General features: G+C 55.3%; 2 protein-coding genes, 1 long non-coding RNA gene and 1 pseudogene across 4 annotated transcripts; all 4 read left to right on the forward strand.

The window, feature by feature from the left end:
- Positions 1–19,852: 19,852 nt before the first annotated feature.
- Positions 19,853–22,452, forward strand: LOC120614442 (uncharacterized). Its single transcript, XM_039877339.1, has 3 exons — positions 19,853–20,375; positions 20,682–21,323; positions 22,311–22,452. Exons 1-3 carry the CDS (start codon positions 20,068–20,070, stop codon positions 22,450–22,452), a joined length of 1,092 nt encoding a protein of 363 aa, XP_039733273.1. The 5' UTR covers positions 19,853–20,067.
- Positions 22,453–37,471: 15,019 nt separating this feature from the next.
- LOC120614408 (uncharacterized) lies at positions 37,472–39,806 on the forward strand. The gene is made up of 2 exons (XR_005655975.1): positions 37,472–37,644; positions 38,680–39,806. It is a non-coding gene; the product is annotated as an uncharacterized LOC120614408 (long non-coding RNA).
- Positions 39,807–41,462: 1,656 nt separating this feature from the next.
- Positions 41,463–53,324, forward strand: XKR5 (XK related 5). 2 transcript variants are annotated; one of them, XM_039877258.1, is made up of 7 exons: positions 41,540–41,597; positions 43,341–43,524; positions 45,265–45,449; positions 46,277–46,492; positions 46,882–47,051; positions 49,877–49,988; positions 51,763–53,324. In XM_039877258.1, exons 1-7 carry the CDS (start codon positions 41,540–41,542, stop codon positions 52,890–52,892), a joined length of 2,055 nt encoding a protein of 684 aa, XP_039733192.1. In that variant the 3' UTR covers positions 52,893–53,324. The 2 variants fall into 2 exon arrangements, with proteins under 2 accessions (XP_039733193.1, XP_039733192.1); XM_039877259.1 differs by lacking the exon at positions 46,277–46,492 and having other exon boundaries at positions 41,463–41,597.
- A 2,315-nt stretch (positions 53,325–55,639) lies between these two features.
- Positions 55,640–55,757, forward strand: LOC120614563 (uncharacterized; annotated as a pseudogene).
- The last annotated feature ends 13,931 nt before the right edge of the window (positions 55,758–69,688 follow it).

Here is a 69,688-nt window from a genome sequence, read left to right on the forward strand (position 1 = left end):
TTAAGGCTGGTTTGTAAAGAGCTCTGTTTAATTGGCTTAAAGGAATTAAGCACTTATATAAAAATTCTCAAAAATATAATCAGAACTAACCTGAATGCTTTTTTAGGATCATGTGATCTGATAAAATATTCGATATTAAAGCTGATTTGAGTTTGGTTTGGTTAAAAAGGCATGTATTTAGAGTTATTAGAATTAAGTATATTATTTTCATTCTACTCGAGGTTATTAGTTCCGTAAGTTCATGTTCTATCTGTTATAAATTTGTCAGCAAGAGAAATAGCTTGGTATGACGAAATTTCATAAGTAACCTAAACATAATTGTTAAGAACAAGTAAAATAAATAGATGCAGATAGGATAAAAAGTTTTAGGTGAAATTTTCAGCAATAGTTATGTTTGATAGTATGTCTATTTAACTAGTTTCCGTAAATATTGTGATATCTTGAAACTTTGGAGTTTTGGCGGGTTAAGTTAAATGATGAGTCTCATTAAATTCATTAAATATGTAGGTTGCTTCCAAATAAGATAAAGTACTAAAACGTTAATTGTTAAATAAGTCTATTGTCTTTTGACTTTTTATTACAGAGAAACTAAAAGGGAAATTTAAATCTGTGAATGAATTTTGTGTTTTGTTAAGGAAGCAAGTGTTTCTAAAAGTTATGAAATATATTTGCCAGTAAAAGAACCTATGTTTCTAAGTTATAAAACGTATTTCTAAATTTGCCAGTCTAAAAAATGTTAATTGCTTATGTTTTTAGTTGTCATTAAAAATTAAAGTTTACGAGGGTTAAAAATTCTTATGAATATGGAAGGAAATAATATATGTTTTTGGTGAAAGAAGGTATAAGGTATGGAAATGCATTTTTGAGGGGATTAAAAGAAAACGGTTTCTTCGAATAAGTTGGTTATTTCTGAATGAGTAAGAAGGAACAAACTCAATTGGACAAGAAAAGTTTTAAGAGCTTTGTGGAAAGGAAATCTTGAGAAAGGAAACTTTATGTGTCATCAAGCTAAGGAAGATTGAAATGAATTTAATTACTTTAAATATAAAAAGTACACTGATACAAAATTAGAATTTGGTTTTCTCTTTCTGTTAAAAGGACAAAGTTTACCGGTATTATTGGTGTGCTCTTAATACGAGGTATAAAGGGAAAGCAAACGTTTTGTGTTTCGTTAAAATGATCTCCTATGCTCTGAGTCGTCAGGTCTTTGATTGCATAGGTAAGCCAAGTCTTAACATTAAAAGAGCTTAATTTTGCTTACAATTATTTAACTTTTGGTATTGGCCTGCAAAGAGTTTGTCACCACGCTTCAATGGATCGCTAAGTATTGTTTCATGGAGAACTATGAGCTTATTGGACCAAGTGTTTTAAAACTTTTTGTTAAACTTTCAAAAATTCAAAAATTAGAGCCTTTTTCTTAACCTGAAAATAATGTTGAGATATTTCCGGAAGGATCCCTGAAACACTTTAAAAGACATATATCTCTATGTATAAAAGGGGAAATTAAACTAATTGGGTTTAGTTGATACGTTAAACTTACATGGACAGCATTGTCAAATAAATAATAATTATGTTGTATTTGTATGCATATATTATTATTGATACAATAAATGTTCTAGAAATTAAACTTTCTAGAGACTCTATAATGTCTTGATATAATGTTTTCGTTTACAATTCTAGTTGTTTTCTCAAATTGTTGTGTATTGCATAGAAAAGCAAACTTCTTTTGGTCACTTGCATGGTAATCAAATCTTTAACCATGTCATTTTGTCCTTGTCATTTACAGAAAGTCGTGGTCTTACTCTGATTCATATTCAGAGAGATTAGAGTCAGAGACACTGACTCTAAAGTACAGATTACTGGCAAATGTTCAGGTTATACCATTAAACTGGGTGAGTATTTGCAGAACTAAGGAAAACTGGTTGCTAACAGAAAAATCAAGAGCAGCAAGAATTACTAACATGGGACTGAATGAACCAATGAGGATGATTACAATTTTAATGATTTTTTTATATTTGAAATATTGCTCGTTCTTTAATTTTATGTTTTCCCAGTATAAGGAAACCTTCTTCCTTAATGACCCATGATTTAGAGCAGTTTGGTAAATTACATAATCGTGAGCAGAATGGAAGCCTTTTTTTTTCTCCCTACTGATCCCTCCAGAATTCCAAAGCTCTAGGGGAGTGTTTGTCTTTCCATGGCAATATTATTTGAATTAGTTCAATACCAGTGTTCTCCTTGTAATAGAACACCATTGGAAACTGTTTAATTACCGAGGCTTTGACTGGAATGTCATATTTGAGAGAGACATGCATAGACTCAGGTATGACTGGACAGCTTTGAAGAATTCAGATCGACTAATGGAAGCCAAGAACACCTTTGGAATGATCGGCCTGGTATCTTGCTCACAGGGTTCCCAGCAGCCTTACCAGGTGAGTAAGGAAGGGCACTCCCTGGCAGATGCAGAGGACCTCCAGAGAGGAATTCACCCAAATCTATAGGTATTGCAGGTGAAGTCTGATGGCGAGTCCTCGCTTTGGCTTTTGTGGCCTCGAGAGGCCTTTTTGAAATTCGGTCTTAAGATTCCTGATGAACAATTCCAGCAAAGTAGATTTGAAAGATCCCGTGTGGTTAATTATTATTCTTGAGACTTCTATGTAAATTGCAGGCCAAGTTTATTGAAACTAGACTTATTTTGCAAACAAATTAGTCTTAATTTGGCTACCTTTGGTAAAGATGAGGGTTATTTTAGAGAAAAAAATTGTGCTTCAGTAGTACACCTTTGTGGATATTAGATCCCGGTGCTATTCATTTTCTTTTAAGGTTTGTTCCTACCTGTAAACTGGATCAGATCCTGAACGTTTCTAGTTTCCCTCAGTCTCGCTATGACTGTCCAAACTACCATGTCCAGTCTCTCTCCCACCCTTTCGCTTGAAATCATTGAGAACCACAGCTGCCCTTTTTCAAAAACCACTCAAGCTGAAGCGGAACAACTTGCTATAAACTTCAGAGAAATCGCAACTCATATACGAACAACATTCATGCCTATTGCAGAAAAATGTAACTACAGACGTTCAAATTGCAAACCAGGAGCATCCATCAGATCGTCGCTGCCCGCTTTCATTTGCTCTGAAGATGCTTCGAACAAAGACATCCAGAAATCTCCTGGACTGGCTGTCTTCGGAACTCAGAAACTGGGATTATAGACTGCTTCCATCATCAACCACTGTTTTTCTTTTGTTTCCACAGGGATGCCTCTGACCGAACACCCACTCGCTTGTTCCATGGGTCTAACGTTGGGAGCCACCTGCGCCACTGCCTCCTGAGCTGAGAAGCTATCGTCCTGATCTAGCTCAAGACTGAGACTAGTTACCTAAAACTGAGATCTAACAATAATGCCTTCATTGGCCCTTTCCTAATACTTCAACCCCAAAATTAGTGCAAACATCGAGCTGGTTATAAGACCCACAGATGGCACGCATGTCCCCAAGCCATATCCCCCCTCCGAGGACCACAATCGACCCCAGACAGGCGTTGGCATCCTGGCAACGAGGGATTTTAAAAGGCTTTGTTGGATCTATGGTGTTTTCTGCAAGAAAAATTTTGATCGAAGGGGGTCGTGAGGAAAGAATGCAGACAGTGAATATACAAAAAAGACTCACTTTAACCGGACCGCGGAAATTATCAGCAGCATAAAGGTCAAGCCATGAGAAAATGATTCCGTTCTCATTGTCCCTAGCCTGGGAACTTAGTTTTGAACTTTGCAGTCCTGCATCGATGCCTAGATAGACATCAGTTCGTCGTGTGACAAAGACCAGACCTCCAGATAATCTTCCGATTACCCCTGGGGGACTCACATATCCAGGCCACGTGACATCCATTATCCAGATCATCAAATGTGACCAAACCGCCTGGCGCCCATCTTCCAGACCACTTGGCACCCATTGCCCAGACCCTTTAAGTTCATTGTGCAGGACCACAGTGACAAATGTGCCACAGTGACAAACATGCCACAGTGACAAACGTGCCACAGTGACAAACATGCCAAGGGTGGGCAAGCCCCCCTGAGGGCAACAGCCTTGAAGTCTGCCCATCAGCTCGAGGACCCTTCTGTGGGCATGTTCCTCTCTGTCAGCTTTGTCGCACAGGTGCGGCCTGGCCGGGGAGCGTGGGCTTGGCTTGCTTGGAGGTGACGAGATCGGGTTGGGAGGAGGACGACTCGGGGAAGCGGAGTCCAACCAGTCTGTCTAGCTTGTTCTGGAAGCACAGACTCCAAGGGCTGAAAGAAAACACAAGGGCTGCCTGGAGAAAAGTCCCGGCAGACTCAGCCTCCCTTAATCCAGAAAAGAGCACCCGGACTCCTGCCGGAAACAGGGCTGGGCCACGGCCCCCCGTGTGCGTGAGAGGCACCCCAGCCCTCGCATGCTTGGTGTCTTCACTTAGCAAACGGATATTGTGACGAAGCCCATCCTTTCTGCCGCTCAGGTACGAAGATGGATTTAGAGCCTCTGCACATCGCAATGTGCTATGCGAGGCACGTCGACACCAAACATCCCCTCCCAGAGTCAAGCTCCCTCTGGAGACACCGGGCCCTTCCCTGTGCCCATCAAGGGTGGCTGCAGGAACTGTGGCCATGGCAGGTGCTGGGACAGGTCACGGGGCTCCTTCCTCGGGTGTCAGGAGGGGATCCTGGGGGGTAACGGGATAGACTGGGCATAATCGCCAGGTGAATTGTTAAGTGGGTATAGCCAGATGCCATGGCCTACTGACAGGTGAACGCCATACACAGCAAGTGATAAAAGCCGTTCGTTCAGAAAGGTGGGGCACGAGCACGTTCGTGTGAGGAAGAAAGAAGAAGATAGAAATGTGTTTGCACGTCCCGTGTGTCCGCGTAGAGCAACAGCCCAGAGCCGACCTTAACGGTGCTTCCCTCTGGGGAAGGGAAGGGGCCGGAAGGGAGGGAATAACATCCTGCCTGTGTCTCTTCTGTGCGTTCCATCCGCTTTGATTATTTTATATGCGTAACATCACGTGTTATCCTAAAATGTCAAGGTGCAAAAATAACTTTTTATGTGCTGGGCTCAGCCCCGCGTAACTACGTATAGATGGTAGGAAATACCACGATCGCACACAAATAACGACAGCCTGCATGAGGTACTTGCAGCTGACGTGTAACTGTGTTTGTGCAACGAGACTCGATCGCAATGGTCCAAAGCCGAGAACGGGATCAGACAGCTCCCCGAGATCTGCTCCGGCCCCCGCACCCAACCCGCCGAGCACAGCGCCGTCGGGCCTCAGACAGCGGGGCTCACGGCCGGGCGAGGACAAGATCAATGGGAGATCACGGGGCCACGCCACGTGCAGACGGCAGGATCCAACGTCGATTCAGACGAAGCCCCGCCTTCCAGAGCAGGCGGCGGCCAGGCACCCCCACGCGCGACGCGACAGTGAGGGCCCGTCCCCTAAGCACTCGCTGGGCGCCTAGTTCTGTGAGAACGTGCCATTCTCACGGTGACCCGAGCAGACGGGTACAGCTATTACCACCACTGTACAAATGGGGACACTGAGGCACAGAGCGTGAGCCGCCCGAGGCCAGTTCCTTGTGCAGGTAAGAGGATCGCAGCCCCCGAGCCTGCAGGACCCCCAGGCTGTGCTGTCCCACCGTTCGTGCCCCCGCCAGGAGGCGGTGAAGGTCTCCAGGGAGGACATTCCAGTCACAGGTTCGAGTGTAAGAAGGTGAAGGGCCTTAGAAAGCTTATGGCTCAAATTCGCCTTTTAATGAGCAAGAAACCAGGGCCCAGGAAGGGACTCGGTGAAGCTTCTGCTTGCGCCCTCATTGGAGAGTCCGGCTTGGTTTTCTGGAACGGTGCTAAGTGGCCGGCAGCACCTGCTTGTGGAGACAGCACAAGCAGGTCACGTGATCATAAAGCCGGGCCGGGATCGAGGTCCTCCCTGCGGGTGAGGGCTGATTTACTGAGGCAGGGACCCAGCATCCAGCACAGAGCCTGGCCTTCCACGGGCTTCACAAACAGCGAGGCGGCTGTGTGGGCGGGTGGAGATGGGGTGGGGGCTGAATCCCCTTTCTCCTCCAACACAGCCGTTCCTACTCTATTCTGAAACACCCTGCTCTTGACTCTGTTAAAAAATAAAGCTGGCTTTGGGTCTGAGCTCTCTTCAAGGAAGCTGGATTTCGCAGTCCAAGGCAGAGGCGGGGCGGCGTTGTTTGGAGACCTGTCTCCTGCCGGGTCCTGGTACCCAGTTCGGAGGGGCTTGCCTGCCCAGCAGCCACCTGTGGGACTTGTGTACGAACTTGGCCTTCGCATCGTCAACCTGGTGGGGACTCTAGAAGCCACAGATCTTACACTAAGATCACTTCTCCTAATCCTTAGATTCTTGCCTCTCTGCCCCACGCTTCCCTGGCACCTCTCCCTGCTTGCCATGCCTGCCCCTGCTCTATACTCTCCCTTCCCCTCCTTCCTACACTCACGGGAATTAACCTGGACCTGAATCCAGAGGACTCAGCACCCATCCAACACGGGAGCTGTGAGGTCCAAGACAAGGCAACCCAATACTGTTGAACTTCAGTTTCCTCGTCCAGGAAGTGGGGACATGGGGATCATAGGGCCACCATACTCACCTCGCGGGGCTCAGATGGTGATCAGCTGAGGGCCTGGGTCTGACGGAGGATGTTTTCCTCCAAGCGAGGATCAGTGAAACATCTCGTTCGTTGTTGTAACATTACGCCTTTCAGGAGATGTCGCGCAGACCCTACAGCCAGCTACCGGGTCCGTGAGTGTCAGAGCGAATCCGAAACCAGTCAAATCAACCAGCAGCCACTGGGCTTTCAGCACGTGCGAACTATCGTCGTGCGCTTTGTATGAAAGTCAAGGACTAACTCTTCTGATACGAAGGCGATAAAAAGACATTATTATCATTCAAGGCAGAGGAACAGAAGTACCGTGAGAAAAGTAAAAACCACAACAAAGGTCCAAAAGGAGGAAAACGTCACCGCGATGGGAACAGGAAAGGTTCACGGGCCTTGATGGACGGACTGAATTTTAACCTGTGTCACAAGGGTCTCCCAGGCCAAGCAATTAGCCCAAAGGTATAAAAGGCAGGAAAAGCAGGGCTTAGTAGGGGGGCACCCAACGCGTAGATATAAATGGAGGGAAATGGGAGACAAGCCAGGAAAATTCAATTAGAACCAAAGAATGGATGTGTCCGAATACCCGTGGCCGAGAACTTCCGAATTGCTCTCAGGACAGGAAGGGGCAGTCGGGGTTCTTCGAGACATTGGCCTGCTCGATTATGGCTTCGATTCATAATTCCCTGCCCAAACATAACCCATTTCACCCCGTCCCCCACATGAGCAAGTCACGAACCCTGAAGCCCAGGTATCATCGTCTATTAAATAAGAGCAACAGGACCCCGATCGCATCGCTGCACTGTGAATTAACTGTCACAATAGTTACGTAAGTGCTTGGCTCGGGGAAGTGTCTTTCTGTCCGAGGGATCACGACAATCTTTTCTGGTGGGGACATCGCGATTACACCAACACACTCGCAAGGAGGAACTGATTCCAGAATAATCTGTGCAGAGAGGACTCGGTCTCACAGATTAGAAACTGCGGAAGCAGGAAGCAGTGACCGGCCAGGGCCACACTGCCAGTCTCCCACAGAGCTGAGACCAGGGTCCAGGTCTCCTCTCTCCTGCCACTGCTCCCCCAGACACCAGGCCCCAGGGAGTGACTCGGTGTACCTGAGACTGGTCCACGGCGGAAGAGCTGGTCCCGCACGCTCATTTCCAGCCCCCATCCCTTTGAGTCCTGAGTAAAGGTGTTGGGGACGATATTCGCCAACTCCTCGAAACTCCTTTGTTGTCAGATTGCAATAGAACAGGGAGACTGGGGAGCCAGCTGCAGACCAAGAAAGTCCCCTGTGCTGATGGGACCTTGCCAGGCTCCAGAGGCAGCTGCCCGACCTACCACCCCCGAGTGCACAGCTGGAGTGAGTTGCTGCGTGTCTTCCGAGCATCCACTATGCATCGTTGGTTAAAATGGTGGACTTATGTTATGTATAATTCACCACGAGATATATATATATATATATTTAAAAACCTTCAGTGCTTTCCCATGGTTCTTGGAGGATGGTCCCAGATTCCCGACAGGTCTCCAGGGCGTGGGGACTGAGGCTTCTTCCCCGGCACCCTCGTCTCTCCCGTCACCCTCGTCTCTCCTGTCATCACCTCTCCTCTTTCGGCTTGAGCTGTGACACGCTCTGCTGGTCCCTTACATGGAACGCCTGGGAGGGCGCCGCTCGCTCTTCGAACACACGTGACCGCTCCTTATGCTGAACAACTGCTGCTCATCTTTTAAATCCTAGCCTCGAAAGCCCAGGCCACAAAGGGACCAACCTCGCACCCACGTGACGTCGTGGGCCACCACCCGATCCAGCCGCGGACACCGCTGTGCCCCCATGAGCCTGTGGGCCCCTTGGGGACAGCAACCGGGCCTTCTCTTATCTTTGCACCCCCAAACCAAGCCCAGCACCTCTCATAGGGAAGATGCTAATTACTAATATTGGTTGAATAAATAAAGCAAAGAACGCCCTGCTAACCAGCTGGGGCCGTCTTCCTCTGTAAAGAGGGGCGAATGATCATCGAAAGGCCTACTTCTTGAGGCTGCTATAGAAATGGAAATAAAATGGGGTGTTTCCTTAATTTAAAAATACCACGGAACACAGGTCTAGCGTTTATCCGCTGCCGGAGGTTGAGGAAACGAGGATAATGCAGCCACGATATTATCATTATTATTACATTTTGATTTATGATAGTATTTTACATTATTGGCCAATTTTAAGATTCGCCCCAACTTCACAACGCTAAAACGAAAAAGCGTACGTCGACAAATAAGGAACACACAGACGTGGTGCACGCGGAGCACATGGCATTGTGTGGGTTGCGGTCACTCAGGGAGCACGTTAAAAACACAGATCCTGGAGTCTCGCTCCTGGCGATTCTGGCTCAGCGGCTCTTGGTAAAGGTGCCTCAGGTGATTCCGATGCCGTGTCTAGTTTGGAAACTGGTCCTTAAAAAAACAATAACAATAAAATCCACCCTGTCAGTTCACTAGACGGGAATCCGAGAAGGGTGGCATGCCGGAACCCGTCTGAGGTTGTCCTCGGCCAGCGGTCCCTGAGCCTCGAGTCAGCCTTGGCCTCCGCCTCCTCCCCGGGGGCCTCCCACCCGACTGCCCTCCCTGCCTCTTGGCTCCAGCCCAGGCTTTCCCAGGTCCAGGTGACGGACGGTTCCAGGCTCCTGATGTCATTAGGTATTCTTATTTCTGGAAAGTCGGCGAACGAATTAGCCATGGGAGTATTGGAAGTGGTTCGGGGAGATTCTGATGGGCCTTGCTAGCTGCCCACACAAAACTGGTTTTACTTCTTCAGGGTCTAGCAACTCCTTCACTCCACACCCAAAGGCAGCGGTGAGTCACCGTCCCCTGGGCTCCGGAATGCTTCCAGGTGCCTCGGTTTTCAACAGATAACACTGAAAATCGACCCGGCAGGCACTGAGCGACGGGCGGGTATGGTTCGCACTAGTAAGAAACAAAAGCTGGTCCCCATAAATCAAGGACCGTGGAGAGCCCCGCGTCGGCTCAGATTCCGAGATTCGGGAATGAAGGCCAAGCTCGGGGGCGAAGGGAGGCCGTGCGGACTGGCCGGCAGCACCGTCCACCCGAGGCAGACGGAGGGGCCCGACCCCGGTGCCCGGGGAGATGCAAACGCGGTCAGTGGAACCGACTGCCCCGTGCGCCCTTCGTGGCTTTGGATAAATCCCTCTCTCTCTGCACTTAGTCCTCCTGTGTGTAAAACACCCGACCGCGGGAGCTAGACTCCTTCGTCTCCTTTCCTAGGCCCCAAAGGCTCGTCACCGAGGCCTGGCACAGAGAGCGGGCATGTCTGGGGAGCCGACGGAGGTGGGGTCGGGGCCAGCGTCTTGCCTGGACCTGTTGGGGCCGAACGGGAAGAAGCTCTAAGTCCCCTGAAACACAGAAATTCTCTGGAGTAGGTGCCAGCATCCCTTTGTTGCTGGAAGCGCAGGGATTCCTGGGGTTCGCCCGCCTGCCCGCACAGGCCCCAAGCCCTGCAGGAGCGGAGTCTGCAGTATAGAAAGTGGCCGGTGGTGGGGTGAGGAGGAGCGGGGCGCCTTTCACCCCACCCCGGGGCTCAGGAGCTGAAACACAACTTAGGTCAAAATGTCATCTTTATCCTGCCAGAGGTCCTGACCGTGGAACCATGAGTCAGGTCCTGGCTACTTTCTTCTGCCTCAGAGGTTGATGATGAGGAGGAGGGGGAGGGAAGGCTGAGTCTCTGGTGGAGGAGGGAGATATGATTTCTAGAGCCAGGATTTAAAACTAAATCTACAACCAAGAATGCTTCATCCAGCAAAGCTATCATTTAGAGTCAAAGGACAGATATAAAGAGCTTCCCAGACAAAAATAAGCCAAAGGAATTTATCGACACCAGGCCAGTATTACAGGAAATGTTGGAGGGACTTCTTTAAGAAGAAAAATCATGTATCAAACACATAAATAAAGAATGGTGATAACTACATTCCTATCAACAAGTATCACAAACGGAAAAGAATTAAATGCTCCACCCAAAAGGTAGAGTGGCTGAATGGATAAGAAAACAAGCCCCCTACATGTGCTGCCTGCAAGAGACTCACGTCAGTTTAAAAGTCACACACAGACGAACAGGAAGGGGATGGAAAAAAAGATTTGCTTTGATGGACTAGAGGGTGATGCACTGAATGATGTGTGGCAGGACGGAGCTGATCTCGGCAGGACGAGGAAAGGTCCAGAGATGGTGGCGGTGACGGCCGCATGACAACGTGAACGCGCCCGATGCCACCGAGCTGCGCACGGAAAGACGGCGAAGCTGGGGGATGTCATGTTACATTGTTACGTGTCTCTTACCGCAACTTTCAAAAACAGATACTTTTTTCAAAAGTATTCCACTGTGGATGGAACACAGACATACCATGAACGCGTTACAAAAATGAAGCCGACCCGATGATATCGAAAGACGTCCAAATGCAAAGGGCACGGGGGGCGGGCTGCAGAGCGGTGTTCCAGAAGGTCCCCTTTGGGAAGAGACGTGTGGACGCTGACCTGCAGGAACCGATTCCTCCGTGCGGGCGGAGGAAAGTGTCGCGCCCGAGAGCACCCGGCTGTCCGCGACGCCCGCATCCGCGGGAGGAGACGTCACGGCAACTTCGTCTCCGTGACACACGTGGGCATCGTTGGAGTTTTCCACATGCGCACAGTTTTTGTAAACGAGACCGACCGACCGCGGGAGAGACCGTGAAGACGGGGTTCTCGCGAGGTCGGCTTCTGCCTGTGCGTGTCCCCTGGGCTCGGAGGTCACTCAGGACGGCGGTCACCGCGCCGCGCGGCGCCCTGGACTGCGTTCTGGATCCGACGCCCCTGCACCCTGTGTCCTTCTCGGCCAGCCCCAGGGTGTCAGCTGGAAACATGGGATAACGATGCTCTCGGGGTATGAAAAAGAATAGAAACGAGAGCTGTAAGGACTGACCGGACTCTCCCCGTCTGTCCGTTACTTTCTGCGCATCAGTGTGTGAAACCGGCCGGCCCTCTGGGGTTGCGGCCGCTTAGCTTTGCTGCTTCACAGGGGAGCACCCAAGTGCCACGTCCAAGTGGACCCTGCCTCCGGGTGGAGGTGCAGAGCCGAAACCCAGTCTGCCTGTGTCAGGGGCTGACTCGGCTCCCTGGGTGGCCTCCCGTGGCCCTGGCACAGGCACAGGTATGCAAGTCCCACGCAGACCTGGCCCGGGAAGGTGCGAGGCCACGCTGTGCCCTTCATTCTCCTTCAGCCTGGCATGGAGGACTCAGCCCCCACACCCAGGGCTGAGACGGACTCAGGGCAGAGTGCCTGGGTTGGCCTGCAGCCGGTTCAACCCCGCGATGAAAGGAATGTGTCTCCTTTGAACTTGAGCAGGTGGGGCCCAGAGCAGGTGCGACCCAGCACCGCCCCACCCCCGCTCCGGTCCTCCCACCCCTCTGCATCCAGGTCTTGCTCCGATAAACACAGGGTACGAACAGCTCTTGCCTCCGGGCAGCGCCGGCACCGTGGCCTGTGAGACGTATCCCGGAGACCAGCCGGCCAAGGACGTGACCTAGACAGTTGGAGACTGTGCCTCCGTCTCTGGGGCATGACAAGCCTCGACTCGAAACAAACAGGACAATCAAACAGAAGACAACGGACCGAATGGACGCGGGGTTCCTCAATGCGCCGCCCCCCGCCCCCCGCAGCCTCCCTTTCCCCAGAGGAACAGCGCACAGGGCGTTGGATCCAGGCTCTCGGCGTTTGTTCCCGCATTCACGTTCGCGAATGTGCACACGCACTTGTACTTCCTTTCACTTTTCCCGACGCCAAAGTGCTTAAATCTTAAGTTTCTCCCTGAGGAGCTCCTGGCGCACGCTGTCCTTTCGTAAGACGTCTTCATGGTGATACCGTGCCCCGGGGTCGACGGCGGATGAAGGGGTCCCCCTCCGGAAGTGGGCCGGCACGGCCAACGTGCAGGCTGGAGACTGTTTTCAGACTCAGCGGAACAGGACAGGAGCTGCTGTGGGCTGCAGCGTCCTGGGGAGGTGCCAGCTTCTGGGGTGACGGGAAGTGGGGTGCTGCCAGGACGGAGTCTCGGTGGCCCAGGGGACCAGAAGGGCTAACCCAAAGTGCGGACGACACTTGCATTAGCCAGCTATGGCGGCCGTTCAGAACGCCGCAGACTGGGGGCTTCACGACGGAAATTTACTTCTCATACATAGTCCTGGAGGCTGAAAGGCCAAGGCCAAGGCCGGCAGATTCAGTTCCTGGTGAGTGGCCACTTCCTCCCCTGCAGACGGCCACCTTCTTGCTGTGTCCCCATGTGCCAGACATCTCTGTCTCTCCCTCCCCGTAAGGACACAGACCGATGGGCTGGGCCTTACCCTATGACCGCATTTTACCTGAATCACCCCCTTGGAGGCCCCGTCCCCACATACAGGCACCTGGGGGGTAGTGTCACTCCATGAATTTCGGGGGACACAATTCAGGCCATAGCAACACTTCTGTTCATTCATTTCCCCGAACAGTGACCCGTTATCCACCGAGGACACCGGGCCCTCCAGCGGGGGAGATGATGGGCTCTCTGCTCAGATCAGCACAGGACGGTCACTGTGACAGAGCAGGAGGATGTGATGCAGCCGCTCAGAGGTACCCAGCCCCTTTTAGGACGACGGGTGGAGGTCAGGGAGGGCTTCCCAGAGGAGGTGGCCGAAGACATGAGCGCAGCTCCCCAACAGGAGCCGTGTGGCCCAGAGAGCAGGGCGTATTCCTCCCTCCTGCCGGCTCAGCACAGGGTCCTCGTGTGGTAAACATCGCTGAAATGCAGTCGAGTGATTCTGTGATGAGGAGCGATCGCTATTCACGGGAGGTACGTGGATGGCCGCCCGCGAGCAGTCCGCGAGCACAGCGGCCGTTGCCACTCCCCCTGCTCCTCAGGGACAGTGCGAGTTCACTGCCAGTCCCTCTGCCCCCTGCGCGAGCCCCACCAACGCCAGCTCCCTGGCCCAGAGCCCCACCAACGCCAGCTCTGAACCTGGGGCACTGTCCGAACCTCCGTTTTATAGACAGGGAAACTGTTTATAAAAGAGAGGTTGATCCGGCCCACAGGTGCCAGGCGCAGCTGGCTCTGAACAGAGACCAGATGGGAGAGACAGGAGCAGGGCTGGACCTCCCCAGGAGAGGTAGCCTTGAACCTGGCCTAGAGTTTCCTGGAGGGGATTTGAAACTGGAAGCAGAAAGCCAGAGGCTCGTGCAAACACAGAGGCATATGCCGTCTACCCCTGCATCTCTCCTAGTCCAGCCTCCTGCACCCCTCGTTCAGCCCCCACACTCCGGTACGTCTCAGAAGGCAAAGCCCAGGGCCAGGTTTCTCCTCATTCTGCCACCTGTGACGTCTCATCCCCTTCAAACAGATAAAAAGCTCCATTTTCCCAGTGCTCCTTAGCGGCCCCCGCTAGGCCAGGCAGCGTGGGGGCCACTTTGCCATTTCCCGTGCCCCCTCCCGGATCTAGAGCCCTCTGTGGCAGCGCCTTCTCATCGTGTCCCCCTGGGACCCCGCCCCTGGGGACTCCCGGCCACGGAGTGCTGACGCTTGCTCACCATTATGGACACCTTGGCGGACTGCGGACAACACCTTGAGAATTGTTACTTCAGGGCCAAGAGTGGATGAACGGAAACTAAATACTCAGGTGCCAGAAATAAAAAAGACACTCCGAGCCAGAGCGGAGGAGGAAGGGGGCTCTGCCGGAGGCTGACAGGTGACGCAGGCAGCTCGGACTCCAAGGACGAGAGGCCAGAACCTCAGTGCCCACTCAGGCAGGTCGCTGTCCAAAGTATCGGGCTACAGCCACTAGAACCAAGCACACGGGCAGAGTGTCACCAGGCCATGACGGGTGGGAGGCCGTGGGCTCAGCTGGGCTGTGCCTTCCTCTGCAGGACCTCGTCACTGCCTCCGTTCCTTAATCACGGTGGGTCCCGTCCCATCTGAGAGTCAAAACCCTCCCTTCCGCCCTGTGATTTTCGTGGCTATTGCTCTATCTCTGGCCTAAATCACATTACCAAAAACTGGGACCCGGGCCCCGTCCCCACCATCATCGTGTCCTCAGCGGCAATTTCCGTTCGGACCCACGGACGATGGGGCCTGCTCTCCCGCCAACCCCGGACAGAAAAGCCCATGGACATTCCTGACGCTGTTCCTTCCAACGAAGTTCTCTGCGCTCGGCAGCGGCGGCCGGCTCTGCTCTTACACGGTCCGACCCCCGACGTCAGCCCCTCGCTCATGGTTTCTTCCCACCTCCCTCGAAGGCTGGCGTTCTCGGAATAAAAACAAACAAAAAAAAACCAAAACAAACAAAAAAAAACACCCTCTTTCCCTAGGCGAGTTCGTTCGCTACCCTCAGCGTTAACTGCTCCTAAGCTGATGGGTTCTGGAGGCACCAACACACCCCCGGCAACACGACGCTCATGTCTGCGAATGGTGGGGCCGCGATGCCCAGGGAGGATGAGCAGGCTGCCCGCAGCGGGCTCCCCGCTCAGCTCCAGGCGTGGGCACCGTTATCTCCCCTTGGCCTGGGTCGCTCCGCCCCCAGGACGCGTGTGGAAGCGGCTCCGGCCGCCACCTGCGGCCTGACGGCGCCTCTGCTGGGCCGGCCTCCCGCCTCCACGTCGCTCCTCCCTCACCCACCTTATTCTCCGTGCCTCTCGGTTCGCCGTCTTCCCTCCAATTCCTGCCTCGCGCTCGGCGTCGCGGGAAATCCGAAGCGAGACGCTCCTTCCACGCAGACGTTCAGGGGTCGTCATTGACCCCGAGTCGCTCCTCCTCCTCGTCGGCCTCCCACACGTGGCGTCACCTGTCATCTCGTCCGAGCCAGACACCCAGCCCATTCTACCCCCCGCCGCGTCCGCTGACTCTGGCTGCTTCATGCCCCCGAACCCCGTCTGCTTTCCTCTCTCCTCGCGACCCTGGCTGACTCTACTTACCGCGCCAGCATCTCGCCTCCTCCGCTTCAAGCCCGGTCTTCGCCCTGCATCCACCTGCCGCGCTTCCCTCGGGTCCTTCCAACATGGTGGCTGGTTCTCTCCTTTCGTCTGATTCCCATCTTCCGACGCCTCCCATTGTCTAAGGGGAAGACCAGAACGGTCAGTGCGCCATGTCGAAGCCCAAACACACCTACACGTCTCAGACACTGGCCGTGGCCCAGATATCCTCCACGCCTAAACGGGTCAGCCATGGTCCCCGCGTGTCCCCACCGGAACTCCTCTCAAGTGTCAATTTAACGGTCTGCTCTTCTGTCTCCCCAGCTAGACTTCCGAGGGAAGCCACCACAAAGCTATCTCTCATGGGAACCCAATCCCCTAAGAGATCACATGACACATAATGGGAACCAAATAAATACAGCTGAATCGCTGAATAAAAGAATGAATAAATTTGAAGGTAACACACTCGCGTTTGTTTCTATTCACCCAACATCTTAACGCATTCGAGCGTTTGGGGAATCCTCCAGTTTCAGAGCTCCCGGGGCGGCAACAATGAGTCTCCAGTGGTGCTGAATAAGTGACACGCCTCCTCTCCCAGATGCCCTTGCAGCTGGCCCTGTGACCAAGGCTCTGCCAAGTGGACATGGCAAGTGGCACAGTGGAACCAAAGGCCAGGACTCAGGGTGAGGAGGGCAGGGACGAGGGGATCATGTTCACATGCACTGTCTGTCTGTCTGTCTCTGTCTGTCTCTCTCTGTCTCTGCCCCTATCTCTCTCTGTCTTTCTGTCTCTCACAGTCTGTGCATGTCCCTCTGTCTTTCCCTCGGGCAGGGTCACAGCGGAAGCATCGGGAAGGACGTGTTTCGGCGCAGACGACGCTCTGCTGCGGGCAGTGACCGCAGTGAGGTGTCTCGGCATAGCGGCCGCAGCACGGAGGTCCTTGCCAGATCAGTTCTGTGCTGCAGGTTGGACACTGTTCCTGGAAGCTGAGCTGCCGGCAGGTTCTCTAGGCCCCCTGGTTACTCTGCAATCAACCGATATCCTAAGAAAGTCCTCCCTTGCTTAATCAGCCAGAGCTGCTTTTGTCACAAAGAACCCTGCCTGAGACACTGGAAAAGCTGCTTGCAGAATTCAATGAAAATCAATGATAAATAAAATGTTTTTAGAATTGATGAAAACTTGAGAAACCTTTAAATATTAGCTAACGCCCGCCCCAGTTTCACGGTCGAAAGAATGGGATTCTAATCCTTGGGGTTCAGTGACACGCCACCCTTCTGGGCCCCGGCCTCCTGACTTCCAGGGGCCACACTAGGAGCCAGCTTCTGAGAGAAATCACGGTTCAAACTTTCCTGGGAACTCATGTCTAGTTGGAAAAAAGAAAGGCTGAGTGTGAAAAGATGCTCCTCGTCGTACGTCGTCAGGGACATACAAACTAAACCAGCAACGAGAGGCCACTACACGCCCATCCGAACGGCCGAAGGCCAGAGAACCTCCGACGCCCGTGAGGGCCAGGACGAGGAGCCACAGGAAGTCTCGCTTGTCACTCGTGGGAAAGCCGAAAGGCACAGCCACGTTAGAAGACAATGTGGCGGGTCCCTGCAAAACCAAACATGCACTACCCGTGTGATCCAGATGTCGCGTTTCTTGGTATTTACCCAAAGGAGTTAAAAACTCGTGTCCACACAAAAAGCTGCTCATGGATGTTTATTGAAGCTTCATTCATCATTGTCGAAACTTGGAAGCGACCAAAACATCTTTCAGCGGGCGAATGGGCAAATAAACTGGTTTACCCACAGAGTGAATTTTTTTTTTAGCAGCAAAGAGAAACGAGCTATCAAGCCATGAAAAGACATGGAGGAGCCTTACGTGCATCACTACTAAGCGAGAGAAGCCCATCCGAAAAGGCTACATGCTGTATGATTCCCACCTACATAACACTCTGGAAAAAGCCAAAACCATGGAGACAGAGAAAAGGTCAGGGGCTGCCGGGGGAGGGGGAGGGATGAGCAGGTGGAGACAGAGGCTTTTCAGGGCGGTAAATCTGCTCTGTGTGGTACCGTAATGGTGGATCCATGTTTATATAAATGTCTTCAAACCCACAGAATGCACGAGACCGACAGTGAACCCAAAGGTGAACGAGGGACTCTGGGTGATGATGTCAACATAGTTTCATCAGCTGCAGCAGATGTACCTTCCGGTGGGGGTCGCTGATAGTGGGGGAGGCTGTGCACGTGGGCGTGGCAGGTGTGTGGGGGTCTCCACCCTGTCCTAAGGGTTGCTGTAAATCTAAAACTGCTCTGAAAAGATAAAGTCTTGATTTAAAAAAGTCATTACGTGGCAGAAGAGGCCCGCGGATGAAAAAAGATTTGAGACGCATGTTCATTGAAAAACAAAACGAAAACCCAAAACAAGAAAGGCTGGTGCTGGTCAATCGAGGGGAAAGCTCACGAGAAGCAGAGACCAGGAAAGCGGCCGCGGGCCGAGGAAAACGCCATCTCTGCAGGTTCGGTGGCGGCCCCGGGTGTGCAGGGCAGGAGGGCGGAGTGTGAGGCTGTCCTGGCGGACACAGCCCCCAACGAGAACCTCACCTGCTTTGCCTTCAGCCCGCGGCCACCTGACTCCCTGCGCCCCCGCGCCCCTTCCCCACCGGCTCTCCGAGCCATTCCGACCCAAACGGCTCCAGCCTGAGCCGCCTTTTCTCAGAACTGCCCAGCCTAGGAGAAAAAAAAAAAGAAAGAAAGAAAAATAGAGTTGGCAGGACGAGCCAACTCCGGTTTCCAGGCTTGGAGCTAAATCCGGCTGCAGCTGGACGGAGAGGCGTGTGTCCACGTGATGCGCAGGCTGCTCGCGGCAAACGACATGAGGGGTTATTTATTAGAATTTCTCTCTGAGGATTGCGACACCACCCTTCAGATCCGTCTGAGGGATTGCGCAACCCCTCACCCTATAAATACGGCGGCCGTCTGGCCTCTGGAAGCCCGTCCGCTCCGCTCCGCTCCGCCTGCAAGGAGCTCTCCTCCCCGCCCCTGCTGTCTGTCATCTGGGGCCCCGGCAGCCACCATGAGGGTTCTCTACTTTCTGCTGCTACTCTGCCTCCTCTTCTCCCCAGGTGAGCTCGGGGAGCTCTGTCGCCCGGGGCCGGGAGCTCTGGGGCCCAGTGAGCTGTGAGGACAGCTGCCTCTTGTGTCCTGAGGGTGGGGCGGCAGAAAAGCTCCTGAGGATGAGGCTGAGTGGCCTGCTGTGGGCAGGAGGCAGCGGGAAGCCTGCTGAGCCTCGGGGCCTGCGCTGTCCCCTGACCGTCCAGTCCCCCCGCCCCAGGAGCGTAGCCAGGCTGATTGTCCCGGGGCCCTGGAGCCGCCCAGCTGTAGGAGAGAGACATGGGCCCATGTCTTGCTCCCTGTCTGACCCCTGGGGCTCCACGTCCTCTGCGTGTGGCAGGGATGTGAGGCCAGTCCCAGAGAGCCGCCGGCCCCTCCCAGCCCCATCAGGTCTTGGGCATCTAGAAAATACCCTCTACGTGAAGGGACTCTCCGCTCTATCTGCGGGAGGCCGGCTTCCTGTCCAGCTGAGAGAGCTGCAGGCTGCCAGTCCCAGCTCCCCTGGGTCACGGGGTGGGGCCTCCCTGGTGCCCTGCTGCAAGCAGGTGCCACCCGCCCCTCCCACAAGGCCAGCTCACCGGTGCATTTGACTCACCTGCGTGCGGCACCCAGAGACCCACAGGCTGTCAGCCCTTCCTCACAGAGTCCCATCCAGTGCCCCTGTCCCAGATCACAGAGGGGCGCTCTCAGAGGCGCCAGCTCTGGCCAAAGTGGCAGTGTCCCTGAGGCAAGAGAAGGAGGGACACTCGGGAGGCTGGGGGAGCGCACTTTACCCCAGCCCTTTGCCCCCTTACTCCGTGGCCTTGAGCAAAGTCACACATTGTGGGCGTTAGTTTCCCCATCTGCAAATCAATGGGCTGCGGCAGATGATTTTAAAAGGCATCACAGCTCTGAGGGTCTCGGAGAGAGCCAACGGCGCTTCCCCCCAAGCCACCACTGTCAGGCAGGTACGCCTGTGCCTTGTCCCCCGTTTGAAAACGGGGTACGGAAATATTGTAACGCAGAGTTTTTAATGTTTGCAGTTGGAATCCATTAGAGAGCTGGGCAACCAATCTAGAGAGCTGCAGCTATGCTTTTTAGAAAGAACATTTCTATTCTTTCTCTATTCTACTCGGCCAGTGCCTGCCACACGTACGTATCCATGCTGTTTACTTCTATTACGTACTCTGGTTTAAGTCGTGCGTGCGTGTGCGTGTTTGTACTGAATAGTGTGCAAAATTTCTTGCGGCAGCTCAGTTCACACACAAACACATCTGAAAGCCACTGTGTTACTTAACAGGTGAAGTTATTTTTGGTCTGTTGCGTCTAAATAGAGCTATGAGCGTCCCATTCAAAGCATAGAGAATGAAAGCGTTTCCAAGGAAATGCAGGAAATGCTGAACTCACTAGTCGTTCATTATAAAAACAGCAGCCAGCAGCAGCGCGGAGCCCGCGGTAAACAGGATCAGCCCAGACGCTCCACGCGAGGCTGCTGTACCTGTCCTTCCCACAAACCCTGTCTGCACGCACCTGCTCGTCCGCGTGGGGTACAGACAGCCCAGGAAGCCACGTCCCTTGGGGGTAGTGGGTGGCCCTGCCGCCGCCAGGCTGAGGCCAGCATCCCCTGCGACGCTGCCCGTCTTGGCGGTCACGCCTGGACAGAGGGCCGCAGAGAGGGCCGCGCGTGGTGCAGGTATTTCCCGCGGGGATTTTGCGTGTCTTCTGCATGAGAACCCCGGGTTTGTCAGCCTGTGTCCCCGGGCTGAGGGCAGGGTCCCCTCACATGGTCTCTGCTCTGCTCTCCAGGCCGGTTCGGGGCGTTGCCGGTACTGGCATCGTCACTTTGTTGTTGTGTGGCATTGCCACCGCAGCCGCTGCCCTTGGTCCACCCCCCGGGGACCCGAGTTTGGTGCAGGGTGGGGGCCAGGGCGGCTCTGGCAGGGGCTGCTCGGCCCCGGCCTCGCGCCCCAACTCACCCCGAGTCCTCGCGTGGGGTCAGTTCACCCCCCTTTCCCGGAAGGCCTGTTGGAGCTCGTTCAGTCCGACCTGGTGATGCCACACGTGGGGAAACCGAGGCACGCGTGAGCCGAGGTGGACGAGAGCGGTGTGCTCGGTGCAGGCAGTCAGGACTTGACGCCTGTGTAGCAGTCCTCGTCTCCATCAGGGGAGAAAAGGGAGTTGCTCACACGGATCTCATAAAATGGTCTTCCGGCAAAGACGGAGTGATGTCGAGATGCCATGGTGACTCCAGCCCCCGAATCAGCCAGACGAGAACCGGCCAGGTGTTCAGACACCGGGGGCGTTGGAGGCTGCCCACTGTCTGGTTCAGCCATTGTTTGGCGAACAGCTGCTTCATGCAGGGGTGTCCTGGGGGTGCAGAAGAGCCAGGCACACAGGGCCCTCGACCTTGTGACTTCATGTTCCAGAAGCAGAGCAGGGCAAAAAAACCCGGTCGTATCATTAATCGCTCATTAAAATCCAGTCGCGAAATGCGATTAAGCACGGGGTGCTGCGGGAACACGTGGCCACGGGAGCTCAGCGGCTCGTCAGGAGCCAGGGAGGCTTTCCTGAGGCAGCCGAGAGGCGAAGGAGAAATGGAAGTCGTTTTGGTGTTCATGGCATTTAAAAAAAAAAAAACAACGTAATTCCTTCTCAGCAGTTAAAACTCAGACCATGTCACAGAAAATGTGGATCTTGATCTTCTCTTGAAAACACCGGGAAGCGTGTCAGCACCGCTACACGACGATGGCCACCTGCAGCCGCGCAGCGGGGTCCCGCACCCCCAGGGGGCCCCGCACCCCCAGGTCGCCGCAGGCTCCACCACCCCGACCGCTCGCCGCGGCCCTCGTCCCGGAGCCATGTCATCTGCCGTGGGGCCTGAGTGGATGGCCCTGAATTAAGCCGGTGGAAGGCGAGAGGGCAGCGAGGGCGCGGACGACCAGGCGGACGGGACGCCAGGGGCGGGAGCCCAAAGGCGGAGAGAGGTGAAAAGCGGTGGCTCCCGTCTTAACTGAGACGGCACAGCAGCCCTCTGGGAACGAGGCCTCGCTCGCCCCCGTTTTGTGGATAAATAACTTGGCCAAAGTCACATGGCCGGTAACAGGCAAGGGCAGCACTCAGACCTGGGCCATTGGCTCCAAAGCCGGCACCTCACGCCTCCCGAGGCCCAGAGTGTGCGCAGGAGCTGGGAGGACTCGGGGCCAGAGACAGCCTGGGGTCGGGTCGAGCGAGGCCTTCCGAGGCAAGCAAGGCACCTGAGTTTGGGTGAGCCCCGCGAGGTGCACACACCGACACAGTGATGGAACCAGGATGGCTTAAGAGACCGGCTTGTTGCCGCATGGAAGCTGCCGTGGGGGCCAGCGAGGTCACGCTCCCCGACACAGAGCCTCCTCTCACACCTGCATGGCCCCGAGGCGCTCGCAGGTCTGCAGAGCACAGTCAACCAGTCCACCTGTCCTTTGCATTCCGGGCGGATCTGGGCCTCACCTGGGAAACGGGGCGTTAGGCAAAATGACTCCCAGCTCCAACGTTCTGTGACCCTCGGCCTCCACCCACCTTGCCCACACCTGCGTGTCTCACTCTGCCATCCCCACCCTGACCTGCTGGCCCGAATTCCTTCACCTGTCAGATCTCTGGCGACAGCCACCAGGAATGTGCCCACTGCGGCCTCTGGATCCCACGTGGCCTCCGGGCTGGAGGACGTGCTGGGCCAGCGACACATGGGAAGCAAGTCGTCCTCACACACACACCAGGCACAGAGCATCGCCTGAGGCATTTTACAGCCGGAAAAATGCAGCTCTGTGGACATCCTCCCGCTAAAGGTCCCCAGCATCTCTATCAGTCACGCAGGGACTATGAGTCACCCCATTTTAGATTTTACCCACACTGTACAGATTTTTTTAATGGTGGCTCTCAGAGAGGCAGACTTTTCAAACACTCAGCCAGCAAATAACAAACTCTCAGATGCAGCTCTGGCTCCGAGTCCCATAGTCTTCCCCCTTGCTTCCCAAAGCCCCCTGGATGTGTCCCCAGGCACACAAATGTACCTCGAGAATGGTCTGGACAAGAACTGAATGAAACCGCTGGCAAACTTAGTAAGACGTGTTGCTGATTACCCACGGCCAGCGGGCGTTTCTTGGTGAACGGGGACTTCATGGGTTACCTGTCTGCAGAAGAGGGCCTGGGATCTCGGGTAGGTCCTGGCTTGGTCTGGAGTTCCCATGCTTTGCAGGAGAGGCTTGTATATTTGATTTTGTCCTCAGAGAACTTTAAATGAGGCCTCTCCGGCCCCGGTCACTTGCCAGAACACCTCAGCACCACTCCCAAGATGACAAACAGCCTCAATTTCGTACTGGCAACGTGGGGGGAACCGCCAACGGGCGGGCACCCTTCCCCCAGCATGCCTGCCGGCCACCATCTCGTCCCGACCGGGGAAAGAGCCTCAGCTGACTCGCCAAGGCCCTGGCGGCTCCGATAAGCTAATTCCTCACCTTCGACCAGTGCCACGTTGCCTCCCACTGCCAAGTCCATGTACGGTCCCCGCGGGGTGGGACTCGATGGCGAGTCTTGGGAAAACTCCAGATGGCACCCCTCAGCTCCCCGGACCTGCGTCTGCGTTTGCTCCTCACGGGTCTCCCCGCCGCAGGTCGCGTCCGCCCCATTCCGGGCCCCCAGCTCTGCCAGGCAGGCCTGTCCCTTTGCGGCTGGTTCTGCCGTGATGTCTCGAGAGGAGACGGGGCGTGGATAGTGACCGTGGTTGCATTTGGGCTTTGTCTCCTCCCAAACCCATGTCCCTTTGGCAAGTCACTCCCACCTCCGCCCGCTGGTCTTTTGGTACAAGCAGCGTGTATTTTAGTCAACAGCTCGCCAGCTTTCCCTTCCGACGCTGTTCCAACACTTCAGGGGACGCCAACAGCGCGACGCGAAGCCAGCCTCAGTGGCCGCACTTCAGAATCCAATGACGAAGGACAAACTCCATTTCCAACAGGCTGGGCACCGCACCGTCCTCTCGGATTCTGTCCCCTCCCTGCCTCTCAGCCTCTGACAGGCTCTCCCTCCCGTGTATCCTTCACTCAGAGCCCGACGATCACTGTTTCTACCGGACCTTCTTCTCCAGGGTCTTTGTCATCTGCTCTCCCTGGAACCATCACCCGCTGACTGGTGCAGGTCAGACCCCATCTCGGCAGCACCGAAAGTTGTCCGTTGCTCCTTCTGCAGACTTATTTTCTGGTGACTCTGTGACAACCCCGCCTCTCCCGTGCTCACCGCCGCGGTCCTGTCTCCCTCCCTCCCGCCGCCTGCATGACTGACCCATTGGCACATATTCCCTACTTAGTTTCCTGCCACTTAGTCACAGGCACGCTTCACGCAGCCGACATGTATTATGACTCTTGACTAGAAGACTAGCTGGTGTCACGGTTGCGCCTATGCAGGACGATTATCAATCCAGCTGTAGTTGGTCTAATAAATGTATATTCGGAACAGTCCGTCTTTTCGCTGTAAGCATAGAAACTGGCACAGGCCTGATTTCTCAACAGGCCTGCTCCCCACTGCCCCCTTCATGCCCCGCTTCCCAGCCTTCATTCTCGCCTGTAAGAGATTCGCGACGTCCCCGTGTCATAGTGCTCCAGAGGCCACCAGTTGATGTGCCGGAATGTCTTTCTCAGGCCAGCTTAGCGAGGACCAAGACGAGAATGAGCACTGAGCTCAGGGGCGTGCCCGCTCCCATTCTTGGTAAAGGGCAGGAGAAGGGAGGAGCTGTGAGTCATCCGAGGAGCCCCTGAGCCCAGAGGGGGGCCCAGAAACGGGCAAAGCGGTGACGGAGAGGATGCTGGCAGCTGCTTCATGGCACGAGGAACACGCAGATCTTTTCAGAAGAATTTTTTTTTTTTTTACTTTTTTAATCATAAAATATAATATGCATCTAGAAACGTACATACGATAGAAGCCGTAAATTAATAAATTATTATAAAACAAGCATTCCTGGAACCACAATATAAGTCACGAAACAGGACGTGGCCGGCACCTCTCGGTCACGACTTGCCACGGGGAAGCATGGCCCGGTTTTATGGTAGAACGTCCTGTATTTCTTATGCTTCTAGCATGTTCATATCCGTGCTGAATAATGGAGCTTGGTTTGCGCCCGCGTTTCGAGGGGCTGGAAACGGAGAGGTGGTGGCATTGCCGCACCAAAGCGTGAACAGATAATGCCAAACTGGTCCCCAAAACTTGCTCATGCTGATTTACACTCCCGCGATCAGCGAATGAGAGTTCCCGTGGCTCCCATGCGTGTCAACACTCGATGATGTCGATCGCTTTTCGGCTTTAGCCGTCTGGTCAGGGTTGTGGCGTCTCGTTGGAGTCTCCGTTTGCTTTTTCTCATAAACAGCAAGTCGAGCACGTCCGCATGCAGTGGCTCGCCACTCGAATACCTTTTGTGAAGTGCCTGTTTGTCTTCTGCCCATATATGCGATCAGATTATGTCCTTTTTTAATCACGTGTCGTCGTTCTTTATACAGTCTGCATACCAGCCCTCTGAAATTATAAACATTACAAAAACCTTCTACCTTGTGCCTTGATGTTTCACTCTCTTAATGAAAACTTTCCTTAGAGGTTTTTATCATTCTTTTAACGAGGCTAAATGTGTCATATCTTTTCCTTTAGGGTGAGATCTTTCTGCATCTTAAGAAATCTTTCTTAACCCAAAGGCACAAATAAAATCTTCGATATCATGCTGTGAGAGCATATTATTGTGTCTTTTCCATGTAGGCTTATAATCCATCTGGCAACGTTGTGTGTGGGGTGCGGGGGCGGGGTGTGCATGCGCCTGTGTGGTTCGAGTTAGGGTGAAGTGTCTTTCCATATGAATGTCCACCTTTCCCAGAACCAAGTGCTGTGAAGACCATTGTCCCCACCGCTCTGCCAAGCCACCTGTGCTCTCCATCACCTCTGCATGAATGCCCGGGTCTCCCACACTCCTCATGCTGTGCCATTCGTGTATTTGTCTGTCCTTGCGTCTCCAACACACGGTCTAATTACATTGGCGCTGTAATTAGTCTTCAGATCCAGTAGAGCAAGTCCTCCTGCCTTCTTCTCCAAGAGTGTCTTGGTTATTCCTGGGCTGTCGAATTTCCAGATAAATTTTAAGATCAGCTTGTCCAGTTCTGGTGAAAGAATTTCTTAGGATTTTCATGGTGTTGGGTTAAATCTGCAGATTAATTTGGGGAAAATTAACATTTGAAAAATAATTCATCTTCTAATGCTTAAACATAGCATTTTCACTTATTTGGGTCTTCTTAAACTTATCAGAAAAATACTGCATTTCTTATATACACATCTGTCTATATCGTACATGTTTTCTTAGATTTATAACTAGGCATTTGATATCTATGCCATTCTATATGGTGTTTTCATTTTGATTTTATTTTTTCTGTTGATTGCTAGTATGCAGAAGTAAAACCGATTTTTTTCTTTGTTTTTGCGTATTGATCTCTTATACAGCAAACTTGCTCAATCCACGTGTCAGTTCCTCTTGGACTGTCTACAAATAATCGTGATGCCCGCACATAGTAACAATTTTATTTCCTCCTTTCCAACCATTATATCTTTTACTTATTATTTTCTCATCCTGCTCCTTTGGCCAGTCCTTCCAGCACGATACTGAATGGAACTGATGACAGCAGCTCCGCTGGTCTCGTTGCCAGCCTCAGACGGAAAGTTTTCAGCGCTCGGCCGTGGAGTGTGCTCTTTGTCATAGGCTTCTGTAGATACTCTTTATCATATTAAGGAAGTTCCTGCTAGTTCTTTATCTGCTAAAAGTTTTCATCATATGTCAATGTTGATTTTTCCCCCAGCGTTTTCTGCATCTATAGAGATGATCAGACGATTTTTCTCCTTTATCGTTCATAGTCATTGACTGATTTTTAAATGTCGAATGAAACCATGAGTTTGTAGAATAAACTGAACCTGGTCTTATTCTGTTTACTGATATTTTATTTAGAATTTTTGCCTCTCTGCTGATCAGGGAGGTTGGATGGCCTGTAGTGTTTCTTTCCTGGCATTACTAATCTCGTTAGATGTAGGTATTGAGACCTTGCTGGCATCACACCACGAACTGGGAAATGTTCTTGTTTTCATTCTGAGAAAGAGTTTGTGCAGCGCAGATACAATTTCTTATTTGTCGCCTGGTAGAATTTGGTGATGAAGCCATTTCGTTTCAGAGTTTTATTTATGGATTCAGTGTCTTTGATAGCTTTGGGACTATTTAGATTTTCTAATGCTCATTCGTTTATTTTAGTAAGTTATATTTTTTTAAGATTTTTTCTATTTCAACTAAATTAGCCAGTTTGTTCAAGTGAATATTCTAATTTTCTATGCGAGTACAGAAATAGAAAGATATTTCTATTTCGAATAATTATTCGAGTGTTTTAATTCGTCATCATTTGATTTTTTTTGTATTAGTAGAATATGCCGTCCTTGCCTTCATTCCTGTTTGCTGTCAAATCTTGACGCAGCGATTCTGTACTGTTCATTCTCTGACTAAAGCTTGAAAAACAGTGGCCCAGAAGTTCTCCTATCTTTATTGAACACTAGATTCATCTGAAGGGTTTTTTAAAATACCAGTTCACAGACTCCACCCAGAACAAACGTATCAATGTTTTTAAGAGCTCCCCAGCTGATGTTAATCTGTGTGTAGCATGGAAAGTCTCTGGCCTATGAGGCTTCTTAGCCTCGGTAGAGCCGAGATTTGGGACCAGATCATTCTCTGTTATGAGGGCTGTTCTATGCTCTGTAGTATCTAGCACCTTCTCTGACCCCTACCCACCAGAGGCCAGTAAACACCCCACACACCCTCACAGTTGTGACAGCCAACGCTGTCCCCAAACACTGCCAAATGTCTAGTCGCCAGATACCCCCAGTTCTAGATTGAGTGAGGGAGCTGCAGCAAAGCTATGGATTAAAGAAGAAGAAAACTGCACTCGGTATGAAACCATCTTTCCGGCACGCAGAGATACGCGGGATGAGAACGCACTGTTTCCCAGGGTGGCGATGGTCTATCTCGTTAGTCGGCTGGGTTGCCGTCACGGAATACCACTGTGTGGGTCCCTCGAATGACAGAAATTTATTTTCTTACAGTCCCGGAGGCCTGAATTTCAGGTTCGAGGTGTTGGCAGGCCGGGTTTCTCCTGAGGCCTCCCTCCTTGGCTCGCAGATAGCCGCCTTCTCTGCACCCTCACGCGGCCCACCTCTGCGTGCGGGCCCCTCCCGTCTCTTCGAGTGTCTGAATTTCCTCTTGTTATAAGAACATCAGTCCTGTTGGATCAGGACCCACTCCCGTGACTTTAGTTAACATGAATCCCCTCTTTAAAGGCCCTTTCTCCAAATATAGCCACATTCTGAGGTATTGGCTGGTTAGGACTTCAGCATATGAATCGGGGTGGGGGACACCATTCAGGCCATGACACCTGTCAATACGAAACAATGGCTCGAGAGTCACCAGGGATATTGTAGGGTGGCTTTGTTCTCAACTGGATATAGGCATGAGTAGTCGAGACCTCCTAATCATGAGATTCTGTGCTCCCGGGGCAAGGGAAGAATACATTCCAGCTGGAAGGCTCTGTAGAGCAGCCGTCGTCACAACCTGACATTAAAGGACCCCAGGTGTCGGCAGAAATGGCGGTCGGGAAGGGAGAGGAGGCAGGATCTGGGTCAGACGGTACGGAACTAACAGCACAGGCGTGGGGAGAGCGCGGGCTTGCTCATGGACTTGGAAGCACGTGTGAGCATTTGCACAACGAGACGCGTGCCCAGGCAGAGTGCCACGCGCCAGGACGCCTAGGCGGGGTCCAACCTGAATTCTCTGTGCACCTCGAAGCTCTCTGGGCAAAAAAAAACCCTCCCAGGGCCCTGCTGTTCATCGCTAGCTCTCATTTGGCCTCAGCGGGCATAGACCTCAGACAGCTGGCGTAGACCTCAGACGGAGGGAACCCTTCAGATGCCTTTCGTGAGCGGCCCCAGAGGTCAAGTGAGGGCAAAGTTCCTGGTAGAGAGAACACTCCAAAGTGCTTTGCAAAGGGCCGCCTGTCCTGCTCTACCAAATATTTGGAAGTCGTTTTGGCTGCAAGCCAGGAGCCTGAAGTGTTCTCTTTCCCTTCTTACAGGCGTTAGCCTTCTTGCGAGTCTCTCCTCGAGGTATCCTGAATACACATGCGCCAAAAAAGGAGGAACCTGTCACTTTTCTTCCTGCCCACGCTACACTAAAATCGACGGGACCTGTTACAGAAGGAAGGCCAAGTGCTGCGTCTGAGCTGGGGGCGGCACAAGGGCGCGGAAGCCACGTGAACAATTTGTAAGCTTTGTTTTAATAAAGGAAGACTTTTTTTTTTTTTTAAGTAGACCTCCTTTGGACCAAAATAAATCTTGTGCATCCTTCTGGAAAAGGTTAAATGGGGGTTAGACATGAGACGGGCCAGCCCACGACGCCTGCTGGTTCAACACTGGGGAGTGATGCCTAGGGCCTGTGTGACGTCACTTCCTCTTCCTGTCATTACCTAACTGACTTGCGAGCCACGCAGAGGGTCCACGTTCGATCGAGGATACGTGACGAGGAGGCAGATGACATGGCTTCGGGCCCTCCGTGGTCCCGGCAGAAGCTCACCCCAAATGCAGTGGTCTCAGCAGCCCGTTCAGTGAAACGGTCCATCCGCAGAGCTCAGAACTGCTGCCCTTCCTGCTTTCTGGGCCAGACCCGTGGGCTGGTCGAGCTTAGCATTTGAGAACTCGTGCCATGATCATAAAACTATTTCTCGTAAGCGTCCCTCTCTAGGCCTAACTCTGCTCCCATCGCAAAACCTAGTTGCGTGTCACTTAAAAAGCACGTTCCATGACCGATGCTTCGGCATTTCGTTCCTTCTGCCCCGTTCGGGGTGGGGGCGGGTGGGGACGATGGGTCGCTTTCTCTTTCCTCCAATACGTTTCTTACCACTCCTGGTGACTCAGCCATCGTCACCTCGACTGGCAACGGCGATTTCATATTCCACATCAATAAATCGTACGCACGAACGAAAGTTATAAAATACATTATAAAAAACGTCTGCCCCCGTCGCCAAAGGGAGATTAAGACACAGCACCCTGCTTTGTGAGAAGCTGCTGGTTTGCGTTGCGGAAACTAATCTCTACTCAGGCGGCCTCGCGGTCTCACTACAGTGGGTCCAGGCCTCTCCCTTCCCCCCCAAAATGCCGAGAAATAATCTAGGACCGCTGTACTGTCAGGAGAAACATCAGGCAGGCCATCAACCTCGGGATGCTAGGCTGAGCCCTCCTGCCCGGGCCGGCAAGACCCTTTACCTGAGGCAGAAGGAAACTGCGTCCATCCCTTCAGTTTATGAGGTGGTGGTAATTTGGCCTGCCCTGCCAGGAGCTCTTCAAGTGACCGAAAAGCTTAGTTCTGTGAATTCCCAGCCATGAGATGCCACTGACGATCTCAGGAACACGATGAGACGACATCGACAGCACTGTCCCCAGAAACAATAGGCTCAGAACCAAAAAGACCAGAGCATTCCTGCAGCCCTCCCCCATCCCAACGACATTCGGGTCCAGGGTTCACATCACCACCGGGGGCGCCCCCTTCCTGCGGGTGTTGGAAGGGGTTCCAGCTGGGACTGCTCTGCCTGCTCTCATCCCCGCCCCCCACCCTGCGCCCTCCCTGCGGCAGCAGAAGCCCAGGCTGGAGTCCCCTCCACGCCCTCCCCCAAGTCACCCTCCCTGGGGCGAGGCCTGCCTCAGCCTCCGGCCTCAGCAAGACCACCCAGGCTGCCGGCCTGCTCCTCTTTAACACGTCATTGTCCCCTCGTGGCACACTTTCCTCTCACTTCTCGCCACCGCCTCCGCCGTTTCGGCCTCTCGCTTGGTCAGACAAACACAGAGGACTTTGCCTGGCCCCTGCTGGAGCAAGCATGGCTTTCCAAGTTAAGGACAGTGCGGAGTTGCTGCCATCCACCGCACCCCTGAACGGCTGCAGGGCCCGAGTTCCCGGTCCCTACGCCGCATCCGCTTAGAGGAAAGAGGAGGTGACATGTGAACACTCCCAGGTCCGAGGCGTCACTGCTGTGGCCCTCAGCAGGGAACCACGGGACCGCTCGCCTTCACAGTCACCAAACACGCTGACCGCGCTGAGAGGGGACAGCCCCCGCGGACACTGGTCTGGCACGGCGGCCCTTGGCTGGGGTCCCTCCTGCCCACTGACTGCTGCCTGCGCTCGGCGAGGCCGCCCAGGCGTCCACCGCAAGCTGGCCGTGGCCACTCAGCCAGACGTTACTGGACCGCCAGCACTGAGTGACTGCTGAGGACCGCTACCGTCCTTTGCTGCGGTGCGTCTGCAGAGCTGGACGTGGCGGTCCAGACTCCTGGAAAAGTGTGCCATGGGTCACTGCGGGGCACAGACAGCATAGGGCCTAGTCGTCTGGCCAGGCCTGCATGCTTTTCCCTCAGACCCCAATAAAAGCAGCCCTCTAACGCCCTTCGCTCCTGCCTCCTTGACCCCTGGTGTCCCCCCCCATGTGGCCCTGAGGCTGTGCTCCCACAGGACTGGGGAGTGTAATAACCTCTGTCGCCTCTGTGGACACAGGCGACCAACCATCTCAGGAACACAGAACACTGGGCTCAAGAACAGCCCAGCCTAGTGACAGACGAGAGGGGACCTAGGTGACTAATGGGCTGTCCCACAAGGCTCCAGCACCTGGAAAGGCTGGGGGACCAGCTGACGGACCTGAGTGCTACTGTGTGGCCTCTTTGGGGTACTGCCGGCCGCCCCCCCCCACCCTAAACTGCAAGCCTGGTGCTCCTGGAACACCAGGTGCCACTTCTGGCCAGCCCTGACTCCTGGCCTCCCGATGAGGGGGCATTAGCAAGCACCATTTCTCGTCCCGGAATGAAATCACAGGTCAACAACTGCCAGTGCATTGCTTGAAAGCTATTTGCTGAAAACCTCGGCAGGAACTTGATAGGAGAAGGTGGGGGCCGGCACCACCTGGGCTGTTATCAAGCTGTCCTCGCTAAAAGTGACATACCCAGACATTAACATCTCTCCGGTTGTCATGTAATAGGAATTGTGCGGCGTCACCTATGAAATATTCTGGCCCAAAGCAGTTGGGCCTGAAACTAATCGAGTCTCTAGATCTAACTAACAGTTTACAGGAAATACAAAGTTAAGGCAGCTAGTAAAACAACAGCACCAGGAAGCAACCAGTCGAAGCCAGACGTGAGACACTCTACAGGACGAATGACCTAGTTTCTCCAGTCATCCGTCGGCATGAGGAAAAGAGCGGACTGTAACAGAAAAAGACAGAAAAGAGACCAAACCACCACACGTGGGCCTTGCTTGGATCCCGTAGAGAACAGACCAATTGCAAAAAGGCGTTTTGAGACGCGCAGAGAAACGTCAGTGTGGACTGGGCCATGTCAGAGGCTTGTCCTGCCGTAGGGGGACGGCGACGTGGCAGACGTTGGGAGAGAAATGGCCTCATCCGTTAAAGATGCACGCGAAGTGCTGATGCCTGCAGTGACATGATACCTTGGATTTGCTTTAAAACACTCCACCCGAAAGAAGAAAGGAAGGGGAGAGAGAAAGAAAGAGAGAGAGAGAACAGAGCTGAAACAGACTCATAAAATATTGGGAATAGTAAAGCTGGGAAATACGAATATTAAATTCATTACAGGTTTGTGTACATTTGAAATTTTCCATGAGCAAACGTTAAAAAGAGGAAGGGAGTATATGATCCAGGCTCAAACATTCAACCATCTGTTTGCATCGCCCCATAAAGCACCAAAAGCTTGTTTGTGCCCCGCATCCCTGCCACTCATGCCTGACCCCATATTGTCCCTGGGCAGAGGGGTCATGCCCTGGTGTCTCAGGGCCCCTTGCTCTGGGTCTAGGGTCCCACCCGCAGCAGACTTCCCACGCTTACTGGCCATGATGCAAAACTGAATGAATTTAGGAAACCGGCAGTGTGTGTAAACGAAGGTCCTGTGTGTGCAGCCCCAGGAGAAACCGCGGGGTAGAGCCAGGGGCCTGCACTCCCGCCACAGCTACCGGTCCTTATCGGGCCCCTCCTGGGGGCCAGGGGCAGGTGTGGGGTGGCAGAGACTCCAAACCGGATCCGGTCACTGCTATGAGAAGGAGATGCTACCGCCAGCGTGCAGAACCCGGCTGAGGCCACTCGCGGGAAGCGCAAACCCATAGGAAGCAGAGCGAGCCCCTCCCCCAGCCTGGCAGCCTCCCTGGTGCCCCCGCGGGCGGGGACAGAGGCTGGCGGCCAGTCCACGCCTGCATCAGAAAGGAGATGCCCACTACAGGGGTAGCGGCTTAGTAATTGGGCCCATAACTCTGCTCTGTGAACACCAGTGTGGGTGGAGCCCTCCTGTCATCCAGGGATCCAACACCTCTCCTGGGACAGCCACCTGTCACCACGTTCACCTGCCTCTGCCGTAGCCAGGCGCTCAGATCTGTTTCCACCTCTGTGCCCACGTCAGCCGCCTTCCTCATCTGCTGTGCTTTGTGGTCGGCGAGCCCATCTCCCCCGAGGTCTGCTGCCTCCAGACACCGGGGGACGTCTCGTCCCCACGTCCAGGGCCCACCGTCACAGTAGTCACGCTAAAATCCAGGGGGGAGGGGAACCTTGGTTTCTAATTCACACAGACCCGGGGCTCTAGACAAGAGGCTTCACGTGTCTGATCCTGGCTTTCTTGAGGATGTAAAAAGGAGTAGAACAAATCTGCCCGCAGGGGCGATGTGGGGACTCGCTGGGACGACGCTCCCTCCGGCCTCACTGACTCAGCCCAGCCCCTGACCTGGTGTGACGTCAGGAGCTGGCGGCCGCAGGTCCCTCCCCTCCCCCCGACCCCATCCTTGGACGTGCAGCCATGGGAAGGAAGAGAAGGTGCGGCTGTCCCGTCCAGCCGGTCAGTGATGAGGAGCCTGAGGGCCGCCTGCTCGTGGTTCCTTCATCGCCTCGTCCGCCGTGTCACGAACAAGCTGGTTTTCCTCCTTCTGCGGGCTGAAGAGCCTCCTGACTCAGGGCTGAATCACGTTCGAGAGGGGTTGCCTGCAGTCAGGGACTCGGAAGCTCGCAGAGCCAAAAAGAACCGTCACAGCAGGAACCGAAAAGGGCCTCAGAAGCAGGTCGCAGAGGCAAATATGTGAAGGGGACCCTACCCGCCTCCTAGACAAGTTCCTTAAAACTCTCTTAATTGTCCTGCCTTACAATCGTGGCCAACGCAGTAATTAAACCATAAAATCTTTATGAGAATCCACTCAGTAAACGGTTATCACCGGTGTGACTGAAACATCTCAACGCAACTGGGTCACAAACTTGGACTGGTTTCATCTCCCAAAAGCTGGTGACAATCCCGTAAGGTCCCGTGACTTTTGGTCATGAGGGGCCTCGTTCTGGTTCCTGAGATGTGGCCTTGTCTATCTTAAAAATTCAATCTCACGTCCTATTGAACTCCCTCCTCCTGCCCCCGTGGGCCAGACCCGAGCTGAGGGGATGTGGGGCGGGGAGGAGAGACGCCCAGTCGGCCCCCTTTCTCTCTCATATCGAGTGCCTCGGGCGGGGACGGGTCTCCCAGGAGAGCCGCCTTTGCTAGACGAGCCTGGTCAGGCTGCTCCTCTGACCAGCTCGTCGGCTCCTTCTGTGTCACAGGCCCCCAGCAGCAACCCTCCTGGGGCTGCGTGTGCTGGTCCCTGCCCCACTTGCCGGCACGGGACACCTGGCTCCGACTCACAGTCTCGCTGGCAGAGGCACCAGCCCCCCACCTCTGTCTTTCCAGATCCTTTCACCCAGTCGGTGGCCCACACAAAAGGCTACTTGATGGCCTAAGTCCAGCCATCTCCAGTGTCCCTCCCAGAATGTCCAGATCCTTGAAGGCAACGCAGTAGGTGTTCAGACCACCTGTCCCCTCGCAGCACCCCAGCTCGCAGCCCCTCCCCCCACGACCCCGAAGACTCTGCTCCATCCAGTGAAAAGGCGGTGAAGGTCGCACGTGGACACATGGGCTCCCAACTTGTGGCAACGGGGGTGGGGACACATGGAACGTTCACTGTCTGCACAGGAGAGGAGAGGGGTGGGCAGTGCAGCGCCCCACAGGCCACCCCAGGGACATCGCAGAGACCGCAGGGTGCCCGCTGAGGACACAGCTGCGGCGGCAGCACATGCCAAGGAGACTCTGGAGTAAGGCGTTTGCGGTAAGGTGGACGGACACGTATCGGAAGCTGGAGTTCCCTCGTCACCTGCTGTGAGCCATGAGCGAGGGTGGCGGAGTCATTTCGAGGGGAGAAGGAGGGAGACATGGGGGGAGGGAAGACGAAACAGCGAGAGTGACCTGTAGGACACGGCCACGTCGTCCTACAGCGATCGTCCGCTTTTCATAAGCAACGTCGTGACCGGGCGTCTACCACGCAAAGACGACAATCCGAGGCCTTTAAAGTCCCCCCACCTGCAGGGTCACAGACGCACTCATGAGCCCGTGGCCTGTCCGTGCTGGGTGGCCTCGGACTCCGGGCCCACCCTCCAGCCGAGAGCCACCGCTCCTGCTTTCAGAGTTAAGCTCTGAGAACGTTTTAATTGAACCTGTTCCACAAAACTGAATCATCCCCATGCGTTTTGATGGGACACCCTCGGCCTTTCTCTGTGCTCGCCAGCGAATAGCCCTGTGACCGACCGCTGGACCAAGGAAGGGGGCAGAAGCTACGCCCTCGGTGAGGAAGACGCCAGGCTGTCCCCGAGCCTCGCCGGCGGCCGGCCACCTTCGCTGCAGTGGCTCGTCCCCCACAGCCCATCGGCACTGACAGCGAACGCCTCCTTGGCAATTCTTTTGTCCATGACATTTTTTCCAAGGAGGAAAGCTCTAGATCTCAAGTTCCGCCATTAAACTCTTGCTGTAGTTTTGAGAGCACCCACATGTCACTAGTTAACGCTTAAGACAGCGGGTCCAGGCCCTTTCCGCACGGTCAGTGCAGGGAAGGGCGGGGTTCCACCTGGTTCCAGCCGAGTGTGGGACGGTTACCTGCTCGGGGGCGCCATCTAGTGGCCAAGAAGGAAAGATGGGCTCCCCAGGCCAATAGCGTCTTCCTGGTCTAGGATTTTATCAGAATCTCAAAACCAAATCTCTGAATGATCAATTCTCCACCATCTAGTTTTCTAAAACCAACTCTCTGAATACACGTTTCCTAGTGACCTATTGTCCCACAGCTTTAAACCGTAACCCAAACAACTCAACGGAACCTTTTCGCCACACGTGGGATGGTGACAGGTCAGGCACCAGCTGAGCGACAGACGTAGGGTTAATTTCGGAGCAGAGGCGGCCTTAACCTGCAAAAATAGAGGCCGTGTGCTTCGTTTAAGGGCAAACTCGCCCACCGACATACGACATCAGGCATTTGAGGAGTGCCCGATCGAAATGTGAAACAGTCGTCCGGGGAACTCGTAGCAGCTAAACTAACATGGTGAGGACGTGCTACATCTGAAAGGTTTGCAGATTTCCTCGAGTCAGCAAGGTGTTAACTCGATGACTCCACATTCAGCAAATCCATCATCTTGGTACGAGAGGCACGGTTAGCGTATCAGTTGCCGTGGACTGGCTGCTGTCTGTCATTGCGGTGTTAAGACATGCCCATCCAACAGCAGCGGTCACATGACCCAGACCAGAGAAATCATTTCGTGGGATTTCTTAGCGCTGAAGGATTGTAAACGGAATCGGGAACTGATTCAGGAACTGAAATCGGGAACTGAAATCGTCTATCTGTGTTCAGTTTCAGCATGGACAGCTACGACATAGAAGCGGCTAATTGTCCATGACATAGCGCCCGCGTGTGGCAGCTCCTGACAAACGCTTGTCAAGTACGTGAAGGAAGGAAGGAAGGAAGGAAGGAAGGAAGGAAGGAAGGAAGGAAGGAAAGAAGGACTTGACGGAAGGAAGGAGGAGGAGGGAGGAGGAAGGAAGGAAAAGGAAGGAAGGAAGGAATAAGGAAGGAAGGAAGAAGGAAGGAAGGAAGGAAGGATGAAGGAAGGAAGGATCTGCACGGGTGGAAGTAAGTTTATATTCACGCGTAGATTTTAATCAAAATGATGCCGAGGCAGCCGGCGGGGGCGGGTAAGGGTCGCCTCTCCTGGGAGCTGTGAGCATAGCAAGCTGTCATTCTGATGGTAGCAGTTTCCTGACCTGCGGGACTGACTGCAACTTGGACTATATTGATTATCTATCAATACGGTCTATCCCATCTGCCATGGCGCCCTTAGCATCTCGTGTCCTCCCAACCTACCGAAGCTCGAGTCCAGGGGATGACCGAGGCCTCACCCAGCTGTGCCACGTCTGTAGAAGTAGGGCGTCCAGCAGACACTTCTCAGGACCAGAGGGAGGGCTCCCGATTCACACTCCTCCTCGACCCAGGATCTTGAGAGAGACGTGTCTCAGACTACGTGTTTCAGAGGTGATGGATTCCCACCGGTCAAGCCCAAGAGCTTTGTCTGAGGCCACGGAAAGTCCGCAGACTCACGGGAACCCAGGTTCCGCCATCGGGGGTGTTACCAACGCTGCCCTGCTCCCCGCCCCAGGAGGTGTTGTGGGAGACTCGTCTGCTGTGGAAACGAGTGTAGGGAAGCCTCAGCTGTGATCTCTCCTGGGGACAGTGACCCTGGACCCCAACGTCTGGGCTGCCTCTTCTTCTGTCTGGAACTCTGGGCCCGGTGAGTTCGGAGACTACATAAGCTATGAGAATGTGGGGGGCATGGAGTAAGGGCACTCTGGGGAACCTCCCTTCGGCCGGCTGTTGGGGGCAACGTGGCAGCTGATGGCAGTGAGTGCCCAGCGAGATGCTGCAGGGGACATCAGCCAGGACCCTGAGGCTGGAGCCGAACAGTCCTCCCAGGAGTCTGGGACAGCTGCCCAGCCCCACCCTGCTCCAGGTGAGTCAGCTCGTGGAGGCAAGTCAGTGCCTGCCATGCACCCGGGGGCTCTGGGAAGAGCACAGAGGCTCACACGCGAGCGACCAGCATGGATGGTTCTTGATGGCTCTGCTGACAAAATACGTCCTAGCCTCCTCCTGGGGAGAAATACTCTCCACACCAGCCTGGAAGGCCAGGGGAGGCCTAGGACCCCTGAGCTCCAGAGTGTGGGAGCCTTTCTCGTCCACACTCCAGACCCTCCCCTGCCACCAGCATCTCCCAGGCTCCCGCCCACCCGAGTTGGGGTGCTCTCCTTGTAGGGTCGGACCCAGGAACAGGGCTGGGGCGAGTATGGGGTCTCAGGAACCCAGGGAACAATCTGAAGGGGAAAAGGGACATGGGTCTGGCAGGGGGGACCCCAAGAGTGTGGGCCTGGCAGGGCCCCCTTTTGCCCAGGTCTTCTGCTGGCACTGAGAGGCTCAGACCCCAAGGAGGAGGTGTCCAACTGTCCCTAACGGTTACATCCAGAAAGCTCCCCAGGTTGAGAGAGAGTGGAGGAAACGGACTAACCCCAGCCCTTGTCCGGGCGGACTCCGGGGAGCCACACAGACGCCGCCCACCCGGCTACCAGGAGAGAAATACCTAAGCTCGGGGTGCACACGTGCATTGTGCATGTGTGTGACTGTGTGTGCACGTGTGTGTGTGCCGGTGCGAGTGTGTGGAGCGTGTGATTTCTCCGCCAAGTCCTGCCCCCTGGGCCCTGGTCCCTTGCCAAGCTGTCTGTCACCAGCCGTCTAGGCCCTGTGCTCCGTGGCCCAGGCAGGTGCTCCGCACTGACTTCGCTGTGAGCCTGCAGGCGGGTCCGGGGCCCCTCCCGGGCCGGGCCCTGGCGCCGGGGCCTGTCCCTCTCCGGCCGTAGCACAGGCGCTAACGCTCTTCACGGACGTCTCTCGCTTACTCCTCCCACATGCTTCCGGTCGGGTCCGCTGCGTGCTTGGACCTGAACTCACTTCAGTGCCCTTAACACTAACGCCAGGACCATCATCTGCTCACCAGACAGACCCGTCACCCACACGGGGTGAAGGAGAAGGAGACGCGGCCCCTGGCAGCACCCAGGACTTTCCCACGAGGACATAACCGGACGCTCGCTTGCTCCAGGCCGAGGTGGAAGTCGGGAGAAGGACACAAAGCACTTGCGTTAACTCTGGAAGGACTGCGTCATTTTCTGAAAATAAAGGACCTGGTGCTGGATTTAAGAACCGCGATTACCGCGTACAGCGTTTGGGAGAGACTTGTGAGTTGCAGCAGAGGGAGAGCGATGCGCGTGCATGACAGCCTCTGGGTGGGGAGGCCCCGCGCGCCCGAAAGGGAAGATGCTTTCACATGGAGATGTTGGGGCTGGGGTTGTGTGTCAGAGGGGCTTCTAGAAACATGACTGTAGAGGAGTTGGTTTTAAGTGGTGTGTGCTGTAGCCCCGTAAGGCAGGTTCATGTGCAGGGCAGGGAAAGACGGGGTATTTAATTAGGAACGTACCTTATTCCATTTTCCATATAGTGCTGAACCCTTCCAAGGTCTACCAGTTGACTATTTAAGACAAAATCAGCAACCACCACCTACTTAGCCCATGATTCCATGGTTGGCAGGTGGAGCTGGGCTCAGCCGACTGCTTTGCCTGCCTCACCCGCTGTATTATTCTCCTGGGGCTGCCATAGCAAAGTGCCATGGCCTGGGAGGCCTTAAGCAACAAAAATGTATTTTCTCACATTCTGGAGGCTGAAGACCCAGTTGTCAGTAGGGCTGGTTTCTTCGCGCGCCTCTGTCTTCGGCTGGCAGTCGGCCATCTCCTCCCCGAGTCCTGCAGGGGCTTATCCCTGCCCACGTCTGTGTCCTCACCTCCTCTCATCGTAAGGACACGGGTCAGATTGGATGAGGGTCCGCCTTAAAGACCTCATTTTAATTTACTCACTTTTTAAAGACCTTACCTCCAAACGGATTATGGGGTCGTGTTTACACTGTAGCAATACCCAGTTCTGTAGCTTCCAGGATTTCTGCATGACCCCCCCTCCCCCACCATCTAAGCTCTTTGCCCACTTATTTCACCCCATGACTGTGATTTGCAGTGGGGACCACTGTTTTCTGAGGTGAGGTTATTATCCAGGGACAATAAACCCCTTTCTCCACGATGTTTTTCACGTTTCCTTTCAAAATTCCTCCCACGGCTTCGAAACGGAACACACTGACTGTAGCTCTTATTCAAACCGCTGCTGTCCAGGGAGAAAGACCCTCCTCCCAATTTTCAGATCAATGTGTTTTTTTAACATAGGACGTATGGGATACATACATATGATTCAAATAGTACAAAGAAATTAAGAGAAATTTTTTTCTAAAACTCGAAATGTTAAGAAAAGTATGGAATACCACAACGATCCCTCCCCAACCAGAAACAGCCTCTGCTCCCATTTCTGTGTGTGATTTCAATTATATACCCTTTTTTCTAGTAGATGAGAGTCCTGCTCTGAATATGTACCAGTTGTGACCTAGTCCCTTGGCAGAGCAGTTTGGAAACAGGAGATCTGGGGAGTGGGCGTCAATATAAAGGGGGGGGGTGCAGAAGGGGAGCGGAAGCGGGACTCTGACACTGAGATTTGGGGACAGGAAGCTGAAAGAAAGGAAACCCAGACCTCAGAACTGCACCCTTCCGCCCGCGGAGAGGAAGGAGACGCAGGTTCACTGCGGTTTTGATCCGCGGTGGTTTAGGGTCTGAAAAGGAAAGAGCACAAGACGATCAGAATTCGCCATGTGGTGAGAAACCCAGAAATGCACTGGAAAGTGAAATTGGGTGTAGGTGGGGGAGGGAAGTCTCTTGGGATTTAAAAAAATAAACAAAAAAACACACACACATTACCTTCAGTGAAATAAAGCATTTTAGAAGAATCACATCAGAACTGTAGGGAAGGAAAGATGTCTGACTTCTTGGTTTTATTTTGGTAAATGGAAAATAATCATAGAAGTTTTATAGATTCACCTGGGAACACGACGATCTAATTATTCCTTCACGGGGTGAGTGCTCCAGCTGTGGCCGGTTCTGCCGCTGGGCCCCCGAGTGAAGCAAGTGGGAAGGGCGAACGCCCTTGGTTCAAGGACGGGGCTGGAAAACTCTCCCCCAAATGAAAAGAAGAAATAGTTTGGCCAAGTGTTTGTTTTAGGAGTTCAAGACCTCGACTTCATCGTCATCGGCTTCATCATGCCTTCAATTATACTATATATAATGTGTATGCACACACGCGCGCGTATGCGTGTACACACACACACACAGCCCCTGCACGCACACTGAACACACGCATGCGTCTCCGGAGAGGCTTCCCACTGCGCACTGACACTTCTTGCAGACTGGAATCTTGGTTAACCTTCGACCCCATCTAGAAAAGGCTTTCGTGAGGCCAGAGGTGGGGGGATGGATGTGAGGGTGAGATGCCAGTTAACACCCCCCGCAGGATTTCGTAAAGACCCATGACGGGCTCCAAGGCCCCTCCTCCCGTGGACACGCCTCCCTGACTAGTGGTTAAGCCGCCTGCCTCTTAGCGACCCCAGGGGCGGTGACCGGTTAACCCCCTCGTGACTAAGCCACCTGCAGTCTCCAGGGCGCGTTATAAAGTGGGGGAACAGCGAGAAAACGCTCCTGCCCACACCCGATCTGATGCGTACTTTCCCGCTCAGTTTGCAGAAAACTCAGCGCTGCCCTCCCCCCTCCCCCTCTGCCGCCCCCACCCCCGGCCCCTCCCCTGCTGGCGACTTGGGATAAAACCAGACACCGCGCGCCAAACGGCTCGGGTCGAAAGGCCTCGGCAGTCAGGGCTCCGCCGGAAACCGCCGACCCCGCGGCGCGCAGGGCAGGGGCGGCGGCGGGCGGCGGAGGATGCACGCGGGGCTCCTGGGGCTCTCCGCCCTGCTGCTGGCGGCCGAGCAGAGCGCGCGTGAGTGCGGGGCAGCCCGAGGCTGGGCGCCTGCCCTGCTCACCCCTCCCGACGCCCCAAGCCCTCCACACATCGCCCCTGCCTGCGCCCAGCCCTGCGCGCCTGGGCGGCCCGGTGCGCCGCCCCCGCCTGCTTAGCACGCCCTCCCAGTCCTGGGTGGACGCCCGCGGGTGCACGACCCTCCCGTGGATGCGTGGTTCCCCCCGCCCGTGATGCATGACCTCCCACGCATGAGACCTCCCGCGAACACACGCTTCTCGGGGGTGCGTTCACATCACCCCGTGCATGGTCCTCCGTTGGATGCGCCCCTCCCCCACCGCAGATGCATTGTCACCCCTGTGGAGCCTGGGCTCGTGTATCCCGCCCCTTCCTCCAGAAAGGCCTCCCAGACTTAGCAAAATGCTGCAGGTGTGAGATGGGCTGAAGGGGTGCGCCCTGCTCTCCCCACCACCGCGGCCGGTCTGGGGGTCACGGGCTGCTCCGGGGGCCGGGGTGGGGTGCGGTGGGGTGGGTCGGGGCTCGGCGTCCGCGCCGCCCTGGAGACCTGTGATCCGCTTTGGGGTTTAGAACAGGGCCGAACACGGCCTGCGGGGGACACCCCCGTCTCGCTAGGAGCGGGGTCCCGCCAGGTCGCCGCCAGCCGAGGCGAAGCAAGATGGCAACGCTTTTAGCGCCTTTCTAGTTTGAATTTGTAACTCTTTCGGGGCGGGAGAGGAGGCCTCCGCCCACTTCCGCCGGGCCACCCGCAGACACGTCTTTCTCCGGGGGTCTCGGGAGAGGTGGGGTGCCTGAATGAGGCCACAGCTTCCAGACCCCCAGAGTGAAGCCCCCCCGCTCCCCAGCACTCACGCGGCGGGGATGCCGGCGGGGGCGGCTCCTCACGTCGCCCCTGGGGGCGGGTCCCTCGTTTGAAACGCTGGTCCCTAGGATCCCCCCGGGCGCCCCCACCGCGCTGTATCAAAGGTGCTCCAGATGTGACCCGCACCCAGGAGGAGCTCGGGTGAGATCCCGAAACGAAGCTCCGGAATCCAGCGTCCCGGATGAGCAGGGTCAAGACAAGACAGGACCCATGGTCTCAGCACCCACAGTCTCACGGACGTTGTCCCCTTCTCCCCCCGCCCCGCCCCCATCCGGAGCTGCGGGCCTCAGCATTCCACCTCAGAAGGACGCTTGTAGCTGGAAGCCCAGGACGATGAGAGGCGGGGACAGAGCCTGGGGACCAAGGATGGCTGCCCAAGCCCTGACCTGTTGTCCAGACCCGCAGAGCCCCCTTCTGTACTGGGGCAGCTGTCCGCAGCTTCCTGTGCCCGTAAATCCATTTTAGACTCTAACATTGGGAAACGACTGTGCGCCTCCTAGCGAGGGACAGACTCCAGCACCTGCCCCGCTGTCACTGGTCAGGGGCCTCAGACCCTCTCCCCGACTTGTCTTTACCTTAAGATCCTCAACACAGTCCCCGGAGGAGGCTGGGCATTTCTGAGCACGCACAGGTGCCAGGTGTTTTTGCACACGCGTTCTGTGCCCCGAACGGCCTCACTATGGGATCACAGTGTCAGATCCCTTGGGTGCCCTGGGCATCCCTGCCATTTTCATTCAGCCTCGTGCCCATCTGGGCTGCTCGCTGGCTCTGCCGCTCTCCAGCTGGGTCCAGCAGAGCCCGGCCTGCGGTGGGGACGCAGTGATGGCCGGTTACCCAGGCTCGTGGCCACCTCCCACTCACCTTCCCCCTCGTCCGCCCCCTAGGCCTCTGCACCATGGTCTACTACTTCGCCACAGGGCAGCTGCTCTGGGGGTGGCTGGCCCTCACCGTGCTCCTGCCTGGCTTCTTGGTCCAGAGCCTCAGCTACCTGTGGTTCCGAGCAGACGGACAGCCAGGCCAGTGCCGGTTAGCCGTGCTGCACCTCCTGCAGCTCGGCGTGTGGAAGCGGTAAGCTGGATGACACGCGTGCACAGGAAGGCTCTTCCTGCACGAGTGTCCTAACCCCCCTCCCCCGGGGACCGCAAAGCTCACAGCACCTAGTGCCCTAGTCGAGGAAGCGGGCACAGCTTCAAGCACAGACGGCTGCGGAGCCAGGCTGGCGATGTCTGCATCGAACCTTTGATGCAAGAAGAAGCCACTGGGCAGCCAGGGCCCGTTTGTCCCATAAAAAGGCGGCCTGGATGAGCCTAGTGCTGGCTGGCTCACCTGCGGTCCATCTCGGCAGGCCAGGTGTGCTTTTCTCTGGGCTCCCTGCAGTCAGGAGAGATGTGGCAGGGAGTTTATGTACGTGGCGAATTTCCGTTCTCGGCTGCTGCATCATCCTGTAGAGTCGCCAGGAATGAAACAGGGAGATCATTGGTGGGGACCCGATGGGCGAAGCCGTGCAGCTCCAGTACTCATTGAAATGAAGTAGTAGGTGCTGAGGACTGGGGGGTGCACAAGGGGTCACTGCCCAGCCTCAGATCTTGGGCTGCGGTCGGCGGTTTATCCCTTTGAGCTGCTCTCGGGGCTCCCTGTGTGGGGGCCGAAGTCAGATTTCTGATTTCTCAGCTGAGTCCGAAGAGAGACGAATTCCCTCCCTGCCAGAGTAGAATCTCAGATTGGAAGTAGAGGGTGCTTTGGGTAGAGACGTCAAGCCACCACTGCGGATGTAATGGGACCCTCAGAGCTGGAACCTTAGGTCCTTAAAGGCACCGAAAGCGGTTTTCGGCCCCAGTGATTTGCCTAACATTGGGCCTTTGCGTTCAAAAGGTCTGACTCTTCCCAGAGGGAGGAGAGCAAAGGTGGCTTTTTAATCGGACTCACACAGGGGTGGAGCCTCTGCAGGGCACTGCACCCCATGTGCAGCCCCCACCTGTGCCCAGCCTCTTAAAACCATTAGGGGCTTGGTCCCTCCAGGCACCGCCTCATCAAGCATGTGGGCTCCAGGACAGACCACCTATTGACAAACAGGACAGCTCAAAGGGAGGGTTAAGTCAATGTTAGTCCCTTGAGAGAAGCTTCCTGAACAATTGCCAGATAAATCTGCCTTCTGGGCTCTGGGGGGACCCTGCCCCATCTCACCCAGTGCCTCATTCAGAGATGGGGCTGTGTCAGGCTCTCAGCGTGTCCAAACTCATGCTGCTGGTGCCCAAGAGTCACTCCATACTCCCCTTTTCCCATTACCCCCAGCCACCTGCCTCTCTTGCCGTCCCAGCCAGGGCCCCTCTTCAGTCCCCGTTCTGCTCTGTGCCTGTCCCAGTGTCAGAGGCACACGAAGTTCTCCTGTGAGGATGAGGACACTTTTTCTCACCTTCTTATGCTCTAAAGCAACGATGACATGATACCTTGTAAGAAGCATTCGCTGAGCAAATCGGTGTCCATCCCAAGATGTTCTGGGGTAGGGGACGCAGCTTCGGTTAGCCCCAAACCTTGTAGGGCTCAGAGAAAGCCCCCGGCAAGCCTGTCTGGTCCAGGCTCCCAGCGGGCCGCCCCCCTCACTCCCACACATGGGCTGCTCAGGATCACCCACAGCAGCAAACGGACTAGAACTGCCGTTAGGTCTGGAATCGGAGCTCAGGGATCCTTGCGTGTCGCTACGACAGGTGGTTCTCTAGGATGCTATAGGGCCCAACAACGAGCCAGGGAGGTGTCCTCGTCAAGCTGGGGCAGTCTGGCCCCGCAGCACATGCCCCGACTCTCCCTCAGGCACTGGGACACCACGTGGATGGTGCTACGGAAGGACGGGGCGGCCCACGGCGAGGCGCCCCTGCCGCTCCAGGAGGCGGACCTGTCGGCCTTGCGCCTCCTGGAAGCCCTGCTCCAGGCCGCGCCCCACCTGCTTCTTCAAACTTACATTTTCCTCGCCTCGGACTTCACAGATATTGTGCCAGGTGAGTGAGTGACTTCCTCCGCGAGCAGAGACTGTCTCACACCTCAAGGGGCACAGAAACTAAAGCTTTATTTAGCAAGACCCCTTCATTTAAGATTTCCGCTGCTTGGGGTGAGGGTGCCCAAGCTCAGGAGCACAAGGGTGGCGAAAACTGGCTTTCGTTTGGGCTGATTAGTTCACGGCGCTTGACCCCCGTCATGGAGGTCCTTCCGCAGGTAGAAACTGTGGAGCGTCAGATACCCCGAAAACACCTGGGGAAGGTCCCACACCCGCTTCTCGCAAGATCGATGCGCCAGCGCCTCCTGTGTCGTTAGTCGCTGGCCGGGTCCCTGCGGCCAGAGGCTTTTGAGACGCTCAGGCCCCGGCAGCGTCTGCCGCCAGCGGGCACGCACCCCGGGGAGCGGGCGCGCCCCCTTCTCCCGCTGCGTTCTCGCGGTGGCTTCTCCCGCGCAGCCCCTTTCTCCGGCCTCGCCCTGCCACGTGTCCGCGCGGGCGCGTGCGCGGACATCACAGCGGTGCCGGGCGGCCATTCGTCTTCATCGAAGGGCCCGGCATGACACAGGGTGATGTTTGGTTTCATGTCTTTGATGGAACCTCGTTCTTGTGGGCCAAACAGCACAGGACATTGGGTGGTACCCCGTGTTCAGAGCCCAGAGCAGGGGGTGACGGGTCAGTGCCCCGGATGCCGGCGCCCCCCGGGCGTGCACGTGCGTGTTTGTGCTCAGCCTCTGCGCCCGCCGCCAGGCCGCTGGGTGACGATGACCCGGTGAAGCCAGCTCTTACTCAGAGGTTAGACATCGCACAAATACCGCTGCCGCTTCCTTCCAGCGCTGAGCGCCCTGTGCTCCTGGTCGGCGCTGGCCTGGGCCCTGGTGTGCTATGCTCGCTTCGCCGGCTCCGTGAGGCCCGGCCACCTCTCCCCGCCATGGACGTGGGCGGCCCTGCTCTGCCAGCAGCTCTGGAGGATGGGCATGGTGGGCGCCCGCGTCCTGAGTCTGGCCCTGTTCTTCAGATCTCACGGCGCCTGGGGGCTGGCGGTTGCAGGTAAGCCGAGCTGTGTGCCCGCCATCCAGGGCGAGCTGCGTAAGGAACCACCTTAATTCCTTAAAGTAGCCACTTAGACCAGCAACCCCAGTTCTGGAGGCTGACTGGGCTCCTGGGGGGGTTCTTGCCCCGCGGGCCTCAGGCATATGTCTAAGACGGCGGGTGTGGGACACACAGGGAGGCTTGCTGTACACATGGCATCTTCGCTCCCACGCCAGGCACCCCAGCCTCTCTGCACCCCACAAATCTCTCCTAGGTTTGATCTCTCTTGGATGCCGGGTCAGGCACGGTCAGAACAGAGAAGAAAGTCTGAGGCCCTGGTTTGTGTGTCCCTGCCCCACCCCCTCCCGGGCCCCCCAAGGGGACCCTGACTTCCCACCTTGCTCCAGGTGCCCACTGGCTGGTGATGACGTTCTGGCTCGTGGCCCAGCAGAGCGACATCGTGGACAGCACCTGCCACTGGAGGCTGTTCAACCTGCTGGCGGGCGCCGTGTACATCCTCTGCTACCTCAACTTCTGGGACAGCCCTTCCCGACACAGGATGGCCACGTTCTATATGGCAAGTGGGGACGACGGTTTTCTTCGATTCTAACTCTTACCGTGTAGATAGAGCACACGCGTGCGTGCGTGTGTGCACTTGTGCACGCATGTCTATTTAAGAGAGAAAAGCTTAGTTTTAGGAAAAATTCTAAATGGAATTGTAGTCTCGAACAGAGATGGCAGGCTCTGAAAATAGGTGTCCGGCTGTCCTCACAGGTACAGGTACCACGGTAAGAGCTGTGGCGTGTTCGCGACGTTTTTCAGCCTCTCTCCATCCGCCCACCTGATAAGCACAGTCACAGTGCTCCTGTGTTGCGTACACAGTGGCCTGGTCGATCGCCTCGGTTACTGAGTTACAGCCTTGGTGCCAGATAGTGTGAAAAGCCGAAGGTGATGCGGTGCCTGCCTTCAGGAGGCACTGCTCCTCGTCCAGTACAGGAGATACGCTCTTTTTTAACCGGAAGAGGCAGAAATGCTAGGAAGGGGACCGTGTCTGAAACCCACGTGCCGCATCACATCGGATGGCCTGACGTGCTTTTGACCAGAAGGCGGAGAGGGAGCTGCTCTGCAAGCAGCAACGGGGGAAAAATGCAGCCACGGGCTCCCGGGCACAGGGCGCGGAACCGGACACGCTCGCAAGGGCCGCCCCGCACTGCCGATTACTGCCGCCGACGGGTCTGGCCGAGTCTAAACTCTCCGAACCCATGTTTTCATTGGCACTTCAGGAACTAGGCCGCCTGCCTCTCAGCGTTCCTGTGACAGTTACATAAAACCCACCTTTTCAGTGTCGCTGGGATGGTTAAATAAAATAATAATAAACAACTTGGCACAAAATAACCAACAAATAGTGGCCATTACAAGATGAAGAGATTTGCGGGGCTCAGGCGATCCGGGATGGAGCTGCGAGCAAATGCAAGAGGCCGGAGATGCAGCTTCTGCCGGGGAGGTGGCGCCGTGGTCCCCTCCTGCTGTAGGGGAGCCCCGTGGGGCTTGGTGGCCCCCTCGGCACGGGGCTGACAGACCAAATAGGCCCCGTGACATTGGACAGTTACAGAGCCTCGCCAGGCCTCAGTTAGCACATCTGAACCAGGGATAAGAACACCCACCTCGTGTGGGGTGCGGCAAATTTGTTAACCTGGGGCGGGCTGGCTCGCCGTGACGCGTGTCACAGCTTCCCGGCCCGCGTGCGTACGCACGGGAATGATATAGAGGATCATTTGGCCGTCCATTCGCAGAAGCCGTTTCTTCATCTGCTGGTGCCACACGCACTCCGACAGGTGGGAACTAAAGGAACAGACGTCGCGTGTTCATGTGTGGGTCACTTCCCTACGTGCATCGCCACAGCACCTCACGGGAGTTTTAGAAGCTGTCACACGCTGAAGGAAAACGCTTTGTTGCTTCTGGCTGTCTTAGTCACTAGATCGCTGAGTCAAGAGTGACTAAGTAGGAAAGATGGAAATCGGACACGACCGAAGGTCACAGAGGAGCATGCAGTGGTGGCGTGGGCACTCCGCAGGTGGCACAGGCCAGCAGCCGCGCCTGTTTGGCTCACAGGCTCCTTTGGCCTCCTCGCAGCCCTCCAGTGTGGGGTCATGAGAATCCAGCTGAGGCACTGGACAAACAGAGGCGAAGGGGCACGTCCAGGGGCACGCGGCCGGCCCGCGATGCTGCCCGGTCCAGATCTCCCATCCCTCAGTCCAGGCCTCCTGCCCACACCCCTCCACGTCAGGCCCTGCCACGTGGTCCCTTCATGGACGCTCTGTCTCCTAGCAGGCACCTCCCCTGCTGGAGAGAGGAGCCCTGACGGACCAAAGGGAAAACTGTGTGTGCCTCCTGGGTGAATCTCCTTCTGTCGGCAGAGAAAGAGCCGATGCCACTGCGCCTGGCTTTTGTTGTTGTTTGAAAAGCACAAAGGCCACGCGGTCCACTCCCTGAGGAGCACAGGCCTGGTGGCTCTCAGAGTAGCCCTGGTTTTTAACGGCTAACAGGGAAAGCACGTCCCCAGGTCAAAGCCACCCAGAGCCCACGGTATGGGGACGGTGGGCGTTCTTACGTTTGTCAAGCAGCAACGCGTGACGTCTTTAATTTTCTCCTTGTTTGACTTTCCTAGAGTTGAAATGGCACCAGTGAATGACCGTGGCAAAGCTCTGACTTCCCGTGTCAGTCTGACAATCTAGTCCTTTGATGTCTCATATACGGCACTTCAATATATCGTCTTTGCATTATGTCCAGCGTGTTTAATTATTTTAAGAAATAGATGTTTGCGTTTCAAGATTGGAAAGTAAAGTTAATGAGCCGGCCTGGTGGGCAGGACAAAGAACCTTCTGCACAGGAGGGGGCCCTTTGGTCCCTGGAGAGGCTCCAGGGTCCACAGCAAGCGTGCCTCCTCTGCTGCCACCTGGTGGCCGTGGACCAAATCTACCTTTAAAGAGGCAAATAGTATCTGGGAAAAATGCTGAAGTTTTTACTGAAGTTTGTGACTAGCGTACTGGTTTCAGGGGCACTCTGAACTCTGCAGATACTTTTAGTTATTGTGTTATAAAGCTAATACATGCATACGGTGAGCACGAAAGTGGGGACCATGTAAACCAGGAGGTAACCGTCTGAGTCGCCAAAGGAGCAGCCGGCGCCATGTGGGCTGTGACCTTATGCTTCCTGTGCAGGTATGAGCTGCAGACAGTTTAAGGAGCTGCACTAAGAACAGGGACAAGCCCCCTTTGTCGGGGACCCTGACCCTGCTTCTGGGGAGCCCGGTCACCACGGGGCCCTGGTGGCCCCAAGGAGGCTCTGTCCTCACTCCACGTGCTCCTGCCTATGCGTGGTGACTGTCGTCTTGTCCCACAGATTATGCTGCTGGAGAACAGCATCCTGTTGCTCTTGGCCACTGACTTTCTCCAGGGGACATCGGCGACCAGCCTGTGGACCATGGCAGGAGTCTTGTCCGGATCTCTGATTGGTAAGACCTGGTGCGTCCTTCCCACTGTCCCACCACACCCCACCTTCAGGGCGACACGGCCTGTCAGTGGCCGTGCTGGTGCCCGCCCAGCCCCACTTCCGGCATCTCGCCTGGCGCCTGGCGGAGGCAGATCATCAGTTCGCTTTAGGGAATGGACGAGTGACCCCAAGGTCTCTGCTGTGCTCGTGTTCACCTGGCTTCACAGACCCATGTGACTCGAAAAGGAACCCACTCCAACCTTGGGAAAATTAAAACAAAAGGCACCCCCGCTGCCAGCCTGCTGTCCCCACAGCACGCCCGGCCCGGGGGGCAAGGTGCTCTCGGTCGAAAGGCCAAGCTAGACTGCCCAGGGCAGGCGCCCCAACCCTGCGCGTCCCCGTGCCTCTGATACACGATTGAGCGCAGAGATTCCCCGGATGTTCGCAGCAGCCCTGGACCCTCGGCCCCGCCCCCTCCCTTCCCCCACCACCCTCGGCCCAAAGCCTTCCCTCTGGTGACCCACAGCCTGAACGAGGCCCGTGGAAGTGCTGGGTGCCACCCGACAGCCCTGACCCCCAAGCAGAGAAATAGGTGTCGGAGGACTGGGGTCCTTTTATTGCTCTAGCTCAGACGGCCGGAGGGGCTCACCGCCGGCCCGCTGGGCCTCCCCATCTTCCCGAGCTGCCTGACCCCGACTCCCAAGCGGCCCTGGAGCGTGCTCAGTGGCAGGATGGGCATGGTAGAGTCATGGAGCACAGGCTCCCATCCCGAGCTCCCCCGACAAACGTACTGAGCCCGGACACCGGCTCGCCGGCCTGGGGCTGCCCCCGAGAGCCCCGCGAAAGACGGGGCCACAGAAAGGCTGGCGTCACTGGGTATGAGCCCCTGGGCTGCGTCCTCAGCGGGCTCAGATCCCCTTCCTTGGCCTGGGGAGGCTCATTGTAAAAGAAAAGGGACAATAGCTCCCTCGCTGGCTGATGGTTCAGACCGAGGAGCAGAAGGGGCCTGAGCTGTGGATCGTGCCCCTCGCTCCTCCCCCTCCAAAGACGGCACTCAGAGGAAGCGAGCGACTGGCCCTTAGGGTCCCCCAGCTCTTCCTGCCCCTCCGATGTTCCCCCCACGCCTGTTTCGGGTGTCACGCTGTTTATAACGAGCTCGCTGAAGCCGGGCACTCGAGCCAGGCCAGCAGGAAACTGGAAAGAACGTGGGAGGTCGCCGGAACGCTCTGGTAAAGAGGTTATTGCTAGTCAACACTCCGACCAAAATAAGTGAATCCGACAACAACGTGATTAAGATGTTGATGCTCAAAGGAAGTGTTGTTGCCGCCGCCCCCGGAAACTCCATACGAGGCGTTTGATGAGCACGTTTAACCTCTGCTCGGGTCTTGTTTTTCAGACCGTGCCTCGGCCCCAGCTTCGGGGCCCATCCCTCCACCCGCGTGCGGAGGGTCGAATTCTGATCCTGTCACGTGAAAGTGACATTAGCATTCCTGCCAGACATCTCTTCACGCACAGGCACTCCCCCCCCCCCCCATGCACTCAGTTGCAGCTCAAGGAAGAATCGGTAGGATTGAAACTGTTTTCTATTTTGAAGTTTAGAAACATGGAAGCTGGAGCCTGAGGGAATTCCCTCCAAACATCCTGCCATGATGCTCCAACAAGAACCCCGATGTGGATCCCAAATTACATTATTCTACCAAAAACTCCAAAGCCTGGAATTCTACAAGCCACGGGCAGGATGCAGGACTTCCAAGAATGTAACCTTGGTCTCTCTTATTTTTTTCCTTCTTTTGCAGGCAGTGTCTCGCTGGTGACTTATTACAGCCTGCTACATCCTAAGTCCACAGACATCAGGCAGGGCTTTGTGAGAAAGTCCTGTGGCATCGCAGGGGGCGACAAAGCAGAAAGAGAATCGTCTCCCCCAGGCCCTGCCTTGGCTGGGGAGAGTCTGGAGAGCCCAAGCATGTGCCAAGAAGAAGGTTCTGAGCTAACAAGTCTGGGGGAGCCCCCCAGCCTGCAGTGGGGACCCCCAGAGGCTGGGCTGGAAAGCCAGATTGCCGAGGAGGACCCTTTCTTCAGCCACCACCACTGGCTGTTGGTGAAACTTGCCCTAAAAACGGGAAATGTGTCTAAGATCAACGCGGTCTTTGGAGAAGACCGCCCTGGCTGCTTTCGCCCCCCTGCATGGCGGGTGAGCCCACATGACGACCAGCAGAGGAAGCCTCCATTTTCCCAGCAAGAGCCCCCGCCGTCACCCCATGACTCCCTAGCCTCAGAGAAAGGCTCTGAGTTTCAAAGCGTCTTGAAAGCAGAAGCCGACCTGTCAGAAAGCTCGAGTTATGTCTCTTTTGCCAGCGATAACTATGAGAAAGCTCCTGTCCCAAAGCCTTGGGCTCTGCAGCGGGAGGGCAGCCCAGACGAAGGAGCAGGGGCTGTTTCTGGGGTGCAAGAAGGAGGTGCAGGTGGGCAGCTGAGCAGAGGGGAGGGACAGGGGGACTCCACGCTGTACTTCAGTGCCACCGCTGAAGGGGCCACACCCTCACACCAAGCAGGTGGCCAGGCAACGCTGCCGATGTTAGGAAGAGGCAGCCCTGCCCTGCCGGCCTCACCCCCGCCGGCCGCGAAGCCCTTTCCCGTCACCATGGCCCGCATCAGCCCCATCCTGTACAGGGGCCCGGATGGAAGGCTGTGCCCCCGGGCGAGCTTCTCCGGCACACCCCTGGCCGGCTCAGAGTGTGGGGAGCAGCAGGAGCCCACGAGGGACCTGAGTCACCCTGCCGCCGATGGCACACCCACGTCCTGGCCGAGGACGAGCCCGAGGCCTGCAGAGGAGCCCTGCCTCACGTCCACCCCCAAGTCCGAGTCCACCCACAGCGACTCTAGCTGGAAGGAGAGGCCGAGGACCGACACGAGTTTCTTCATCTGACCAGTCACGGCGCGGGAGGAAGGCAGGCTGCAAGGTCGAGCTGGTTGCTGGGCTTCGAGTTGGGAGAAATCCCACCCCTGACACCTATGGCCTTGGTGCATCATGCCCCTCCCCCCCACACACACACCTCCACCTGCACAGCCCAGAAAGGAGGGAGGCAGGTGTGATCGTCTGTGCTCCACTGTGATGTCACACGTGCACAGGACATGCTCTCCAACAGCCCGGGGGCGGGAGGGGGGTGCTTCCTCCCTTTCACAAACCGTATGATCCTTATTCTAGTTGTTGTTGTTGTTATTGTTGTTGTTGTCACTTCTGGGAAATGAGGAGGTACAACCCAGAGTCCTATTGTATTCTGGCTCTCATCACAGTTAGCTTCTCCTGACACTGCTGATTGTTCATCAACCCTCTTTATAAAAGCGTGTTCTAACTGTGTGATTTTAACAAATCTCAGAGTAAGATAATGCAAGCCCTTTCTGGAAGTGGATGAGAAATGTGTGCTTGTAATCATCGACCTAACCGAGAACGCAGGTGTCACTCTGAGATTCCCCGATCTCTTCGGCAGAGCCTAAATGAGAGGTGGCATCTGTGACTTAGGCTCATCCGACGGGAGGGACATTAATGCCCCTCTGCCCTCATGCTCTGCCTCTTCCTAACTCCTCCCCTTACACGTGTTCTGTGTGGGTCAGTGTCTGCATCATGTCTGTAAGCCTTCCTTCACAGCTGGCTCGGGAAGTCTAATCAGAAACCACTGAGCAGGACCAGTCCACACAGGGGGCGCTGGGTCCCATTTGCTGGTAGCACTTCCTAACACCGCTGGGTTCAGGGACAATATTCAAGCCCCAAAGAGGACACGTAGAGTGACATGCTGAGAGCGTGTGCGACACCCTCTGCAGTAAGTCTTAGCGTTAGGCTCTGCTGCCGGCCAAATAAGCCAATTCGAGCTAGCAGAGGGCAGCCGAAAACCTTCGCTACGGCTACGTGCAAAGTGAAGGCAGTTTGCTGACAGGACAGAAACTCCCCCAGTCACCCTCGCTGTAGGATTATAGCACGTGGGGTCCTCCTCCACCCACCCGCGAACCTGGGCCTCTTCCCGGATCCCCACAGACCCCCGCCCCTGGGCATCCGCAAGAGGAACCCAAGCCGCTCCATCTGGGGGGCCTCCTCTCCAGTCTCCCCCCCGACTTGCCCCCACCCCAGCTTGTCCTCCACAGTTCCCGGCCCTCTAGCGACCTCTTCCTGAACTTGAACGAGGCCCCTCTGAAGGCTAATTAAGGGTTGCAAGGCTTGACTTTGAGCTCTGTAACCCCAGGGCCTGGCACGCAGCGGGTTTGGGACGCCGTGGGACGGTGACTGCTCCAGCTGTGAATCCCAGCTGGAGAAACACCATGGACCGGGCGGCTTCAGCCACAGTCATCTGGGGCCTGGGAAGGCCAAGGTCAAGGTGCTAGTGGCTCAGTTCCCAGTGAGAGCCTTGTCCTGGCTGGCAGATGGCCACCTTCTCCACGTGTCCTCCTACCGTGAGGGGAGAGAACGAAGCTCTCCGGTGTCACTTCTCGTAAGGACACGAACCTCCTCATGGGCCCCACCCAGGACCTCATCTACACCTGACCACCCCCCAGAGTCCGTATCCCCTAAATACCATCAAGCTGCGAGTTAGGGCTTCACACACGGACATCAGGGGGACGCAGCTCAGTCTTAGCAGAGTGCGTCCTCTCAGAAGGGCCTTTGTGTCGCACGGAAAGGTAGCGGTGGGACGCAGTGAGTCTGCTCACGCTTTTCAAACGTCCCAGCCCTTGAACGGGCTCAAAGACTAGAAATCCACTCCACTCACTCGGTTAACTATGTGCCATGTATACACCAGGCACTAAGCAGACGGAGCCTGAGGCGCGGACGGGCTGGTAAGGGGCCAGGGACCAGCGTGGCCCTCCATCTCACACCTCCAGGGAGCGGCCTCACCCGGGACATCGAAGTGCGTGTCACTCCCGTGGTGGCATGTGTCTTGTGTCTGCTGTCCCCCAGGCCTGGCTGCGTCACTTGATTGTTCTGAGGCTCCCACACTCCCTTCTCCTCTTGGAGAAGCAGCAAAAAGACTCTGCGGATCCCTGGTCACTGCAGATGGCACACACATCGCCTTCGCTGCCATTGTCACTAAAGCAGGGGACCTCCAGAGCCGCCGGAAGTCAGGGCTGGCTCCCATCAGTGTCCCTGTGTTGGTGGCATCTCCTTGTGGCGGGCTGGTTCTTCAGCTGCCGGCCCTGGGGAGGCCTGGGCCGAAGGACGGCTGATGGCAAGTCCCCAGGAAGGCCCAGCCCGAACGGAGGTCCAGAAAGCCGGCCTGCAGGGCAGACACCAGATGGGCAACCTGAGCCCCCAAATCGGCCTCGAGGTCCTTCTCGCCTGCACCCTGTTCCTCATGCAGCAGGGAGAAGCGGTGTGTGCGGAGCGGCCAAGGGCCTGGGGGAAAGAGTCTTAGAGAAGTGGGACCCGGGCAGCAGCTCCCAGGAGGACAGAAACGCCCACGAAACGCCCCGTTCTGCTCACGCCTCTGTCACTCCAGAGGACAGCGGAGCCTGGGACACGGCAGGCCGGGCAACGGTTTGCTTGGTTCTCACGATGCTCAGCCACGCCAAGCATGGGACTTCTCCATCCCTTCTGAGTCCTGTCCTGAGTCAGTTCTCAAGCCGCGTGCTCACTCCGCCTAGGTCTTCTGAGCACCAAGCAAGGATTTCACCTTAAACCCCACTCCGGTCTACAGCCACGCCACCCTGAACACACCGACCCCGTCTGATCTCAGAAGCTAAGCAGGGTAGGGCCTGTTTAGTACTTGGATGGGAGACCACCTAGGAAGACCAGGTGCTGTAGGCGTAAAATAAATAAAATAAAATAAACCCCACTCTAGTTGCTCTCTTTAAAACAGACTGATGTTTTTCTATCTTCCTGAATTTGATTTATTTTCCATAGTATTTAGAATGACTGATTATCTCGTTTCCCCAGGACTGGGGGGGTTTCCTGGGCTGTGCGATTTTAGGGGTAAAACCAGATAGTACCGGGCCAGTTGGATGACTGGTCCCCCTAATACCTGTTAGCGCTATTCACTTTTTCCCACTTTATGTAGCCGCTGAGCCAGAGCAGAGAATGTTCCCTGGTTCAAAATCTGCAGACAATTCAAGATTCCTCAAATATACTCCTGCACCACCCAACCCCTACCTTCCTCCACCCCCAGCGTCAAGGTAACTAAAGTCCCCCGTGCTCTCAGGACCACCAAAGTGGACACGTCGTCAACACCAAGCCCCACCAGCGCTCCAAAGGCAAAGCCAGGATCCAGATTTTAAGTTAGTGTCTCAGGGAGGGATTCCCCCATGGGAAAATACCGTGGAAAAAACCATGGAAGCTTCGACCACACAGAAACATGCATCACGGCAAGGCCATAATTACGGCATGGCCCGTCAGGGTTTCCATTATAAATGGGGTCCACATCTCCGCGGGACGCAATTCTTTCCAGCTGGAGGAAGCCGTGGACAGCTTTTCTGCCCATTGGGGAATTTTCCGATTTGTTTACCAATGGGTAGGGCCGGGGTGGGGGAGGGCACAAGGGCGGGGGGTGGGGAGCTTGGGAGCGGAATAAACAGTATGGATTTTTGTCCTTATCATGTTCTTAAACTGAAGCTAAGACAACGCAGACCAACAAAACAATCCGCAAGGGCAATTAAGGCCATCATTCCGGCCTGAAAAATTTGAATTTAAAGGCAACGCTTTGTCTTTAACTTAATAAAGAGATGGAACGGTCCATAAAAGAATAGGCAGGCTCTTTTTCCAGACAATTCTGTGATGACACAGAAGTCACTTCATCTTTCTGCATTGCAGGTGCCTCGTTGGTAAATCAGGGATGCCGCTAGCTGGCTGGGCTGGGTTACAGACTGCTGACATACAGCCACAGAGGCGGTGGATGCGGGGCTACCCCAAGGGACAGGGTCTCCGTTTGTTCTCCCCACTCCCTGACGCTGAGGCCCAGCTGCCCTCCAGAGACGGTGGAGCTTGACTCTTCCTATGGGGCCAGGGGCCCATTGTTCCTAAGACCACAGGAGATGGGACACTCTGCCAGCCCTGCTCTGGACCCCGGCTTGCCCCACAGCAGACACGTGCTGGATTTCGATGGAGATTTAAGTTTGCTTTCTCTAAAAAGTTTTACGGTAATTGCTCCAAAGTCCTCAAGTCATTTGGGGGCATCTCGCCACGGTCTTGTGACCTTATAAAGCACAAGGCGCACACATCTCAGGCATGGAGCCCTGCGGGGTCGAGGCAGAGAGCTTCGTCAGGCCTCAGAGAGTCAGTCACAGGGCAGTAAAATGGCCCTTAAGAGATGACTAACAAACCGATCAGGAATTCTGAAAATGCGAAGTCTCTGTCTTCTCCTCCTCTCTCCAGAACTTCTAGGAAGCGTGAAGGGAGAGGGATCAATTCTGGCGGTTGATGATATGTTTGCCTTAAGTTGGCCCCTGTGAAACGAATGATAAAGAGAACGTTTTAGTTAGATACTCAGACCCCGCTTTGCGTTCTCAGACGTCTTAAGAATTTGGAGGTCAGTATTTTTTTTCCCCTAGCAGTCAGGAAGTAATGTGATTAATCTGAGTAATGGAGTTAGGTGGACAAAGGTCTGAGCTGCATTCTGTAAGGTTATAACAACTTTCAGGACTTTGAGTCATTTATTTTTTAAGTAACTGTCAGCTGAAAGCTTAACTCTGGCCGAGTGTTGACTTGGGTTTGAAACGAACGGCCCGTCGCCTTCTTCTCCCACTTAATGATAACGCTGAGCCCTAATTTGAAGCTGCGAAGAGCCAGTTCTCCGTGGATGCGGGCGCCGCCCTGCCGCGTGCATGCGTCCCGCTGCAGGTCTCGCTGACTTTCACGATGAAGACGCCCCGCGGGGGGCGTCTGAACCCGCGCGCGTCACGACGCTAAGCACACTCCACGCGCATGCTTGCTGGAGGGGTGGCGCTTCCGTGACCTCACGGAACCCCGCCGCTGGGCGCCGCCGGAGCGAGTGGCCGCGGGGCGCGGGGCTCCGGGCAGCGCCGTGCTGCGCCGCGGGCGCCGCTAGGTGGCGCGCGCGCCCCGCCGCCAGCCCCGCTCCCTCCCAGCCGGCTCGGCGCGTCTCTCGCCCTTGGCAGTGTAAGCTTGGGGCGTGGACGGTCACTTCGTGGCTCCCAGTCCTGCACACGGTCACCCGTGTGTCCCGTACCACCAGCCCGCCAAAGGCTTAGTGAGGCAGTGCCTTCTACCTTTCCCAGCAAGTCATCCAACTGCCCTCGAAGTCCTGTGCTTAAGGGTTTATGGCCATAATTAGGTGTCCACGTGCAGCTATCTATCCATTTCCTATAAAAGGTTTAGGGGACTGTCCGTTGTCGGAGGCCAGCGCTCTTAAATTTGCAGTCGGTGTTTATGAAATATTCAGCCAGCAGCGTATTCAGAAGCTGTGCACGCTCACTCTGGGACCGGTTTTTATGGTGGGGACCCATGAGTCGGGTCCCACTGCTCTATTCATGAGAGGAAAAAAGTCATTTTCTGTGTCTCTTCAGAGACAGTGAATTCTGGAATGTGCCACCACCAGTTGTAAGGCGTTCCAGTCTAAATTCCGTGGATCTACAGAGTGTTCTTCATTTCTGCGAGGTGTAAATTATATTCTTCTTGGACGACAGAATATTATTCAGCCAAAAAGGAATGAGCTTTGAAGACATGAAAGACACGGAGGAAACCTAGATGACTGAGCGAGAGAAGCCCGTCGGAAAAGAATGCACCACAGGGACACAACACGCTGCAAAAGGCACAATGCTCAGCGGTCGCCAGGCACTGGGGGCGGAGGGATGACCCGGCAGGGCACAGAGGGGTTTCGGGACGGTGACACTGCTCTGCGTGAACCCGTAATGGTGGACACCTGTCGGTACACACTTGTCCAAACCCACAAAAAGTACAAGACCCAGAGCGAACCTCGATGAGGACGGTGGCCCCTCGGTGATGATGGCGTGTCAGTGCGGGTTCACCCACTGTAATACATGCACCCTCTGGGGACAGGGGCTGGGGGGGACAGAGGGTAGATGGGATTTCTCTATAGTTTCCCATCAAGTTTCCTGTGAACCTAAAACTGCTCTAAAAATAATAAGAACAAGAAAGTCTATTTAAATTTTTTTTTTTTTAATTATGCTCTTCTCAGCCATGGACCAACCCATCCTCATTCATCGAAACGTTTAGCTTAGCACCTGCGTGTGCCAGCAGCTGCGCCAAGTGCTGGAAACGTGAGGCCCAGCTGTGAGGACCAGAGTCCCCGCGGGGGACAGCGGCACGGAAGGCGGGGCTCGTCGTTCCGCACCCAAGGCGGGGCCTCGTCTCGGCTGTGGGCTCAGTCGGATGCGGCCGCCCGCCGTGAATAGGTCCGCACAGCCTTAACCCCCGACAGGTGCTTTGCTGATGTTGCAGCTGCGCTGCAGGTTTGTCTGAAGAGGATCCTGGGTGAACTAAAGGCGCCAGGGTCCACGCCACCCTCCTCGGGTGGGCGTCGCCTTGGAAGTCTGGCCTGATGGTCAGTGTCAGCGTGGCAGTCAGCCTGCCTCCCAGGCCTCGACTCCCTTCTCCGTCCCTTGTGAGGTGTGTGACCTTGGCAACGCACTTAATCTTTCTGTGTGAAGTCTCCCCCACCTAAAACAGGATGACAAATGGCTCGCGTTGTAAGATTGTGTTAGTGAAGTAGGACCCCCGACACTTTCAGCCAGGTGTTTGGCACAGACTGAAAACACACCATTAGTGAACCTTATTTTTCCTGGCGGAAGGCACGTGGGGAGAGGCGAGTAAGCCATAAATGCATATCTTCGTGACTGCATATAAATCACATCTTTTCTCTGAGACGTTTGAAATCTCCCCAAACTTGCCATGTCCTGTGGTAGCCTTTGCCTGCCCTGTGTGTCCCAGGAAGTCACACCCTGTGCCAGGACAAGGGGACACCAAGCATGGAACTTTCTTTAGGAAAAAAAGGGTCACAGGTTTTCTTCGGGTTCAGAGTTCTGATGTGCTTCTTCGTGTTTTCTTCGTACTTGGGGACGGCAGAAATGATACATGGCCTCTCCGTAATCATAGGGCGCTATCCAGTGGACCATGATATATTTACTGAGAAATTTTTAATAAATAAACCACAGCCGTGAACCCATGTGCCCTTATAAACCAGCCAGTTCTCATGGGGAGAGCTGAGGAGTTTTTATGGAGCAATACTATGTTCTCATGAGAATTTTATTAGAAATCAGAGACTTGAAATGCATCGAGCAGGAAATTTATGAGGTTACATGGGAACCACTCTTTCGTTTTGTCATTCCGGGTTAATTTACTTCATAGCCCGTTGATTTACTTTGGAAATTTCAGTCATGAATGTGACTCTGAATTTCTCAGCAAATTCAAGCCAGCTAATTGATTTCTTGAACTTTCCACTTTCCATTTTTATCCTCAAAATAAGATAGATAATTATTGATAGTCTATATCAGAAAGTCCCCAAATCTATGGGAAACGCTTATTTCTAGTCAGAAACATTTCCAACTAGCTCTTTGCAAACAGAGCCAAGGAATAAACAGAACCTAGTGAAAAACATTTTTATAACCACATGTACTTCTTTGTCTCTAAATTTTCCACCTAATAGTTTCTCCAAATAATCTTTTTTTAATTGTGTTTTGTGAAGTACCCAGTAAAAATTTCACTCACTAAAAAAAAAAAAAAAAAAAAAAACGGAAAAAAACTTGTTTACCATCATGTAACCCAACTTGGAAAATAGCCCAACCCCAGAATAGCTGTTTGTGCCGGTGAAGTGGAGGGGAAGTGCCCTAAATGAGGTTTTCGTCTGGGCCTGGTCCAGAATATCATTAATTGTCTGTGTTAATGGGGTGAGGACCAAGGCCAGACGGGAACTGGCCTTGGTTGGAGGCAAGAAAGTAGGTGAGTGACACAGGAGCCAGTCTTCAACCAGCTGACCCCTCTGCCAAGGTCTCGGCGTGACTCCTGGGTGAAGTTCCAAAATTAGGTAATTTCTCTTAATCTCTAAATTTGATCCTTAAATTGTGATGGTGTTGTGTTTTTTGTTTTTTGTTTTTCGTTTTTTTTTTTCTTGTTTTTCCTCCAGGCAAATACTTGCTTTGGGAATGGGAATTTTTTGAACGGCTGCCATGGTGTGGTCAGTTTGTTTTCACTTTTCTACCTACGCACTGGCCCCAAACTCCCGGGCCCCGTTACAGAGATATGCTCATAATGAAACAATGTGAGGAGGCGACATGGTAACTGGCCTCACGTCTCTCGGTGAATAATCATGGTCACCAGCAATTAATCTTCTCTACGTGTTTCCCATGTGCCAGGCTCTGTGCTACTTTATGTATGCATTAGCATGTTTGTTATCGAAACACCTCACAAAAGGGAGTCCTATCGTTCTCCCCATTTCACAGGTGAGGAGCTTGAAGCTCAGGGAGGTGATGTAGCCTCTCCGTGACCACATGAGCAGACATGACTCCTCCCCCGACGCTTCAGAGCCAGGATCCGATGGAGGTGCCCGGAGCAGACAGGAGACACGAACTCTGCCCCCAGGACGTTCCCTTGCTAATTTCAGAAATAGGGAACTTGGAGTAAGGTCAGCACTCAGATCCCGGAGGGACGCTGTCCCCGTGCGGAGAAAAAGATGCCTTGTTGGTGAATGAGCATAGGAAGAGATGCTCCCCACTACGTGTCATCCGGGAAATGCAAATTAAACAACGAGACACCACTACACACCGACCAAAATGGCCAAAATCCAGAGCGCTGACAGCACCCCATGCTGGCGAGGACGTGGTTGGAGCCTCAGGAAGTCTCACTCGTGCTGGTGGGGATGCAGATGGTGCGGCCATGTTGGAGGACAGGCCATTTCTTACCAATTAAACCTGCTCTCACACAATCCAGCAATCACGCTCCTGTTTATCCGAAGGAGCTGAAAACACGTCCACACAAAAACCTGGCCACGGACATTTCCAGTGGCTTTATTCTGAGCCACTGTTGCTGAAACTTGGAAGCAGCCAAGATGCCCTTCCCTTCAGCAGGTGATGGATAGGTTGTGGTCCCTCCAGGTAATGGAATAGTACTCAGGGCTAAGCAGAAATGAGCTGTCAGCCATGGGCAGATATGGAGGAACCGTAAATGCATACTGCTAGGTGAAAGCAGCCCATCTGCATGATTCCAACCATATGACATTCTGGGAAAGGCAAAGCTTTGGGGACAAAGGATCAGTGGTTGTCAGGAGTCGGGGGAAGGAGGGCTGAGTCCAGGGAGGACAGAGGATGTTTAGTGCAGTGAAACTACTGTGTGTCCTCATCCATTTGCACAAGACCAAGTGTGAACCCCACATGAACTAAGGACCTAGGTGACGATGACGTGTCAGTGCAGGTCCATCAGCTGCAACAAATGTGCCCTCTGGTGGGGTTGCTGACAGTGGGGAGGCTGCACTCAAGGGGATATAGGGGAATCTCTGCATCATCCTCTCAATTTTGCTGTGAACCTAACATTGCTCTAAAAAAATAAAGTCTGTTAAAGTCACAAAACAAAGATGACCTGGACTTAGGAATATTCCCCCCAGCGGCTCAGGAGCAAAGCACTTTGAAATAAGCATGAAAACAGACCGAAACGACAAGCCAGCTCCTTGCTGTGGAGCGCACAGCAGAGTGAGGGCTCTAAGATGGAGAACCACAGGAAGACTTCCTGGTGGAGGCGGCCTTGTAGGGCTTGAGAGTGACTTTGGGATGAGGAGGCAAAGGTGGGGCCTGGACCAGGGCCTCCCTCCAGAGGTCTTTGCCCTGAGGTTTCTAGATTCTCCTTGCCCCCTTCTGGCCTCTTGTTTCTGAGAATTGTCAACAAATTGGTTTCCTCCACCTCCGGGCAAGCTACGTTTTGGTGACAGGCCAAGGAAAATACCCCCTGGGTACAAACCCGTCTCACAAATCCCCGGGGAAAGTGCTGCAGGAGACATTTTGACCTTAGCAAGAATCACAGAGGCAGCCTCTCCTCTCCTTTCTCAGAGGCCCGAGGCCGCCCGAGTGACAGATTTCACTGCAGGACGACACTGCCCATTGGTGCTGCGCTGCAGGACTGGGGAGTCCGGCGAGAGACAGATGGCTCGGCAGGGCCTCCTCCCACCCAGAGTCGGGCGTGTCCAGCGCCCACACACAGAGGCCTTCTTCCAGCCCTGGGAGCGGCCTCGGCCCCTGGGACGAGCTCCAGAGAGCACGCCCCTCAGATCAGAGGCAGTCCAGGGGCGGGGACCGCAGTGCGTCAGAGGAAAACATGCTAATTCCAAGTGGTTCTGAGGCCTCTCCAGCCTCCTCCGCGTCCTGCTCCCAGCTCGAGAGTGGCATGGCTCCCGCAGAGACCAAAGGGCACACACAGTACAGCGGGGATTCCAGAGAGGCCCTGGCCACTGCCAGCGGCCTCGCAGCCTCGTGCTGGACACGAGACCCTTGCCGCCCTGATGTCGGTTCAGGTGCACAGAGCCCACGCCCCGCCCACGGGCACGTGGCCTACGCCCCGCCCACCGGCACAGAGTCCGCGCCCCGCCCACGGGCACGTGCCCTATGCCCCGCCCACCAACACGGAGCCCACGCCCACCCAGGGCACGTGATCTACGCCCCGCCCACGGGCACGCCCTGTGCCCCCGCCCACCTGTGGTCTCTGCGCTCGGCTCCAGCGGGTGCTCAGATGCAGCAGCGCGCACTCCCACGGCCCCTCCCCACAGTCAGGAGAAGGCCCCCCCGCCCCGTCTGGGGGGGTTAGCGCGTGTCGCCCCCCAGGCAGATGCTCGTTGCGAAATCCAGTTACACGGCGGTACCCAGCGTCCCTGACCCTGATTCAGCACACAGGACGACTGGACACTCCGCGGGTTGTGTGCGTGGGTCTCTAACCTGTGGGTCTCACTCTCTGCAGGTGAGAATGACCTTCCCCCCATGTCCCCAACGTACAGGCCTCCGTGGTGGCTGGGACCCTTGTCACAGAGCCACACAAACGGGCCTTTGGTCTCTCACAAAACCCAGCCCAAACCCCCTCCCCGCCACCCACCCCACGGCGGAGGTCCGAGCCTCGCGGAACGGAACGGCCCCGCCTTAGCGGGACTGTGGCAGATCTAGCGAGAATGGCATCCGCCAGAAAAACTGGAGAAGCACCAGACCCGCACCTGCGCTGAGCAGTTAAGGCAGGCGCTGGCGGAAGCTGAGAACGCAGGAGGCGTCCGGAGCAGGTGTTAGCACAGCTCTGAGACCTCCCGGGCACCCCGACAGCCCCTCGTGCCCGCCTGCCTCGTGCCCCCAGACCAAGTGGCCAGCTGCAGCGCTGTCTCTGCAAAGTCTTCTGCGAGCTCGGTCACGTGGTCTCGGGAAACGGGGAATTGGGAGACAAAGCCGGTCGCGTGGCCCTGCTGTGTGGAGAAAGGGAACACTCGTGTCACCACGGGGGCTGGGGCTTGACCTCAGGTGGAGAGGTCATCACTCCCTGAGGAGGGGGAGACCGGAACAATCAAATCTCCTCCCTCGGCTGGCACGGATTTCTTCCGGATGGCGATGACGCATGCAGAGCCACTGGACTGTCCTCCGTGGCCCTGAACTGTCATTTTAAACACGGTTAAAAGAGTAAAGTTCCTGTTGCGTGTATTTGAGCACAGCAAAACATTTTTGAAGAAATATCAGCCGTTAGAGCAGGTCATATTCTTTTTGTCTGACTTCTGACTAATTTCAAAAGAAGAAAAAATGTTCGTGTCACCAGGAAGGCTAAGAAATAATCTTTATTATTATCATAATCATGTACTTTTTAAGCCAACACCATTGCTTACAACACATCGTCTAATTTACACTCACATTCCCGAATCCAATCTGTCAACAGAACCGCGATGTTCCTGTCATTTTCCTCGGGAGGAACTTGAGTCTTAGAGACGGTGACTAACACTAGATGTCACACGACTTGGTGGCAGTAGGTCAGGACAAAAACTTGAACTGCTAATTCTCTCCTACCTGCTAGGGACGGAGTGGGAATCAAGTCCCTCCCGAGGACACTCGTCAGAGCCCTAACTCTCCCTGCTCTGAAGGGACTGGCCAGGGGGAGGGGGCACGGGGAGCTGCAGCCTTCCTCCCGCCACCGCCCGTTCCTGCAGGGCCCAGCCCTGAGCCGACACCGTGAGCCGAAGTGGCAGCCGGGACCGATGCCATCTTAAACCCTCCAGGTGAAACAAGCCAGACCTGGGAAGACGAACACTGTACGATCTCACTTACGGGGGGAACCTAAAAAAGTCGAACCCGCTGAGCAGAGAGAACGGGGGTGCCAGGCAGGGGGCTGGAGAAACAGGGAGCTGTGGGTCGAAGGGCGTGAATGTCCAGTGACAGGACGGACGTGTTCTGAGGATCCAATGGATAGCGAGGTGACCGCTGTTGATCACACTGCTGTGCACTGGAAACTCACTGAGAACGTAGATCTTATGGTCTCACCACGCCAGCCCCGCAAAGGTCTCCATGTGAGACGACGGACGCGTTACTTAGCGTCACCGTGGTAATCATTTCGCAGAGCACGCGGATGGATAGTAAGGTGCCACACTGCACTCCGCTGGCATGCGATCATTATTTGTTGGTGACACCTCAGGAAGCTGGGGGAAAGCTCTTCTCAGGGGGTGGGTCATCGCACATCTCAGAGGGGTATGAATGTCTTCCCACGCCCATGTGCTCCTGGAACCAGAGGCCGACCGGAGCGAGCATCAGAGGTGACTCGGGGGGCGAGCGTGCCATTGGGGGCACCTCGGGCCAGAGGGCAGTCAGTATCCTGGGTCCCCGACAAGCCCCACGGACCTGGTCCTGTTGAGGGGAGGACCAGGCGGGGCGAGGCTGCCAAGCTTGTGCGCCTGGCCTTCAGAGCCACCTCGTGTCGGGTCCCCTGGCGCCTGCTGCACCCCTGCTGCCCGGTCAGGGTGAACGCCGCCCTGCACGACGTGTGGCGTGCCCGACACAGCACCAGGCCTCGGACCGCCATGCACGTGGCAGGCGTCTCCTGAGCCTGCTGTGTCCCAGGCTCGGGGCGATGACTGGCTGCGAGGACAGCAGGCAGCTCCCAGCCAGGGGACCTGAGAGCCAACTGGGGACAACAGCAAATAAACAAATGTCTGCAATATGATCAGCCTCAAAACAGGAGCATCCACGCACTACGTCCATGCTACACAGAGTTTGCTACGGCGACCGTGATGCCTCCACAGGACTCCCACGCGGCTGGTGAGAAGGATGCAGAGACAAAGACCCACAGACACTTCCTCTCCCCGCCTCGGACCTGCCCTTGGTCCCCAAGTGAGGCATGTCCAAGATGTCCATTCCCAGGAGTGGAGGGGAGGCGTCTGATGGGCCAGCAGCACCTCCAGGGGATGTTGTGTGTGTGAGCATGTGTGTCAGTATGCGTGTGTAAGAGTGTGTGTGAGTGTGAGTGTGTTTGAGCGTGCATGGTGCAGACGGCCCAAGGACAGTGCACAGCGGCACCGATGTATGAGGCCAGGCTGGGCCAGCGACGTCTGTGAGGTTCAGCTGGAGCAGTGGGATGTAATTGAGGAAAAGGAAATGTGGGCCGCGTGGCTGAGAGAACTTCCTGCCGGCCTGGACCACTGACGTGCGCTCTCCCTGGTGGGTCCCGTCCGGGCTGCCACCGCGGCCTCAGCAGAGGAAGGGCTGGAGCCCACAGGTGGCCCAGCCCCGCCCAGGAGCTTGCGGCCTCACCTCTCCCCCACCAGGAGGCCAAGAACACAGGACGAGAGGGAAGGGACAGAGGGTGGCCAGGGCCAGGCAGGTGTGCAGGGTGGTGGTCACTTGTGAGCCCAGAGGCCCCTCGCTGGGGCTGCCAGAGCGCGGGGCGGGGTGGGGGGCAGGGCCCCCACCTGCTGCGACTCAGCTGAGATGGACAAGCACCGTGAGAAGCGGGAGTCCCCACTGGCTCCCCGCTCGCTCCGTCAGAGAGCATGGTGTGGGTGGCTTGTTGCCTCTTGGGGGAGGAAAAAAACCGAGGTCAAGGTCATTTCCTACAACAAAACTAGGTGAACCTCAGCCCAGTCAGCCCGTGACTGACCGCTGGCACCTCGCCTCAATGCCAGTGCGGAAAACTGCCGGGCTGGAGGTTTCCCCTGGTCACTGCTTCCATACTTCGTAGTAAAACAGGTGTGTGACGTGCACAGCGATCTCAGGGAGGTCGCCACCCCGCCCGAGGGCCGGGCCGTCACCCCCACTGCACCCCCCCGCTGCCACCCCGACAGATAACTCGCTCCGGGATGCTGTGTTCTCAGTCCCCCGTTTGGGTCCTTTCTCAGTTCCATGATGTAGAAGGTCACATTTGGGACCCCTCACTTTGGGACATTTGGGACCCCTCACTTTGAGACCGGGGTGCACAGCAGAGGCACGCGGGACTGGGCAGATGGGCCACACGCCCCAGAGTACAGCCTAACCCAAGACGGCCTGCATGGCAGGGTCCACCCCACACTTCATACGTCCCCCGCGAAAGGATTCGGGGTCTTGTTGGCTGCTACCCGACACAGTGGCAATGCTATGTCAGCTGGCAACGTGCTCTAGGTCCACGGGACCTCACCCGGCCCCCGGCCTCTAGGTCTGGGCTGTGCGTGGCTGTCATTGGCCCAATCTTTCGTCCTTAGAGTCTCAGTTTCTATTTTCCTCCTGATGCCCATCGTGCCATCCACGATAGCTTGTGTGGGCGAAATCATTCTGAGAAGGTAACAGGCATCTGAGGTTTCAGAGACTTTCCTGGAAGTCACGAGGAAATCGTCTAACTCCTCGTGCAATGTCACGCCGATGACGTTGCTGGTGCCACGCTACGTTATCGAATAAATAGCAAGCACTGCACCCATGCTTACAAACGTTGCAAAGGTCTGTGCTTATGGTTTCGCGGTCCCTTTGAAATCTTGACCATGTTGACACGTCAGCCCTTCCTTGCCCACATAACTCATATTTAATTTATGCAACAAGCGTTGCACAAGAAAACGGCACATTTATCAGTTTTATTCTTCATCTGTTACAGAGTTTGCTACTTCGCTTCACATATGAAAACGTGGGGGCTGGAAAAAAAGAAGCGTCTCAGGATCACGCAGCTTGTGAAAACCCTCAGGATTTTCGACCAGATTCTCTGACGGGGCCGCGCTGCCTGTTCGCCCCCTGAGCCAAGGCCCCAGACGAACCAGCAGCACCCACGCTCCCAGCGCTTCCCAACCGGAGGTGACTGGCAGTCGGGGAAAATTTTCCTCACATCGGCGGGGCTTTCATGCTTTCCGTAGGGCCAGCGCCTTCCAGGGGTCCATCCCTGGGGAAGCGAAGCAGGAAATGCTGCTGACGGTCACGAGCAGCACGGGATTCCACAGCTGTGGCCTCTCCCACCAGATGCGGCTTTTCCATGTGGAAAGAAAGCAGTCACCTGGTCACGGGCCTCAGACTGGGCAGCGGCCAGCGGGAACCGCCCCCACGGCCCTCGCCGCAGACGCCCGGAGGGAGCCCCGGCCGCTTCGCGTGGCAGGGTGGCAGGGTCTCGGGGGCACCGGCGGGTGGTCCCGGGGCCGTTGGTGGAGCCAGAAGCATCCAGCCCGCCCCAGGGGAGGCCATGTTTTTGGTGACTCCCTGCAGTTGTCAATTTCCTTTGGTTCATTTGCTTGTTTACATTTTGGGAGAGTTTTTTTGAGTTTTTTTTTGTTTGTTTTTATATGAAAAACCAAGCCAAAAAGAAAAAGAAAATGGTTCTTTTTTTAGCCTAAAGATGATAGCTTCCCATTCACAGGACGTGGATGGACGGACGTCCTGGGACTTCTCCAAATGGGTCGCAGCATCTTGAGGTATTAACAGCGAACATTTATCAAGCGCTGGGTGTGTGCCAGGCAGGACGCGCCGTTTCTCCTGGACGACCCAGCGGGAAGGAAGCGGTGACCTTTGCCCCATGTCGCCAACGAGGAAACTGAAGCCGGGGGGCCACTCTTCCCCGGAGCCCCGATAAAGGCAGGCAGCCCACACCTGAGTGACCGCTGGACACGAGAGCGCAAGTCCACGCTTCGGACCCTCCTGTCTATGCCAGTTTCGTTCAGGAACCGCAAGAATGACGATCACCCGGGACCCAACCGCGTATTAACGGATTCCGTAACTCATTTCTTCCCCGGCCACCTGCAGCCCTGGCCACGTGTGCATTCAGGGCCTTGATCTCCCACGATTCTGTGAAAGCAAAGGGGTGACCACGACGGGCACTGCCAGGCCGTTTCCTCCGCGTCTCCGGGGTCTGACAGCCCTCCCCGGCACAGGAATCAGAAGCCAGGCTCCCCGCGAGTCCCCTTGCTGTGGCTCTTGGGCACTGTCCCTTTGCTTTATGTCTGCAGTGATGTCCTTTACTCCGGTGTCCAGAGAGAGCAGAACTATCTATTTCTAGGTATTTGGTACAGAGTGAAAACCAGCTCGTCCACCACCGGTCGCTGGACCTCCGCCTGTCACCCCAGCAACACCAGGCCCCCCGAGAGAAGACAGCCCGGGCGGCCAGAAGGCGGTGTTTGCGGCCGAGCTGGAGGCGCCGGCCCCGCAGCTCTACGGCGTCGCGCCCCTCGGCCGTCTGGCGTCTGGCGTCTGCCGCGGGGAGCCGGCTCCCCGCATCAGCGGGCCGCATTCCCGCGTCCACACACCACCTCCCTCAGTCACCGGGCAGGTGGTGAGAAAAGCGACTTTCTGGGTTCCTCTCAGACCTACGGACTCGCCTCTGGAGGACGG

The sequence above is a fragment of the Pteropus medius genome, unplaced genomic scaffold, assembly GCF_902729225.1.
Source record: "Pteropus medius unplaced genomic scaffold, Ma_sr-lr_union100, whole genome shotgun sequence".
In the NCBI taxonomy this organism is placed as follows: Eukaryota; Metazoa; Chordata; class Mammalia; order Chiroptera; family Pteropodidae; genus Pteropus; species Pteropus medius.

Coding starts and splice junctions, on each gene's coding strand:
- LOC120614442 (XM_039877339.1), top strand. CDS start 20,068: ATGCAGGAAATGCTGAACTCACTAGTCGTTCATTATAAAAACAGCAGC. Junction 20,376..20,681: donor GAGGGCCGCGCGTGGTGCAG/GTATTTCCCGCG, acceptor GCGTGGGGTCAG/TTCACCCCCCTTTCCCGGAA. Junction 21,324..22,310: donor TTTAAAAAAAAAAAAACAAC/GTAATTCCTTCT, acceptor TTCACCTGTCAG/ATCTCTGGCGACAGCCACCA.
- XKR5 (XM_039877258.1), top strand. CDS start 41,540: ATGCACGCGGGGCTCCTGGGGCTCTCCGCCCTGCTGCTGGCGGCCGAG. Junction 45,450..46,276: donor CTTCACAGATATTGTGCCAG/GTGAGTGAGTGA, acceptor GCTTCCTTCCAG/CGCTGAGCGCCCTGTGCTCC. Junction 49,989..51,762: donor CTTGTCCGGATCTCTGATTG/GTAAGACCTGGT, acceptor CTTCTTTTGCAG/GCAGTGTCTCGCTGGTGACT.